The 72089-nt window shown below is 45.2% G+C and overlaps 1 protein-coding gene and 2 long non-coding RNA genes across 3 annotated transcripts; all 3 read left to right on the top strand.

Annotated features, from left to right (window-relative positions):
- The first annotated feature begins 26824 nt into the window (after window positions 1-26824).
- LOC119394010 (uncharacterized) lies at window positions 26825-45365 on the top strand. The gene is made up of 5 exons (XR_005184037.2): window positions 26825-27001; window positions 27061-27139; window positions 31397-31494; window positions 43616-43692; window positions 45055-45365. It is a non-coding gene; the product is annotated as an uncharacterized LOC119394010 (long non-coding RNA).
- Window positions 45366-48979: 3614 nt separating this feature from the next.
- Window positions 48980-56950, top strand: LOC119394012 (uncharacterized). The gene is made up of 6 exons (XR_005184038.2): window positions 48980-49001; window positions 49064-49143; window positions 50878-50975; window positions 51254-51330; window positions 52408-52508; window positions 56728-56950. It is a non-coding gene; the product is annotated as an uncharacterized LOC119394012 (long non-coding RNA).
- A 4620-nt stretch (window positions 56951-61570) lies between these two features.
- LOC119394009 (migration and invasion enhancer 1-like) lies at window positions 61571-71608 on the top strand. Its single transcript, XM_049415587.1, has 5 exons — window positions 61571-61720; window positions 64201-64298; window positions 65923-65999; window positions 67068-67143; window positions 71136-71608. Exons 1-4 carry the CDS (start codon window positions 61650-61652, stop codon window positions 67137-67139), a joined length of 318 nt encoding a protein of 105 aa, XP_049271544.1. The 5' UTR covers window positions 61571-61649; the 3' UTR covers window positions 67140-67143; window positions 71136-71608.
- Window positions 71609-72089: the final 481 nt, after the last annotated feature.

Raw genomic sequence — 72089 nt, 5'->3', positions numbered from 1 at the left:
CCACGTAGGAAGGTCAGCTTCGTGGTTTATGAACCACAGTTTGGCCACGTCCGACAGATAAAAGGAAACGTAGCTCAACTTGGAGTCGTCGTCCCATTTGTTGTGAACGCTCACTCGCTCGTACGTGGAAATCCAATCGTCCACGTCCTTGTCGTCAGTGCCCGAGAAGATGGGGGGATCTCGCAGACGCAAGGAACCGGCGCAGAGCAGGGTGGGCGGTGCCGTTGGAGGAGTTGGATGAGTGGCGCCTGCGTCGTGGGGCATGATAGACGGTAGAGTGCGATTCCGAAGTTCCAGGGCGATCGAAACCGAGCAGCCTCCACCACTTGCTATATTGGCTTTTTAATACCTCTACAACACGTTGGTGTTGTGATACTAGTGCACAACAGTAAATTGAAAACTCCTCCTATCTATATCTACACAATTCCATATAGTGCTGTGTAGATATAGTCCGCCTTGATGGTACAGTGGTTATGGTGCTCGACTGCTGACCCGAAAGTCGCGGGTTCGATGCCGTCCGCGCTGGTCGCATTTCGATGGAGGCGGAATGCCAGAGGCCCGTGTACCGTGCGACGTCAGTGCACGTTGAAGAACACAAGACAGTCGAAACTTCCGCAGCCCTCCACTACGGCGTACCTCATAATCATATCGTGGTTTTGGCACGCAAAACCCCAGCTATTATTCTTGTTATATAGATCAGATAAGAAGAGTTTATCTACACAACACCCTATCGTGTCGTGTCGACATAAATAGCAACAGTTTACTTGAGGAACCGGAGAAAACTCACAGAGTCTCTTATGCATTCACCTAAGACTACGAGAAGACGAAAGCCATCTTCTTTTTCTTCTCGACCGATGTACTGATCCCGCCCCGCCATTCTCCGAAAGCTGTCTGAACCTAACGTGGTTTTTGCACTGCCTCCAGGATTGGAGGCACCTCACCTGGTTTTGCACAGCCTCCGTGATCGGCCCACCTTTGAACAAGCTACGATGTCATGTGATGACGTTATCGCGTGATGTTACGTCACGTCATGTCACGATGACGTCATAATGATGTCACTAATTTTGGCGATCTGTGACGCAATGATGGCGTCATGTGGTGACGTCATCAGGTGACGATTTTTTGCATCCCTCGTGTTGTCCCCGACGCCGACGGTCAATTTTCGCGTTTGATGAGCTATCTAAGACCTTAATAAATTTTGGTAATGTGCGCATGCGAGAGCTAGTATGTCCTGAAGCACAGTGCCAGCTCAAAAACAAGTGTCGCGTATTATTCTCTCTCTTGTATTTATTCTTTTACTTGACTTTGAGCTAATGAACCAGTGGTGTTTGGCAATGTGTCATGCTAAGATGAGTCGGGTCAGCCTAATAACTTTTGTATTAGCAAAACAACAACCGTCATCGCAATAACCGTGCGCCGCACGCCACTCATGTTCGTCGATGGGCAAAGAATGACACAAGGACAGTACAACAAACGCTGACAGAGCATTTGATTGTGTTGTCCTCGTGTTTTTTGTGCGCTAATATGGAATGCTAACAAGCCCAGACTTGTACTCTGTGATATATTTGCAACGGGAAGAGCCAATCGTTGATCATTTCCATATCCGGCTGGCATAGCCGGACTTGGAAATGAACGCCAATTTGTTTTTACAGCGGGCTACTGTCTTTTCTTTCCCTGCGCTCTTGCGCAAACATTCCGTGCGATCGCAGATGCGTCGAGGCTCGCATGAGCGTTGCAGCACCTCTCTGTCCTGCAGGCAATGCCAAAAGGAATAAGGTAAACATGGCGCACCGAATCTATGGCTTCCATAGACAAGCTTGCGAAAGGCTATCGTTAGGGTCGCGACACGCTGCTGCAGCCATACGAGATCCCGCAGAACATTTTCTGTCCCTTTTTGATCCCGTATTGTAATTACGTGCGGCTGTCAGCCCCAGGGCACACCGTCTAACGCTCCGGTGCCGCTGCTGTGTCACGCGGATTGTCCAATGTTCCCGGGTCTTGCTGTCGTCTCGTGCCGGACGGTGGTCGATTGCCTAATCTTTTGTGCGCGATAGAGCGCGTCAGCTTGTCACAGATAGGGCGATAAAGACAGCAAAGTGGGCGATTGTAACCGCCTGGCCACATTCCTCGCGTAACGCTGATGTAGTAGTGCCTGTGCTCGCTATCGAGAGCCCAGAGAGAACGGGGGATGAAGCAAATGTGGGGCGTCTCTTAAAAGAATGCTTGACGGAAACTGGTGTGGTCAGGAACAGACTAACTTGTAAATATTGCAGTCTTATCTTTTTTATATATGTGTATATATGAAAAACACGGGAAGGTAGGTTAGAGCCGGCTGTTCCAACATCGTGGATTAATACTGAGGGAACAGAAAAAAAAAAAACAAGAAACGCAAGGAAGAGTCTTTACGCAAGCCGCAGAAGGCACAACTACGGACATGTCGTGGTGCCTTCCTGATCTAAATCTAAGACGTGGTGCAAAAACACGCGTGTGCTCAGATTTAGGAGCATGCTAAAAAAACAAAACCAGGCGGTCAGAATTAATCCAGACTCCACCACTACGGCGAGCCTCGTAATTATATATATCGTCGTTTCGACACGTAAAAACTTAAACTTTTTTTTATGAAGAGGTACAGATCAACAATACAATTTCAATATAGTATACAAAGTAAATTTCAATATGTTAACTTATAGTATGTATTGTCACACATTAACAAAAGGGCGAAGTGGTAGATTGCGCAGAGAACAATTTAGTTCATTTCATATTGCAACGGTAAAAGGTAAGCTGAATTAGTTCTTTTATTGCGATAGCAATTACATGGACAGTCTCGGTTGATTTTTGCCGTCGTCGCCGTCATGCACCGTATATATATATATATATATATATATATATATATATATATATAGGAAAGCCACAAAGAAAAGTAGTTCAGAAATACTTTCCGACAAGCGGAATCGAACGGCCGACCTCTCGATCCGAAACGCGCGGCGTTAGACGGCTAAGCCACGGAGAGTAGCGTCTTTCAGCATGCTAACGGCGAGCTATTTATAAACACCATTTACTTCAGCGTGCTTTCTTACTCACCAGCGAGATGACGCGATGTGCGCGCTGGGCGTGCTTTAAAGGTCGTCGCCCCGCTCCTGCGAACGCCGGCGCTCTCCGCCCTACAGGGCGTGGTCGCCTTCGTGCGCTTATCTCGAGGAAAGAAGGGGGCGGCCGGGGGGATGGAGCGGGCGATTTTATGTCTTGTGCTTCCCCCCGATGTCCGCGCTGAAGTCACAGAGCGTACGAAGGTCACTTCGTTCGCTGCAGCGGCCGCTTTTGTGAAAGGAGAGCGCTGTTCAAACAGAAATAAGTAACAACTGCGACATTTAGTTCGCGCTCGTTCTGTGTAACCTGTACGTTCGTTTCGTGCGTCCTTTGGGCTCGAGCGACGCGCTGGCAATTTCGAGCTGCTTTCCGTTCTTCGCATTACATTACAATTTGTTGCTATCGCATTCATTGCTTCGCCGTTGCGGCGAAACTGTGACTTTTTTTTCGTGCGTGCAGTTACAATGAAAGGTACAGGGTGGAAAAACTATACGTGTAACAATTCACAAGAATCTATCTCAATGCGCGTGCTAATTGGGTAGAGCTCGAGAGCCGGCAGAAGGCCAGTGTCAAGTCAACCCTAGGGACGTACGCCTGTGGCAACTTGAACAACCGGGGGTATCCACAACTTCGTGCGTATACATTGTCGAATGCCGCTATGTTGTCGAATTCTACATTTTGTCAGCTGCCATTGACCCCGTCAGAGTTCGCTTTGAACGCTAATCTGGCGCTGTAATCTAGGCAAGCTATAGCTCTCGGTGTATTCATTTCTTTCATTCGCCTATACCTGTCTCTCATTATTTAATTTTTGTAGCCGTACTAATTCTGCTGCTGTTCCTTCCAATCAAATATTTTTGTTTATTGTACACAACGCCCCAGTTCAGTTTAAACTATGGGACATCTTTCTGTATACCCTTAATTTGTACAGTTTATTGTGAAACGATAAAAAATGTTTTATTTATTTATTTATTTATTTATTTATTTATTTATTTATTTATTTATTTATTTATTTATTTAAATAAGCGTCTCTGAAATACACGCAGTATTCCCCGCTCCAATGGCGTCATAGTTCAAGAAGTTCAAGCGTTTGTCGTGCCGTGACGCTATATCGGATAGACGGCGGCGTAGCTTGCTACGCTGTCTGCGTCCGCCGTTACGCCGGACCGCAACGCAACGCTAGAGGACGCCGAAACATATATGAACACTGAATGTTGGTCGATTTTCTAAGCGATCCGGCCATGTACACTCGACGCCCGAGCCTAGACGGACGTATATATGCGCAAGGATCAGGTTACGACAAACTTCACAGCGTTAAGAACCTTCACAGAAAGCGACGAGGTTGTTGCTTGATCTCCTTGCCGAAGCTTATTATATCTAAATCCGCAGTACACTCGCAGTTCTGAGCACACGGCCTGCAGCAAGAAAGTGCGGCCCCAGCGCGAGGACCATGCACCTGCCCTTGGCAGCTCGCTTTCTACCGCGGGGTTATGATTGGAGCGGCACGGCAGAACAACGTCGGCCCGAAGGCTTGATCCCGTGGCCCCTGATCGATATGCCGCTTGGAGAACAAAGGCGGCCGGATCGAGACGCTTGCAGCTCGACAGGTCTTTGACGCACGTGGCGGGGAGGCCTGGCCTGTGTCCCACCGCCGGCGCACCGACATCGTTTCCATCTTTCCTTTCTCTTCGCTGTGTACTTGACGTCAGTGTTGCACGCCTTTGTCTAGGCCCATCAATATACATAAAAAAAACAGATTAACAAAAGACGAAAACCCTATCGCGATGCCGTAAACGGACATAGAAGTCTGGCTCAGCGATGCGGCTCGTCTGTCGAAACTCCTGTATATTGCTCTTACCATCCGGCCATTTTTAAGTTCGTTACTTCAACTTTCGCACTCGTCTGCCTCTTCCTTATCTATCTATACGCTTGATGTGTCGTTACATTCGAATATTTTTTGTATATTCTACGTAGACATATGTATACAGGTACGTGTATACGGCACACGTCGTATGATGCAAAGCCACCCGAGGACGTCAAGCTTGATTCTTGGCTTCGTATGAGCCGAAAAAAAAAAGGGCGCGAGCAGGTTTTGACGCGTGGCTCAAAGCAATTTCAAAGGCTGTCACTTTCGAGTGACACGTAAGCCTTCTTATAAGTGGGCATCGCGTCTGTTGGTGCGCACGCATAGCATGTGAACATTTTGTTGACCTCGCGTATACGTGCTTCTTTTGCCAATACGTCTTTCTTCTTTTTTTTTTTCGTAGAGAGTGATCTGCCTATCCGAGCAAGCACTGGACGGCTCTCAGCGCGTATACATACATGAAGGCAGCAAACGCTGTAATTTCAGTTAGCTCTTCGTTGGTACAGATTTCTCATGCCAACATTGTCTCCTTTAGTAAAGTGGTCTAAAGTAAAAGATACGCTCCAAGACAACCTAAGAACGCAGTACATATAGGCTCTGCCACGGCCCCTACATAAAAAATTATGTAGTGGCCATGGCTCTGCTCATAAAACCGTGGTGCAACTCCTTGGGTGGATACTGGAGCGGAAATTATGTTTGGAAGGTGAAGCCGGACCACCGCCATCTTACTCCGGGCACGATAAGACGTTAGCACACAGCGCGAAAACAACAGCGTTTGCCTCACACGCTGTACAAATTTAATAGCTTGAATTTCCTCGGACAGATACTACTGAACGCGTTGTCTAGTGTTACTGGTTTTTTTAATAAGTCTCAAAGTCTTGGTAAATTTTAGTAGAGATCAAGCTACCTGTACTCATCCAGATTTATAACTTTTGTCAGGAACAGTGATATCTTATTCCACATTTAGGATAACCTTCATGTTGGCAGAACAAAATCACTTTGTCTCCGATCGGGTATCACGCGAGGAAGCCATGTTTTGAGGTAGACACCAGGCCATGGAGCTCCAGACAAATGCTGCCTTACCATCTGCTGCTAAGAGTCAAGTCGAGTCGAAAAAACTTTATTGCAAGGGAATTCAGGACCTCTCAGGCCCCCTGGGTACCCGCGCGACCCCACCACACTCAAAAGTTCATGTCTAATAAGTCCATGAAGTTGGCAGCCCGGCGGACGGTGATCTTCTGCCTTGCCGGGTCCGTGGAGCATAGCGAGGTCTCCCAGTCCTCCCAGGTTTTGAGTGGCACCGACCCGCCAGGAGGAGGAGAAGACGGACAGGCCAGGAAAATGTGGGTTAAGTTTGCCCTCGGTTCACTGCACAGACGGCAGGAAGGTGCGATGGGTCGGGAGAGGAGGGAGAGGAGGGAGGGGGTAGGTAAGGTCGTCTGCGCTGTCCTATAGGTGCTGTTCCGTGGTAGTAAGGGAGAGTCGGGGGGTGGGTATATTTGCCTTTCAGCACGAGCATCGCAATGAGCTCAGCAAAGGTACACGCAGGCTCCTTCGAGAAACCCTCCATGAGATCCACCCGTGCCCGGTTTCTCGACCCTCAGGCTAAAGTATCGGCGACCTCATTGCCAGAGTTTCGCGATTGCGCGGGCACCCAGATGAGCTCAGCGCTGCGGGAGGAAGGGGGGTTCTGGGTCAGCATGTGGAATGTGGTAGGGTGAACTCTGCCCCCAGCATAATTCAGCAATACAATCCTTGAATCACCGAGGATGTAGGTAGCATTGGAACTGCCGAGCACTAGCGCAATATCGATCTCTTCCGCTTCTTCTGGTTTTGTTCCATGAGGCAACTCCTTTATTAATGGAGGGGTGTTCGGTGTCTAGGCCACCGCTGTGGCTCCATGCTAATCGCATCTCCCTACCCTGTACGCAGATTTTGATGGAATTGCGGTTTCTGTTACCTTTTGGAGGAATCAAGAAAAGTTCTTATTTTTCTGGTGAACAGCTGAGGCCTACCTTGGAAACCTCGTCCTGCATCACCATTGCAGCTGTTTGTAGTGTTTCTTCGATTTGGGCGTCCGATCCATATGTAGTCCACAAAGTAATATCGTCTGCGTACAGGGTATGGTCAAGATGGGGGATTTTCTGCAGCTTCCGCGCAAGCGGAATAATTGCTGCATTAAAAAGGAAAGGGGACAGCACAGATCCTTGCGGGGTGCCTATGTTAGCTAGTGTGTAGCGGCATGTACGAAGGTTGTCTACACACATGGTGGCCGTTCGGTTTTGCAGGAAGCCCTTATATAGCTATAAATTCGTTGGTCAACCCTTAGGTCTATCAAAGAATTTAGAATGGCTTCATGTTGGACGTTATCGAATGCTTTTTTGACGTCAATCGCCAGGACAGCTTTGGTATGCGTATGTATGAGGGGATCCAGAATAGCTGTTGTGAACTGAAGCATGACATCTTGCGTGGATAGGCCTAATCGAAAATCAATCATTGAGTATGGGTATTGACCGGTATCCTCCATGTGGCCGTTAAGTCCAGCAAGAATGACTTGCTCTGAGAGTTTACCCGGGCTAGAGGTAAGTGAAATAGGTCGCATATTTTCTGCGGCAACTGGTTTATTAGGCTTTGGTATAAGGATGACCCTTCCATGTATCCATTCCTCTGGCAGTGTGCCGCTCCGCCAATGCGTGTTGAATATATCAGTGAGATCTTGCAGGGAGTTGTCATCTAGGTTACTAAGAGCGGCATTTGTTATGCGATCTTCGCCTGGAGTGGTGTTGCGGAGTGTATGAATGGCTGCTCGAACTTCTTCTATTGTCATGTCATTGTCCAGCTCACTGTTTGGTGGGCTGGCGAAGTCCGGCCAAGGCGTGGGAGTGCCCGGCGAGGTATGTAGGGTCTTAAGCTTCTGTAGTAGTGCTTCTGTGTCGTATTTATTACTGTGTAGACCTAGTGGAAGCTTCCACTCCAGAATTTTTTTTTAAACCTCCTTGGGTGCATCAGACCTCCACCTCTGCAGAAGAGCCGTTCCAGCTGGGATCTGCACGAAGCCTTTTTCTTTCTCTGCTAAAGTAAAAGTTGTAGGCTTATTGGGAAATAAAAGTTGCTTGGTGATATCTAAGATATTTTTGATTGCGAACTGATATTATGATCTCGATCTAAGAAACATTGCCAGGGCTTCGGGCTTTTGATCTGAAACCAGAGACGCAAGGGTGTACCAGTAGGAGGAAATAAACTATCTTAACATGTAAACGCACGTAATTAACTCTTTTAGTTTCGACTGGGACGTTATCAGTGCCACATAAAATTCCGCATGTTCTCTAGGTTGGTAATATTCATTATACACAGTTTCATACATCAGGTGCAACCAAGGAGGTTTAAAAAATTCACGCATATCCATGAAGTGAATGATGGTGAGTGGGCGAAGCACTGGGGATCGTTCGGTAACCGTGAATCTCCCGTGACATTGTCCACTTGTGCATGCAAATGAGTGACAACGCGTGAGTACAGCTAATATACAATGTGTTTTATTGGTCACAACTCGTGTGTCGTGTTGAGCTGTGGATTCCGTTCAAATTATTACTACTTTGTGGTCCGTGAAATGTACAGCCAATGGTTCTTCGATCGGATCTAGCCTGAGCCCTGAAGTTGGCAAAGACGAGGTGTATGCACGTTCCCCTGTTGGTTGTTTGTTTGCAGTCATACGAAATGCATCGTAGAGCGTACCGAGACGTCATCTCCACGAAGTGAATGATGACGAGTGGGCGAATCTAGGTCCTGAAGTCCATATTGTCTACGAGTCGCCGACTAGTATAAAGGGTTTGTGCTTGTAGGAGTTTTATATTGCTCTGTCACAATTATGATTGATATTAATGGGCTGTTCAACCTTTTTTTGTGTCTCACATAGGTTACCCGAGCGTTGCCCCATATAATGTAAATTGAGTGACATAAAATGACATAAAAAGTCGACGACAGAGTTCGGTCCTAAGGTTCCTAATGTGCACGTTGAAGTCGCCGACTTGTACAAAGGGTTTGTGCTTGTACGTGTTTTATATCGTTTCGTCACAATTACGATTGTTGTTCGTCTATTGCAAACATTTTTTTGATTAACACACACACATATGTTTCAACTATAGCAACGGTTTTCTAACCACCACATCAGCGGACAGTGAGCGTCGACGACAAAACTAGGTCCTAAGGTCCATAATGTCCACGTTGAAATCGCCGACTAGTATAAAGGGTTTGTGCTTCTAGGTGTTTTATATCGTTCTGTCACAATTATGGTTGATGTTGTTTTGGTTAAACCTTTTAGGAGACTCCACTCAAACCAGAGCACGCGCCGGGAGCGAGTGTGTAAACCAGAGCTATACGCTAGGCGCGGGGGGCACAAGGCTCGGCCCTAAGGTGCTTCGCCCTTAAAAAGAAAAACTGCTCAGATTTAACTAATTCACGTACGAAATGTGGCGGTTTAGCCACCTTACACCACATGCTCTAGGAGTGTCCCTCGGTACGTGGCACTCATACAGCATCGGTCAGCAAGTGGGGCTCCGCTCTGAGGGTCCGGACATTCAGTCACAACTTTGGGCTGTCCAGAGGGCCCACGATGCGGCGGTAGGTCTCGGCCTGACTGTCCCGTCGTGGGAGCGGCCCGCCGTGTGCTACGGCACACGCCTCCGGACTTTGTTAATAAAGTTTTTCCAATCCAATCCAATCAGGGGAGTAAAAATTATGTCCGGAAAGTGAAGCCAGACCTCCGCCATCGTACTCAAGGCATGATAAAACGTTCGCATAAAGAAGAAAAAGGCAGTGTTTGCCTCACGACGTACGAATTTAATATCGGTAGTTTTCCCGGACAGATACTGCTCAACTCGAAGTCCTGGCAAATTTTAGTAGAGATCAATTTACCAATACTCATCCAGATGTATTACTTTTGTCGGGAACAGCGATCTCTTGTTTTATAATTAGGCTAGCGTTTACGCGAGCAGAACAAAGTCACTTTATCTCTGATCGGACATCCCACGAGAAGGCCGTGTTTTTAAGTGTGGAGCACTTTACGGGTCCGGGCTGTCGTATGCTGCCGTATGCTGTCGTCGCTTGGCGTAACGCAGGCAAAGCCACGTATAAAAATAGAAAAAAGACGAAGCAAGCAAGATATAGAAAGAGAGAGAAAGAAAGGAAAAAAATTGAAGTAAAGAGCTAGAAAAAGACAGAAAAAACTGGAACAGAGAAAAAGAAAAAAAAAGAGAGGAGGAAAGAAGAAGAAAACCGAAGTGAAACAAAGAAGGCTGCCCAGCTCCGCACTTCCTTCAGGCTTGGCACCACTCATGCGAAGCTGCCTCACATCTGCTGCTAAGACCTTGCGAAAGCTTCCACTTCATAATTCTTTTAAAAACCTTCTTGTGTGCAACCAACCTCCTTGTGTGCAACCAGAGGACATCCCATAACGCTGTGGTAGCTATGCAAGAAGTTCGGTCAGCGAAATGTGTAAGTTCGTGCGTCTCACGCTTGGCTTTCGTCGTTGTAAACGCTCGTGCGAGCCGAGCACGAGCATGCGCGTGAGGCGTCGCGACGGGCTGCAAATGAAACACCAAAAAACGAAAACAAAGAGACGCTAAGCAATCCAGAAGAACTTACTGCCAACCGTATAACGGGGTTTGCTTTTGCACAAATAGTTAACCCTGCAGTTTTACTAAACGTCGAACGTGGGCTTTATGAATAGTTTTTTTTTTTTTTCATTCGAACTTCCCTTACTGTTTTTCGCGAAGATAGTTCTCTTCGAAGTGCGGCTGCGCATTGGGTATCTTTTATGGTCGATATATGAATCACTCGCAAATTTCTGCTACCTACCGGACGTATAACCAAGAACCGATGAACAAAATTATGCGAAGTTTCTGGACATTTGACGTATCTATTTCTGCTTAGTACCGAGGTGAAATACAGGGCATAGGCTCAGCAAAACTGTGTTCAAGAGCTTGCTATTCCTCAGAACAAGCACGTTTCCTTTACTTATTCACAAGAGAAAAAATATGTCACTATATGTAAGATTTATTTGACCGTAAGTATTTGCACGCAATTCCTTCACTCCTCGGAAGGGAATTCTTAGGCGAAAAACAGGAACAATGCCGAAAGAAAAGACTCGGACAAGCGCACTGCAGACGTTACTACGCTGGCCTTCACTGCTCGGTGGTGAGCAGCCACCGCCGTCGCTTCGTGACGTCACGGCTGCAGTCCTCAAGCCTTGAAACCTAGAGGGTGTTGCTACTATACGTGGCTATGCTATGCTTTCGCTATCTTTCTTTCTATCTCTTTCTTTCTGTCTATTATTTCTCTCTCTTTATTTATCTCTCTATGTTTCCTTCTCTCTGTCTTTCATTCTTTATATCTTCCCATCTCTTTCTCTCTTTCTTTTTCTCGTTCTCTCGCCCATGGCAACGCAATCATATGGTTCCCATATATGCTTGTTGTGCTCCCGTGCCTGGACAGCCGAGTGATTACAACGCTCCCCTTCGGACCGTGGGTACCCAGTTTCGAATCCCGCCTCTGCAAGAAATTTTATTAAATGCGAAGCATTTCTTAGCGAACCTCAGCAACTTTGGGCGTTTCAATCTACGTATCTATCTATCTAGCCGCCTGCGTCTGGGCTCTCTCCTGGTCGTCTCCATAACTTGTAATATACCAAAATTGGCGCAGCAGGGGATCAGTGTATGACGAACACGATTCACTGGTCATGACATGAATAACGCAAAATACTTGTCGCGTACGTCATGAAACCCTTTCTCTCGGTCACGTGTGGCACATACCCGCATACCAGAGTTCATGTTATGCGGCTTTGTGCCACAGGTGATACAAAGTGTCAACCTACACAGGAACCGCGAACACACACATTGACACGCAAGGAAAGTGATAATAATAGTTGTTGGGGTTTTCTGTCCCAAAACCACGATATGATTATGAGAGACGCCGTAGCGAGGAGCTCCGGAAGTTTTGACCATGTGGTATTCTTTAACATGCACCGAGATCGCACAGTACACAAGCATCTAGCATTTTGCCTTAATCGAAATGCGACCGCCGCGGCCGGGATCGAACCCACGACCTTCACGTCAGCAGCCGAGCACCGTAACCGCTACACCACCGCGGCGGGCACAAGGATGGTGAGCAAGCTCATGACAGAAGACCTTTGGAAGACGCTCAACTACCATGCACTCGTTGACGTGTTCCGCAACGTGGTCCACGTCGATTACGGGGTCAATTACGGGAAATTACGGGGTCGATTACGGGAAAAACGGGGGTCAATGCTTCCTACAATAAATCTACCGAGAGAACCAGGCATCTCATCACTACCAGTGACTTCAACATTGATTTATCAAGACCCAACAACGTCTGGCCTTTATACTGCGTGAAAGAAGGTTTGAATATGGACAGGACACCAAGAATCCTCGCTGCCACGTCCAGGAGAGGAGGCACCATAGATCATTTCATCGTAAGAGGCATCCAGGATTTCCACCAGCTGTGCAATACGTCGCACTTCACTACACTTAGACCCCTCGTAGCCGCGATCACGAGCGGATCTGATTAACAAGTCCGGTAGCTGCTGGTGCTCACTGATCACGGTGATGATGACCTTGTTCAAGAACTGTCCAGAACCCCTTCTACACATACACACGGGTTCGTGAAACGTGCGTGCGTTCTCCTTCATAACGGACAATTATAAGCATAACAGCTGCAACCGTGACTGTAATGTACGTGCAGTGCGCCTGCGCGTGACACTTGGCTGTGTGTATATCCAGGGAAACTTTCCTGAATGAAGCTTAGTTGCGAGTAACGCCTGTCCTGTGCATATGTGTTTCTTTGCGCTGTTCGGATTCGCGCTATCCAGTATTGAAGAATATAAGCACTACATGTCAGCTTACCGCGTCTGGCGTTGGTAACACCCATGTTGCTGTTGGCAGCGTTACGCAGCTGTAACCAACTGGTTATATAATAAATATGCCACTCTTCAACATATGAGTGTACGTATACCACTTCCACATTTCTCTAGCGTCATTCCGTAAAGTTTCGCTCAATGTCAAAAATTACGCCACAGTCACCATCCCGCGCATGCTTCGCATAAGATCGATTCCCACGGTACGTGGGATCTGCCAATATTTTTTCGTTTTATTTATTTCTTCTCCTCCTCCTCTCCACTTCTTCTCTCCTACTCCTTGCCTTCCGCCTCTCCACTTCGCCGAGCAGAGTTCTCGCTTAACGCCCGCCTCCTTCCTCCTTCTCGCCTCCTTGCCTCAGCATCTGCAGCACTCGCTAGTGGGGCTCACCCAATTCCTGTGGCATGCATACCCCCCGAGTTTCTGCGCACGATTTGCATAGGTTTGAAGAGCTCCGCTGTTAAAACTGACTTTTCCTTTCTTTAATGTTTACTGACTTATATCATCATTAATAATAATAATAATAAGAAGAAGAAGAAGAAGAAGAAGAAGAAAGAAAGTGAAGACCCTGTGGATGCTGGGAATTTCTCGTAACATTTGCAGGGTACGTTCCCTTAGCCTTTTATTAATTTTGTCACGTGGTTGTGACGGTGAAGAAAGCAAAACGCTGCCGATGAAACGAAATGCTTTATTGGGCGAACTTGTGCCCCGTAAATTATTGTAAAGAAATGAGACAGAGGCAGCGCCTTTGCATAGGGCCGGCTGTTCTACTCTGCCCTCGTCTTCCTATGCTTCGCGCTAGCCGCGAGCTCGCGCCCGTGCCCGAGCGCCGCTCTGTCTTCCTTGCAATATGTAACGCTCAAGCGCAGCCAAAACGACAAGCATTCACAGGCGTCGGTCGTCGGTAATCTGATGGTCGACGGAACACGTCGTCTTTTATACGTCAGCGATCGAAAGTTCCCGCGTTATCGCTGGTGCTCGCGTTAGCTCCTGAATGGACTCGAATACGTGCGTCGTGCTCGCAATCTTATCAGAGCAGTCTAAGAATTATCGCAAAGGCTCCCAAACATTGCGGCGCGGCGGGCGCCTAGCGGTGGTAACAGTTTGTGTGGGTGAAGCCCAGTCACGTGAATATAAAGAAATAAGCGCACGTGGCAATATGGTGGAAAGGCTGCTAGTTTGTGTTTGTCCTGTCTACGTCTTTGTTTAACCATCGCGCGTGACCTGTACGATAATGATAGCCTGGAATACTAACATAGGCTTATAGAAGAATATGTCGCTCATTACACATGCACATTATGTCGCTTTAAAAAGCATCCCCATTACCGAGAATTCTACAGGTGTACATTCTTAAAAGCGAAAGCACGCGTTGTCTTCTGGGAAACGAATGCGAAGAAGAACGAGGTATTTTCGCTCGAGTTAAGCCGGGGAAAACCCGGATGGAAACAAGATGAATCTCGGTACCTCCTCGAAGGCCGCTAGAAGTAATTCGACGTTTATTGAAATATACCATTCCCTTTGCTTCGCCGTCTCAGTGGCAACCCGCATTTGATGACTTGAACCAAGCAAAAACATGTTCAAAGTGCTAAAAACAGAGAGATATAACTGGGCGAAGAATAAACGAAACGTTCATGTCTTCCCTATCTATCTATCTATCTATCTATCTATCTATCTATCTATCTATCTATCTATCTATCTATCTATCTATCTATCTATCTATCTATCTATCTATGAGGGCTGGCATCGACCAGCGTTGGTGCTGTCACGCGCAGGATAGCTATGTACAGTCGTACACCAGAACAACAGAACAAAGGCAGATGATGAAATGAGATATTGCTACAGGAAACATCCAAGTGAATGCAAAATCTGGCGTTCCGTATCCTTTTATTGAACGAAAACTCTGCGAGAAGAGAGGTATAGAGAGGAATAACTCCACCTGTCTTGATTTGACAGCTAAATTTGCGCAGTCTCCCTCGACTTTATTTTTTGTTTTATGCTGTCGGTTTTTCTTCTTACTCTGAGGAACTGTTAACTCGACTTCTTGTTTTTCTTTATTTTTTCTCCCTCTCTCTTTCTTTCTGTACTGCAGGAGTTCTCCGGCGGAAAATAGACCAAGATTGCAGCGACTCTCAGAATCTTTTAATTCCATTACTACATTCTTTCAATGCTATAAAGCATTGAAGGAGTCTGCTTTATGTTTTCTTTGTAATCTACTTCCCCCACTCCTGCTTTAGTCGCACATGGCTTCAGAGTGTTGAAATTATCGTATTTACACGATTGTAAGTCGACTCGAATGTAGGTCGACCGCCTCCAAATAGCACGGCAAAAAAAGAAAAACGCGTGAGTGCATTTCATAAAGGAAACTTATTTACGTATTCTCTGGACTAACTATACGTTGACTGGCTCCATAGTTGAAGTCAGCGCCCGTCCTGTCATGCACTTCTCTGTCCTGTCCTCACAAAAAGTATCGCTGGAATATTTTAAGTAGGAATGCGTCACCAACTAGCCCCGCAACGTGTTTTGTATAAAGTCAATACAAAAAACGCGGATTCTCTGGTGCGCGAAGGTTGCTTTACGGCAGTACTTCACAGCCACGCAGGAAAGCCAGTTTCGCGACCATGCGTGGGGTCATTTTTAGAAAATTTCCCATGAATCGTTGCTGAGAGTGTGGGTTATACGCGAGAAAATACGTTATATGTTACAGGTAGAGCCGTAACGCAAACTTAATGTCGTAACCATGCTGCAGCTTCCCTGATTTCTCCTTCGTCACGCCGAAACTGGCGCTACTAGTTTCTGTTTCGATTGTAAGTCGACCCTCCAACTTGGGATTTCAAACTTATATATATATATATATATATATATATATATATATATATATATATATATATATATATATATATATATATATATATATATATATATATATATATATATATATATATATATATATATATATATATATATATATATATATATATATAGATAGATAGATAGATAGATAGATAGATAGATAGATAGATAGATAGATAGATAGATAGATAGATAGATAGATAGATAGATAGATAGATAGAGATGGGCGGGCCTGCAATTGTGTGAATACGGTAACATATAAGGTGCCAACAGAACTCATGAGATCTCCCACCAAACCTAGGCGAAACCCGCCACGGTGGTCTAGGGGTTGTTGGTCGCGGGATCAACAACCTGTGCTTAGATTTAGGGGAACGTTAAAGAACCCCAGGTGGTCGAAATTTCCGGAGTCCTCCACAACGGCGTCTCTCATAATCATATCCTAGTTTTGGGACGTTAAGCCCCAACAATATATTTGAAAAAATATTTTCATTATAAACCTAAGCGAAGTGACTTTGTTGAGCCATTACTGAAATAACAGTGAGAATGTCATTTGGGCACCAGCCCTCAGAATACCGTTCAGTGCATCGAAGGCTACGGCTCGATTCAGCCATGTTCCTGTGTGTCAGCCAATAAGTCAGTCACGTTCTCGTTTTTTTTTTTTTCGTTATTGCGCGAAAACAGTTAGAACACCTTCAGCTGTTTTCTTCAAAAGCTTCCTCGATGAAGTCTACCACTATTGAAGGTCTCCCGAAGTTCCGGCTTGCAACTGCCCATGTCCGCGAGAAATGTAGGGACCAGATTCATAAAGCTTCTTTTTGTGAGCGCACGCCGTTTGCAAGTTAGCCGGCCACCATCTCTAGATTTTGTAAGGAGCCGGCTCTTAAGGCCGTCCCCAACTCTCTCCTGTCAACTGAGTCAATAAAGTTTACCACCACCATCACCACCACCACCACATCTCTAATACGTCCAACGTCTTGATTGTCTGGCGCATGCCCTTACGAAGAATTTTTGCGTAACTTCATTTGTATTCTTTAATAGCAGCCCCATGGCCGTGGTCACAAAGACGTTATGGCGCTTGAACCGGCCGTACAAGCAGGGGCCACTATTCGTATCGTTGAATATGTCATTACTAATCGCGACTGGTGAATGGCAAACGGCATCGATGAAAGAGAAGCTTTGTGAAAGTAGCTACAGATACTCAGGGTTCTAACGTTCGCTGCACCTTCGTTCCCTTTCGATTTGTCTCATGTCGACAACTACGGCAGTTCACATGCCTACCGCCAACGATCTGGAACACATACGAAACAAATGATAGTGACACTCACCCTACTCACCCTACTCAATGTAACACCTAAAAGATGTAAACAATATTTTTTAAGGTCCAGTGTATAGATTTTTTGTTGTTTTTTTTTCGTATAATATACTACTAGGGTATTTCATTTCTGTGGCAAGTAGTATAGTTTCATTTTTTTAAATGTAATCTCATATCTGTATGCGTCATGTTATCATTTTTATTATATGCGTTTTCGTTTCTGTGCCATGTATGTAGCATGTATGCATTATGTTGGGCCTCAGGCGCACTCAAGCTACAGCTTTGTAGCTTTTGGCCTGTGGTCCTTTCCCCATTGTTGTGTGGGAAAAATAAAGACAACTTTATTTAGATATCCCCTAACTACATGCTAACTACTTCTGTATACTTCTAGTAGAGTATAGATGTATAACCACTCCGATTGCTCCAGTAAACATCACCGTTCGGCTATTGGCGAACCGCGCTTCGATCACCGGAAATCAGAGTCGACATTCGGCGAACGGTCGCTTGGCGTGGCCCAGTGTACGGCCCAGAGTGCTCTAATGGCCCCGCGCAGTGCGCAGGTTGCCAGCTACACGCTCACTTTCACGAATTCCGTGCACTACGGCGAAAGCTACACATCCCCGCTTTCAAATTCGCTCGGTAGTGAGAACCTTGGGGGACGCTTATCTATGAAAACAAAGGATGGACTTGTCCTCTCTCCGTCGGCAATCCTTCCGCAATGCTCCCACTGCAAGGTCATCGCGCATGGTTAGATTAACGACGGCTAGGTGCTTTTCTGAGGCAACCCGTAGCTATATCACTGTACTGCACGGAGTTAGAGAGTCAGAGTGTAGACATTCACAGGGGCGTGATCCATTACACGATCGAGGCAGCGCTATGTTAATGACCGTTGGCAGGGCTTCCCAGGTTTCGCAGACCCTCGGCCATTAGGCTCCTTTCTAAGCATGCACTTGGGTGTTCGTTGGTACATCCGAGTTTAGTTCGGGCCCACTACTATATATAATACATATCTCACACTAAATAGTATGTTGTTCATTTTTGTCTCGTAATGTATGCGAGCAAAGTGCCTCGAAAGTTTCTTCTTTTCTTATTGGTTGTGGTCCTAAGTAAAATCTCGTTAGTCCTACGGAACTTGTGAATGCTTCCTCGAATTTTGTTCTGTTAGCATCTTGTCCTTCAACTCGAACCTTGCCTGCACCGTTCCCCTTAATGCTTCTTATTGCGGACTCATGCAGTCCACGTCCGTCGAGGTAGCAGATTAATCTATTTGATTTCACGAAATGGGTCCACGCTTGTCAGTAATTAACTACCGTGCAGTTATGACAAGAGCCTTATTCAACGTGAGAGTGTTTTGTAATGGAGAGACAGGTCAAGGAACTGTTTCCTTCAACATTTGGACTGTTCACATACGCACAGCAAATGTACGGAGCCACATGACTATGGCGCCGCTCTGTCACCGACAATTTAACGAAAAAATATGTACTATAACAACACAATCACAATCAGCAGAAAGAACGAAGGAGGGTCTTGCTAAGTTCTTTTCGCCCTCTACTGAACAAAATCATTAATGTGTTATATCACGGAGAACTTTTGTATAGCCCATTTTAATTCTTAAAAATTGCGTATGCGACCGCCTCCAGGACTACCTCCGCTTGTGCATTCATTTCAGAATACATATTATTGCGATTAGCTTTACTGTTTTACATTGCTAGCAAAGCAGCTGGCTGCTGTTCTGGATCCACGGCCTTTCGGCAGAACACTGCTAAAGCGGCTGATGCGTGCCTGCATACTCTCGGTTCAGCAGCCGTGCAATGGCGGCACACCTGTGGCGCCTACTCGCCTTAAGAAGTATCTGGATAGACAGATTCGGTCAAATCGCTTTTTTTATTTATTAGCAAGTGCTCTGCATTTGAATTGCTCTGAATGTTGGATTTGAACTCGAAACCTCCAGTGCAGAAACCCGATGCCCTAACGGCAGTATTGGCCTCGAGGCCCACCACTGGAAACGCCGGCGCCACCGTCGGCGTGACGTGCTTGGCAGGATCACGTGGTCTCAGCGGCCGCGTCGGCTGCTTGTGGCGCACTGCCGCGTGCTTTGAAAACGAGTTTCAAGTCCCACGTGCGCTGCTGTCTGTTCAAATTCGGAAGTTTTCTCTCATTTTCTACTCAATTGGAACCATTGTAATAGAGTGGCTGCCTCCGAAGGCGACGAACATGGGGCTCTACCGCTCGGTGCCGCAGTGCCGCGCTTACGCAAAGGAGCCCAGTGTCAGCCTGCACTGGTAACCGCGGGACAAGAAACAGCGTGAAGTATGGGTTGTAAAGCTAAGAACCGGCAAGTAGCCATCCGCTACGAGTCTTGTGTGCGACAAGCACTTCCGCGACGAAGACTTTTGTTACTGCTTCGGGCCTGCGATGTTCGGTGAGTAGCAGACAGCGCGCACTGAGACGATGGCTCGCGCGCGCTTCCCGCCGGCAAATGATGCTTATCTGCCACAGGATGGTAAAAGCGCTACCTTTTGCCACGTGCGATGCCATCTCAGAACCCTCCAATGCGACCTCTTGATCGTTGGCCCCGTGCTCAGCGTCAACAAAATCGGCTGCAGATGCGCGAGTCATTGTTTAGATACGTTAACTTAAAAAACGCACAGGGTCCCTTATGCATTCGTTAAAGATGACTAGAAGGCGAAAGCCATCTTCTTCTTGTCAGTCGATGTACTGATTCTCCCGCGCCCCCCTCCAAAAGCGTTCTGCGCCTAACGTGGTTTTGCACGGCCTCCGTGACCGATCACGGAGGCAATGGAAAGCGACCATGACGTGTGAATACGTCATCATGTGACGTCATAATGACGCTACAAATTTTGGCGATCTGTGACGTCATGATGACGTCATATGGTGACACCATCACGTGACGATTATTTTTTGCATCACTCGTGTTGACGCCGCCGACGCGGGACGCCGACGGGCAACCTTCCCATTTGATGAGGCATGCATTGCTTCATAAGCTACATAAATTTTGCATTGCCTCCGCGATCGGCCCACCGGCCAAGCCCATGTATTTTCTTGGAGCCTCATTTATTCACGTAGGAAAGATGCCACCCTGTTGGCGTTAGACACGACACTGCTGCCAAAATTGCTGGGGTGCATGCCAAATAATTACTATCCTGTTTTGCGGCTGTTGGCTGCTGCAATAACTTCTATTTTATTCACCGCTATTTCAAGTTCATGTGGGTCCTAGTTCACAGCCGACGTTTGCAGAACAAGTCCGCAAACGTTACTGTATTTTCTTTCTTTTCCTAGGCGTCGCATGCTACTACATGCTCGGTCTCGTAGACTGGTTCTTCTTCCACCAGCAATCTCGAAGTGGTGAAGCTTTGGTCTATGAATTTGTTGATGACAGAGAGCGGCAAGTTCACTGGAATGCAAACGGAACGATAATTAAGGAGCATTAAAAAAAGGCGTCGCATTTGCTCACGTTTTGTGTGAGCACCAAACGAAACGAATGCGCGGAATAAAGAAACGTAAGCATGCAGCGGCATTTGCCCGCTGAGAAGACCGATCAATACATAGTGCGAGAGCGAGACAACTTATCAAATGACATTGAAACGTACCCGAATTTGGACCAAAAAAGAAAAAAAAAACACTGAATCGTCCGGACGGCAGATCACAAAGTTGTCATGCGCACCGAAGCCGCAGTTGTAAGGAAATTGTTTTTGAACTGCTCTGATAGCGTCCGCGCAACAGTAGTTGTTTGTTTACTCACAAATTCTCATATTTTGCGGCCTAAAGTTCACAGCGCGGTGCCAAAATGCGCTCGTAGCAAAAGCGAAACCATCAGTACGAACATACATGCAGACGCTCATACATGCAGAGGCACCGTCAGTCGTCGCGAACCCGTGCGATCGCTGGCTTGGGGCTTCTTTCTGTTATGCTCCGTTTGGTTATACAGGCAGTCTACTCTAACGAGATATTTCACATAGTTTGCACTCAGCGAGTGACTACCTTTCACGCAAGAAGCCGGTTCAGGGGTCTGCAACGCGGTGACAGCGTGAAGCGGGTGCTCGGTTTTCTGCAAAGAGACAGCGACTGTAGACTATCTTATGCTTTCAGTTCGTCGAAAATGATTATTTTGACATTAAAGAACACAGTTCATTTTGAAAGTACTTACAGAAATGCCCTGAAGGGCTTCCGCGAGGTGTTTTTGTAGAGCGCCGACAGCAAAACCTATGGGGAGCGCGCCGGCGGTATCCTGCCTAGCACGCAATCGAGGCGCCTCCGATAGAGGGCGACTCCGTAACTCCTCGAGGCCAATATAAAAGCCCCGAGAATGTCCCGCGTGCAAGCAAACGCGTTTGAATGTATGGCGTGTTTTTCGCAACGCTGATGGCTAGCTCCTGAGGAACTCCCCTCGTGCAAAGCAACGCGTTTAGGCTCTTGGCACATACTGTAGTATATTCTAGTTGCACGTCGTACGCAATACAACCACCAAAACGAGAACGCGAAAATATGTCAAACTCCTAGGAGGATTGTGGGCAACTGGTGCTACAGTAGTGATGCAGAACTATCGATGGTACTATCGATACAATCGATAGTTAAGTCACTATCGAACTGTCGATCGTAAAAAAATCAGCAGTTGTTCCGTGTACGAATACGACCGATGAGCGAAGCTCCTTAGAAATGAGACGCAAACGACTACGTACGTTTGCAACTGTTTATTGCGCCGCGCGCCTTGTTTTTTGCGCAACGCGCGGCGTTTCATTCGCCGGCGCCGCATCTATGTTGCAGGGGGCTTCGACGGCGACGGCGGGGTGCGGGCGTAAGCAGCTTCGCTCCTAAAATAATTATCGATAGTGCTATAGATAATAAGTTTGATAGTACTACCGATGGTATGAAACCAACCGCGCGAACTCATTGCTGCATAAACTTGGTTCGCCAAGTGCGTGCAGCAGGAGGAGCAGGCTGAAGGGCAAATAAGTTGACATGCTTGCGCTCCTTCACCAGAATTCGTGGCTGACACATCACAATTAAGCTGAATTATTGAGGTGCACAGGAAACGAGATCGTTACATTTGACGGCACTGTGCGGCTTCAAATTTATATTGCACTTTGTGATTTCAAAATAAAAACCTTAAGAACTAGGTTTATTAATTGTAAGATATAAGTGGTACGTTACCTTGAATATGAATTTCTTGATGGTCATATTCCTGCATTTCCACTGTTGAAACAATTTTTATTTCGCCAAGAAATTGTTCATAAACTAAGTAAACTGAGTATTGCTAATAGTAGGCTATCTCAAATGCTTGTTGGCAATATCGCCGGCCAGCAACAGCATAATTATTCACAGCACTATTGATAGTAATGTCGGTAGTAATACTACCGATGGTACTATAGATTGCACTATCGATAATATTATGGATAGTTTACCGATAGTATAGTACTATCGATAGATTCTTTACACTATCGATGCTATCGATAGTCGATTTGGCGATAGTTTTGCATCACTAGGCCACAATGCTTATGCACTGTTGGAGAATTGTTTACAAAAAAATAGAGATGCTGAACAGTACTGCGTATTGTACTATGAGAGAGAGCAAAGCTGTCCCTGGAACTGTGTTTTGATGTGGTTGGAACAAAAGGTGAACAATTTCGAGTACTACTATGCACTCTACTGTTAGTGAGCTGTATGCAGCTCACCCAATGTCTATATCTGTCGAACGGGTGTGTTTAGAAACAAAAAGTTTGATGATGTAGGTAATAATAATTGTTTGGGCTTTACGACCCAAAAACAAGATATGACTATGAGGGACGCCGATGTGGAGGGCTCCGGAAATTTTGACCATCTGGCGTTCTTTAACGTGCACCTAAATCTAATACCGATGTCACACGGTGCACTTCTGATCACGATTAAGCTCGACTGGGATCACATTTGCCAGCAGTGATTGGCTCCCTTTTGCGGTTAGCGTAAAGGAGCCATTCACGATAAATTAATTCGATCCAGATCAGGCCCGATCGCGATCAAAAGTGACCGTGTGACACTGGTATAAGTACACGGGTCCCTAGTATTTCGCCTACATCGAAATGCGGCCACCGCGGCCGGGATTCGATCCCGCGACCTTTTGGTCAGCAGTCGAGCACCACAACCACTAGACCACCGTAGCGGGTTGACGATTTAGAGTTCTATGTACTTTACTGAGGGAGAGTGGCAATATGGGCAATCCTTCGACGAATCCATTTTCTTTGTAAACCAATGAACTTCATTATCAGCAGCCTACTTGGTTCACTAAGTACCTGGCAAACACTAAGGGCTTGGTACCTGGTAAACAACTGTTAAATAAGCTTTTTTTAACGCTAACTTTTGTCATTGAGCACGTGAAACAGGGTATGTGCCACTCTTCCAAACCAATTATAACGCATCGTCACCTAATTAAAGGGACACTAAAGAGAAACAACGAATCGGTTTAGATCGATAAATTGTGATCCGGGCACTCTAATGTCGTTATTTCGCCATCATAGGTTTATTAATAGAGGAGAAAATGAAGGTCAAAGTCTCATTTTTAAATTTCGCGTCGAAATTTCCCCGCGTGACGTCACGGATTTCAAAGTGTATTTATCGTATTTTGGCGCCATTAGCTCAACAAAATTACCGCAAACTTGGTATGTTAAGTCTATGGCCCCCTCAGAGGACAATGTACTTCATTTTTACCGATTAGGAACTACGTAGTCCCTAGCAGGCGCCGTCAAAACATGTGACGTCACGGCGAATGGTGCGGAAACTTCTGGGTGGCGTCGCCACCCACACTTTGTTTTTGCGCGTTTTCTCGCTTACTAAGCGTCTTGTCGCAGCAAGCGTGGTGTTTCTGGTATCGTGAAAGAGTACTTTACTATTATGAGAAAAATCGTTTTGCTCTTTAGTATCCCTTCATCTATAACATGCAATTCCTTCGCCGCCAACTGGCCGAAGTATATGACAATTAAAGAGCGCTCATGTATGATCACGGTCGACAAGTGGTACTGGCGTAGCCAGGTGGTTGAGGGGTTCAACCCCGTAACCCCGAAATTTTTTTAATTATACATGTGTATATATACACGCTCACATACAAGCACATGCACGAATATATAATATGATTAAGGGTTGGTGACTACCTTTCCCCCCAACCCCCAGTAAAGAATTTCTCGTACGCCCCTGACAACTAGGCTAATTGGTACGGTTTCATTTTAGCCTGAAGCAGCGCAAACAAATATGGAGTTAGGACACAGCAAGCGCTTGTTGTGTCCTTCTAACTTAGTCTTTGTAGCAGTGCGCTGCTTCAAACTAAAATGATGTCTTGCTACTTTGATCATTCTTTATCATTCAGTTTGGCAAGTTGAAGAGAGCAGGAGCTTAGCCGTAAATTTTTATTGCAATAGCAATTATATGGACAGTCTCGACGGGTTTTTGCTGTCGCCGTCATGTCCTTCCGGTATGAAGTCCAAATTGATAGGATCTCCCCTCGCATTGTATGTTCTACCGCGGGTAAAAGCGCGCGAGCGGGGGCGACGAACGCGGCCGAAGCAGAGACCAAACGAGCCGGCTCATTTCCGTCGCTCGGAGGGTGCATGCGATAACATCACCCCGCTCGGAAGGCCTGCCGTCGAAGCACACAGGAAACGCCCCACCCGTCTTTAATGACCATGAAAAAAGACGCCAGGTGGGGGAGGGGGGGGGGGTGTCGCGCGAGCAGCCACTTAGAACTTTGAATCTAAGGGCGCGGTCGCGATCGCTGGCGCGCGCGCTATCTCGAAAGCCATCACAGCGGGCGGGTCGTATACCCTTCTACGTGCTGCGCTCTCAACGCAAAGTGACTATGCGGAAAGCATCTCTCCCTGGAGCGGCCGTATTCTCTTACACCAGCGTTTTGTAGTTGCGCGAGATCGGATACAAAACAGTTAGCTGCCAGCCTCACTTCGTGTAACACTACAATTTGTTGCTCTCGCATTCATTGCTTTGCCCTTGCGGTGGAACTGTGACTTCTTTTTCGGGAGCCCGACCCCCACTTCAGATCAAGGAGGGGCACGTTACACGAACTCCTTGATCTGAAGTGGGGGTTGGGCAGGCAGATGTGATCGAGTGGCATCTTGAGCTCTGTATGCCATGGCAAAAAAAAAAATTGGGGGGGGGGGGGGGGGGCACGGGCCCGGTGTGCGCTCCCCCCCCCCCCTGGCTACGCCCCTGGAGGAGAGGAACTTGAGCAACAGCGGTGCCTGGTAAACGTCTGTGGCTCCACGAACGACACCTCAGATTCCTGCGTTAGTTTATTGGACACAGAGCAAGCTATACACAAGAAGAGCATGCTTCCTGCCCTGCAGTAGTTTATTGAGCACATAACAAACCATACATATACGAATAGCATGCTTCCCTCAGGGTTGCAGCGAGCACTGTCTGCGGAACTAAGTTTCATTGGCGCAGCCAGAAAGGGGGGTGGGGGTTCAAACCTTTCCACTCCCCACCCTCCGAGTTTGATTTTTTTTTTTTTTGCATGTTGCATGTGCATGTATACACGCACGCAAACTAATAACCCACGAACGTAACCTCACCCCCACCCTCGAAATAAACATTTGGCTACGCCCCTGTATGGAAGGTTCGACACTCCTAACCACCGCAGTAAGTTAAAGGCATTGCGCTGCTGAGGTTGTGGGTTCGATCCCGACCGCAGTGACCATATATTTCGGATGAAATTCTGGTGAAGTGCAGCAAGTCGCAGCTTTAGCAAACAAAAGCCTTTTATGTCCGTGTGTTGCGCGCTTTCCGCTCGCGCAGCTTTTAGCCACGTGGCTGTCCTCACGAAGCATTTAAGGCTTTCGCCTTAGTAAACAAAGAAAAAGAAACCGTCGTGAATGCGTTGAAATTTGGCCTTTTTAATATTCCAACACCGCCAGCTGTGCTTTAGTTCTTGTTCCTTTTGGTCTATTTGGTTTTTTCAGTAACGCTTGAAAAAGTGGCATGTGGCTGCTTTTTTTTTTCTTTTTTGAAAAAGAAAATAAAAAAAAGAAACGCGTCTTGGTTTTAGAACGAAGTTGGTTTATTCGTTCAATCGACGCGCCTCGCATTTCGAGATACTTCAACCTTTTTGTTCTCAAAGTAAATATTGTCACGTGGTCGTGACGTCAACGAAGACAACAGCCGGCGTGTTCCAGATGAAACTCTTTATTTGGCCGAACTTGTGGCCGGGAAAAGAAAACTCAAACTACAGCAATACACGCTGTACACTGATATCGGCGAACTGGGCGTCGGTCGTCGATAAAAACTGACAGGCGGTGAAGCGCGCCGGCATTTATACATGTGCCGTCGAATATTGCAGCCTTATCGCTGGTTGTCACGCAAGCGCTAAAGTAAGCTCGAGTGTTCGCGTCTTGCGCGCAATCTTTAACAAAACGATCTACAATAATCGCGAAGCTTCTCGAACAATGAGACGCGGTTTGCGCTGAGCGTTGCTGACAGTCTTTGTGGGCGAAAACCGAATACAGCAAAAGTGATAAGAAACGCACGTGGCAATATACTATGCTAACTTTGCGTAAATCAAAAAATAAAAAGAAAGAAGCAGCACATGTAATGTATATTTATCTAGGTAAGCTTATTACGCTGCAGTTTAATGAGAAACCTTTTGCCAGAAAGCGGTGCGCTCCAAAACAGCAAAATATTGCTTAGGTGTTTCGCGATTGTAGCGCCCTACAGCGGCAGTTCGATGCCACGGCGAGCACTGTGCCAGTGCGCCAGCCACTCTGGCTCACTGTATTTTTACTGCCATCATGCTTCCCTCTCGTCTCGCGATTTCGTTTTGTCGAAGCTTTCGTCCTTCGCTCCATCACACGCACTCGCGTTCCAGCGTCGCCAGCGTGCCGTCCTTGCCGGTTCATTCGGCCGTCGCCGTTTGGTTCGCGCCCCGCTCGAAGTTGCTGCAGTCGTTTGAGCGACCGGACGTTAGCGGTAGGCGTCTTCGGTTTCCTATTTGCACCTCGGGAACTTATCAGCTCTCTCTACTTCAGGTTTCCTCCGGAGAGGTTGCAGTTGCTGATCGGCGAGGATGGCTGGTACGACGCCAGTGACGGTGGCCGTTGAGTACTGGTAAGGTTTGCGACGTCCTGAACCACAAATATGAGGTTGTCTAGCCCAGAGAAAGAAGGAATGCTATTTGCTCATTTAAAATATTTTGCATCTTTGTGATGCGTGGTCGAGCGCGCAGTTCTCGCATCAACTTGCGTTAGTGTGTGTTCTACCTGTGTCCTGAAAAAGAAAAAAAGCTTGGAATTTGCGAAACGGTCGCATCTTGAAACGTACTGCATTTACGTGTTAGTTTTCGACCTTGGTATCAGAGGCCATGCGTAGCGCCGGCACTTTGCGTCGTAGTTCCTCGTACCCTCCCTCACCTTTCGTTCCATACCTCGCGTTTTCCTTCATGCAACCTAAGTGATCATAGTTGTTCGACGTATTGACACCGAACTTGCCAATGGTACATTCTTGTACTGTGAAGCTGTAGCTTTGTTTAAAATGCATGTGTATTGGACGTAATCACAGAAATAACGCAATAAACCTTCAGTGCGGAGGCTGCGGTCAAGATATTTAGCGAAACTGGTTGCAAAACTCGGGCAAAAATTGTATGCACCGTTATATCGTGGAATATAACGAGGGACGTATTTTTGCCGTGGCATATCTGGCCTGCATAGGAATGATTTGGTTACTTGTTGTTCATTGTCTGATGTTAGTGCTGTCTATGGGGTAACTGAACCATTACTTGAGGAAAAACTGGTATGGCGCAAAGAAGACGAGGACGAAGTGAAGACACGAACTGACAGACACGCCATACCAGTTTTTCCTCAAGTAATGAACCAACTAGCTCAGCAACAAGCCCTGTTAACTGAACCAGCTTGACACAGTGATTTCATTATAGCTGCTACACAGGCTGCCAATGGAAAGACGAGTGATTGAAAGGTGAAGGTTTTGCTCACGACCTACTGTACTCCTGACCTGCCCAGATGTCCCCTCTCCAGCGGCCACGTTCTAGTTCATACCTCCTGCCGCTAGGGATGTAACCTACGAGCGTTGTGGCGCTAGTCAGCACCTGTTTGCTGACGTTATCTTTAACGCTCGTGGTGATGTTCCGCCAGCGCAGAGCACTCATATCGTGTAATTATTATGCATAAATGCAAAATACTTAGAAATAAAATACGGAAAGTGATTTAGAATGTTTTGTTCGCACTTAAAAGGACGCAGCCATTCTACACTATGCAAGTCTACGGCTTCTCACGTTAGTCAACCAGTGTACAGTAAACACTTAACCGCACTGTATAGCTTACTTGACCATTCGTCTATTTTGGCAGTAACAGTCACATAATGCCGGCATTTCGTCTCGGAATACAGGCAGCGCCAGTCCAAACGGTCGCAGAGTAGCAGACGAACAGGTTATAGGTAGCACCACCTACGGCGAGCGGTTGAACGAGAGCGGGGACGCGTGCTCCCATAGGACCCCAACTATCTGGGCAGGTCAGGAGTACAGTAGGTCGTGGTTTTGCTTACCTTTGCTCATGTTTGCATATGACAACCCTGTTGCTCTTCTTTGGAGTGTTTACTTAAACAGAAAGTGCGTGCTGGAATTGATTCACCAGTTTTCACAGCTCTCATCCTCATTTATTTTGTATCGCTCTATCTTTCTTCGTGCACAAGACATGCTCATTGCAGTCACAGTGCACGGTTTTTGCAAGTGTAATCGATTTTTAGTATTTAAGGTTCATCATGTGGTTGATAAAGCATTTTCACAGCTGCTGAAAGTAGCAGTCGAGCTTTAGATTGTTATACCTTCTGTCTTACTTTACGTTCACCGAAATGCAAGTACTACGTTATCTTTGCGCATACCTTCATTGTGATGTGGTCACAACGGCAGGCGTTTAGTTCAGCAGTACATTAAGCCAACTTTGTTACATTGATCACATCCTTGTATGTCTTATCGAAAATAAGCACACACAGTCCCTCTGTAGTACTTGAGCTTCCATACTATTCATGGCACAAAGCCATCATTAAACCTGACGTTCATGCAGTGAACCTCTTCCTGCATATCATTAAATCAAGGTGATGCATGTTTCGCACGTAACAAATAACTGACTCATGAGATAACCCTGGGTACCCTTGAAACATCGCAGCTGATCTTGTGTGTGTGTGTGTGTGTGTGTGTGTGTGTGTGTGTGTGTGTGTGTGTGTGTGTGTGTAAAAACTCAATTCAATATTTTTAAATTCTAATTTTAATAATAATTGCTGGGGTTTTACAAACCACAATATGATTATGAGGGATGCTGTAGTGGAGTGTTCCGGAAATTTTGACCATGTGGTGTTCTTTAACATGCACCTAAATCTAAGTGCGCGGGCCTCTAGCATTTCGCATCCATCGAAATGCAATCGCCATGGCCGTGAAATGCTAATTTTGCTGCCGAAATGAGCAACATTAGTATAGGTACGAGAGACTTGTATGCCTTTCTTGCATGTCTTCATGTGGGCAAAATACCCTGAAAAGAAATTTGTGGCAGCATAGACGCTAAGGAATTGCCTTCATAAACGTTACGCTTGCAGGTTTGTTCAGAATAAACTCCAAGCAGTTCACTGACCCAGAAGGCAGCCTTCTGTGCAAACCCAAATGCATGAATAAAACAATTTTCAGTGCGCACATTTTTCATTGTTTCATAACAATGGAGAACACATTTTTTTTTCATTTGGCTCATTTCCTCATTGCTCTTAGACAGCTGTGTTATATTTTGTGGCAGTTCTTGCATTTATGGATATATACTATAGTACACACATGAACATGCATTTAATTTTATGGAGACCTGCCCCTGAAGTTTTTCTACGTGAATAGCAGTCAAATATTTAACGGCTACTGTATTAACAGCGGAGCTATTTAAGCCGGCCGCAAAAACTTTGGTGTCTGAAGAAAACCACATGTGGGTATGTGCCATAGGAATTGGGCAAGGCTCACTATTTAGTACAGCAGGTGCAAGTGTTAAACAAAAACTCTGCTCAGCAAAGTGGAACACGAGAAAGAGAAAAATAGAAATAAAGGGAATAAAGACGTAAAATGATAGAAACACGAACAAAGACTTAGAAAGAGAGAGAAAGAAACACACGAAAAAGAGATGGAGAAAACAGAGAGCAAGACCGAAAAAAGAGAGAGAGAAGTAGAAACAGGGAAAGAGATAGAAAGAAACATACACGAGAAAGAAAAAGAGAAATAAAGATAGAAAAAACAAGTGCAAGAAACGAGGAGTAAGAAAACTAAAAGATAAACAAGAAAGCCCACCCAGCTCCACGCTTCCTTCAGGCTTGGCACCGCTACTGCAAAGTTGCCATAATTTTTGCTCATCGCAAAATTTTCTCACTTGCATTGCTGTACCATACTTATTAAGGTGCTATGAAATTGCAGCATGGTTTTATTTTCTCAGATTAACTGTTTTACATTGTTGCTAAATGGGATTAGTCAACGAACTAAATTTCTTTGTTGTAGGTCAAGTGTGTGAATTTTTCCATTCATTGCACGCTCACACAAACATATATAAATATATATGTACCTTCATATGTATCAGTATTATGTTCTGCTTATAACATAAAAATGTTTTAAGGGTCATTTTGGAACAAAGCTTGAGTTATTCTCAACTTGCATTTGCTATAATAAAAAAAAAGATCAATTATGCTGCTGTTTGACAAAATTAAAGGAAAGGCATAGCTTTTAACTCTCTCTTATTCTTTTTAAATAAAGGTCCTGTTTCAGAAATAACCAGTCATGTCTACTGTAGTCCTACCTTTTCTCATGAATCTTCTATTAACAGAATTTCTGCAGAATCCATGAAAGACGCACAGTGCTGCACTCTTTATAAAAGATGGTCGTTTAATTTCTAGCTCATTATGAAGGGTTGCAGCATGGAAATTGGTGGTCATATGTGTATGTTACATGTTGTCCATGCCATTGACGGCATTGGACCACTCTGTTATGCAAAATAATGTGGAAGTTACCTTGAAAGGTAATATATCAATGTGTATGTCTCTCCTATTAGGGGATGACACAGTCCATTCATATTCATACAAAGGAACACAACTTTTGCACTTTGAAAATCAAGCTCAATCACTTTCAGTGCATCAGACCATCTGCTGAATTAAGAGCCTATCAATTCTGGGAATGTTTTGCCAGTGAACTACAACCCTCCTTTTACTCCATATGTGGCACCTTTTTTCAGAAATTGGCACATTCTTCATCGCCTTGTATTTAGCATGACTTTTAACGAGTACATGATTGGTTCTGGCGTATGCTGTTCTGTTCGTAACACCCTTTCTTCTGTCTTTCAGTGGTGGATGAGGGTACGCCCCTCGCTTCGAAGAACTGAAGCGGCAGATCCTCGGCCAGGTACCAAAGGCCACTGTGACTGGCACAGTGGGACGCAGATGTGAGTGCATTTTGTCAGCCATTATGGCGGCGAAGCAGACTTGGTTCACATGCAGCAGGCCTGTTTATAAGCGCATACAAAAAGTTTCCTGCAAAGATTACTAGAGGGTGATTCCACGTAAGATCGAACAATCGATGGCTGGTCGACCTCTCAAATTTATTTCGAAATTTTATATATTATTGCCTGATGAGTGGAAAGAAGAGATCCGCAATTTGTTTTGCCGCCAAAAATTTTTTCGAAGCACAGGAAATCAATAATGACGAAGAGGTGGACTAGAGCGCTCATCCGCTCTGCTGTTTTGGCCAACTTTCGTTATGAATTGCACAAAATATATTAAAGTTAGGTAGCTGAAATTTCTTTAACTAAATATATGCATGTTTTTGCTTCTGCTCAGGTATTTTTAGTTTTGATGTGTAGTGTAGATGTTTTTATAAAAAACCTCAAAATTGGCCCAGGAGACGTTATTTTCTTTACTTTGAAGGTCTTTATCTCGAAAAATCCTTGTAGCAGAGCGACAAAAATTGCGCATTACCTTCTTCGCATGCTTATCTACCAAACTACCGAATTTTATATTTATATAACTTTTCAGTAAAGAGATATGATCGGGCTAAGTTAAAGAAAACGCCGGACAATGAAAACTTCTGACGACAATAAAAAAAACCCCATTTTTCATATTTCTTAAACTTTGTCCACTTATTGTCCTCCACATCAGCTTTCATAATCATTGAAAACATGTTGCATAATGTCGTTGCACTAACAGTTACGGCCCCTCCAGTGAGACCCTTGGGCAAGGATTGGCGATTCTGACTTCTTGCCCAGCAAGTGTATAAAATGCAGGCAGGATTGAATTGCTTTTTTATTAAAAGGCCAGCAGGTACCGAAAAAGGTGTCGCCGGCACTGAAGACGTTAATTTTGAAATTATTTGGTCACTGCAGCGGCACGAGCGCGGGGCTCCCGAGCAGGCGCGCGTTGTAAGAGACGGCGCAGTGAGAGCTCGTTCTCGCGTCCTCAGACCGATTGAGTTCGAAACAGCAACACCTCTCGGGTGAATTGAACGCACGTACACCGGTAGTCTCAGTGATCTGGTTAATGACGTCGATTTCTTTTTCAGGGGGCATAAGAATGTCATCGTTAAACTGTGCGTTCCGTGAAGATCTTTCATTGCAGTGGTAGCAAAAGCACGCGTAGCACAAGTATAGTCCGTCTCACTGGCAGTCACTGATCTTTCGGGCGTTAAACGTTTCTTCAAAGCGTGTATGCCTAGGTCGGTAACTCTACGAAATTTTGGCTTCTTTGCAATAATTAAAGGAGTACTGACACGATTTTGAGACATCGCAAAAGGGACATTTTTTGCTTCGTTGGTGTGCAGTGTCAACGCTGTCCACACACTGGAGTCGGAGAACACGTATAAAATATTTTAATTTGACTTTGAAGTTTTCGTCGCTGAGCATTTGCAAGCCAGGCACACTGCAAGGACATTATCCCGACAAGTCAAGACAGTTCCTCCGAGTTCGCGAGTTCTGCGTCCTGCATGCAGCCTAAATCGTAGAAATCACTGTCAGGGTCACTGGACGACAACTCACTCATCGTTGTCTATTGCACCACGAGCAGATGACGGACTTCCCGCTAGTACGTCGCGAATTTCTGTATCTCCGTGACGTCACACTGCTATGAAACGACACTGAGAAGCCACCCCCTCGATAGCGAAACCGAAAGTGTCTTTTTAAGGTGGCGCTAATTAAACTATATAGGATGCATTCCCAGGCACCACAATAGTCGTTTTACGTTTCTCGACACCAGTATTTTTATTTACAGCAACAATCCGAAATTTTTTTAAATTCGTGTCAGTACTCCTTTAAGCTTCTTGTGCTTTGAAAAGTAGTCTCCACAATAGACTCATTCAGAGCTATACTTTCTCGTCATGAGACGCACAGGAGGAGCAAAGCACAAGAACTATCCGCGCCGAATGAAGTGTGAACAGCGCACCGAACGCGCGGCCAGTTCACGCCGTCTGCTGCCGACATCTAATATTCGCACTTTCCAGCACCTATAGGTGGCGCGGAGAACGTTTCAATATGGCGGAACGAGAGGTGATGGAAGCGACACGAAAGCGTGCACGTCTCGAGAACCAGGCGGCTTACGAGCCTCTGGTATCTCTAAGCGCGATCCTTGACCTTCCCAAGGAAACACACGAGATGTGTTGTCGAAGGAGAGGCGGCGTTTAACGCTGGCCATATAATAAGTTGTGGAGTACGCGAGACGACAAGCGCGGCAGTCCAGGTGGAGTCCCTCTGCCTGCACACAAGTGCCATAAGAGGCCCGTCGCATAGAATAAATGTTCAAGTCTGCAACGCAACCGGTGCCGTAAATGTCAGTATTTCTTATTACGTTTTGTAATCTATTTATGACGTACGAGAATTGACACCAACCAGCGGTAGCGCTCGTGTGTACGTCCCCCCTTTTTGCGCTGCCTAAAATGTAGTGTGTGCATTCACGGCCAGATACATGGTTCCCCGGGCCGGTTTAGCTGTGAAATGATTGCTCAAGAGTGACACGGAAACAATTATCTAGTGGCGATTCAGCAGATATGAGCACGATGATGAGGTATGCCAATACCCAGCTTCCCGCACGATTGGCGTTTTCACGTGCCGTGGGCTGGTGGGAAGACACTGTCACTTCTTCATTCTAGTGTTATAAATGTAGCATTATGTTGTTTAAAGCTTCCCGGATTCATTATGCATGTGGCAGCTGTCGCATTTTACCCCGCGAAAATTACCACAGTTTTAATGTCGTTTGCATGCTTAGCATTGAGTTGTTTATTTTCAGGGAGAATGCACATGCAAGGCCGGTCTCTCTGCTCAATGCAAACGTGTGTTTGCCACACTGGTATATTTGAACAGGTTAAAAACCTTTAACGACACGAGTTTATCATATTTTGTTGGTTGTCTTCTGCAATGTGCACCAAGCGAATAACAGTGAATGTGTGCGATATGCCGTACTAAAAGCTTCAATGTAAAAACAAACATAGAGGCATCACTGCAACAAAAGTAAATGAAATTGCATCTGGCGTTTGTTGTTGCACTCCCAATGATGACTTTTAATAACATGTTTCTACTTAACAGTCACATATTAGTTGTCTTGTTGAAGTACACACGACCATTTGCTAACTTCTTTCCCAATGCGGAGCTTGATTGTCCACAACTTCCGTCGTTTTTTCTCTTTTGGAAAGCGGTGCAAGCTCACTTTTCCAAATTTTGCACGATTTGTGCATTGTGGCACACTGCCCATGCGATTGCTCTTCGCTCTTAGCCCGTTTTTCTCCATGGCGCGCTACTACGACGCTCCGACAGCCACACAAACATGCACACAAACGGGGCGAGTGGGAAACCCACCACCGTCTCCTGCCTTCCGAAAAAATCCGCGCGGTGGCGCTAGCTCATCTGGAAAGTGCGAATAGACAAGCGCATCCAGTTACCGATAGTTTTGCTTTTCTTTCCTTTGACAATCCATATTTTGCTTTGCCACTGGAGCGCCACGTTTATGCTTTCCACTGATCGCAACTGGCGCAGCGCAGTTTCTGTGGCAGCAGCGTGCGTGAAGCGAGCGCTCGTAGCTCCCTTATAGAGTTCTCATCTTGCTTCCATCTCTGCCTTGTTATCAGCGCCTAGCTGCGATGCGAACAGAGGGCGGATAGAATAGCGAAGCTCCAGTGTACGTGCGTTCAAGTCACCGGAGAGGCGTTGCTGTTTCGAACTCAGTCGGTCTGAGGACGCGAAAACGAGCTCTCACTGCGCCGTCTCTTACAACGAGCATCTCGGGTGCGCGCGCGCCTGCTCGGTAGCCCCGCGCTCATGGCCACTGCAGTGACCAAATAATTTCAACATTAACGTCTTCAGTGCCGGCGAGACCTTTTTCGGTACCTGCTGGCCTTTTAATAAAAAAGCAATTCAATCCACCCTGCATTTTATACACTTGCTGGGCAAGAAGTCGGACTTGCCAATCCTTGCCCAAGGGTCTCATTGAGGGGGTCGTAACTATTAGTGCAACGACATTATGCAACATGTTTTCAATGATTATGAAAGCTGATGTGGAGGACAATAAGTGGACAAAGTTTAAGAAATATGAAAAATGGGGTTTTTTTTAATTGTTGTCAGAAGTTTTCATTGTCCAGCGTTTTCTTTAACTTAGCCCGATCATATCTCTTTACTGAAAAGTTATATAAATATAAAATTCGGCAGTTTGGTAGATAAGCATGCGAAGAACGTAATGCGCAATTTTTGTCGCTCTGCTACAAGGATTTTTCGAGATAAAGACCTTCAAAGTAAAGAGAATAACGTCTCCTGGGCCAATTTTGAGGTTTTTATAAAAACATCCACACTACACATCAAAACTAAAAATACCTGAGCAGGAGCAAAAACATGCATATATTTAGTTAAAGAAATCTCAACTACCTACCTTTAATATATTTTGTGCAATGCATAACGAAAGTTGGCCAAAACAGCAGAGTGGATGAGCGCTCTACTCCACCTCTTCGTCATTATTGATTTCCTGTGCTTCGAAAAAATTTTTGGCGGCAAAACAAATTGCGGATCTCTTATTTCCACTCATCAGGCAATAATATATAAAATTTTGAAATAAATTTGTGAGGTCGACCAGCCATCGATTGTTCGATCTTACGTGGAATCACCCTAGAGGAAACTATGTAGCTACGACCATTCGGTTACCATGTGGATCGAAGGCATCAGTCATGGGAGGGAGTGGGTGGAGCGGGCTTGCCTCCCCCTCCCTTTCATTTGTGTTGTGAATGCTGTTAAAGTGAAGGCTACTACAACGATTTTGCCTTTACAATGAAGGAATTTACTGATATCCCCAGGTTCAGTTGCTTTACAACAAACACACGTAGCAACATCACTACTGTGCTGCGGATTGCTAGGAAAGAGGAGTGCCGAGCAGAATGGTTCGGGCTTCACAGACTGCTAAAGTTAGTTCCCAACTGTTGTTCGAAAAGAAGACAGGCCATTTGCTTTGGGCGCCGTCTTTCGCAACACGGCAGTGGGTGTGACAGTTGACAAGTACAGCGCAGATTGTGATTGTGACGGTCTGTTTAAGAGTTGATAACAGATTACATAGTCGAAACCAGTGAGGACGGGACGCAAGGTAAGTTAACGAAGGAACAGTGATAGAGTCGCCAGGCAAGCATATAAATTTTGACAAAGGAGGTGGTGATATGCAGTGTGACACTGTGCAGCTGTACCTTGTGCTGCTCCCAGCTTTCGCTGTGGAACTTGCCAGGAACCTTGATTGCAAGAGAACTGCAGCATTTGAGACGTTTTCAGAAGATGATCAGTGACTCCTCAGTTGAAGTAACTTTTAGATGTAGGCTGACCGCCCTTTTCGCAATTCACAGGACGGTCCCGCATTCAGGGTCATTGTCCCACATCTCGCACGAAATATGAAAATCTTCAAAAATTTCCCACATTTCACACTTTAAGTTCAGCTGCATCTGGCCACCCTGCTTGAGGGTGTGTTAGTTGCAAGCATTCCACGCTTCTGAAACAGTCGAACTAGCCGCGCGGCTCAAGGCAATAACGAATGCTTGTGGAGCCAATTCAATGTTTTCCCAGTGCAAAGAACACGTACGACATAAAAACGACACACACAGTGCCTTGTAGCGGCACACAGCACTGTGTGTGTTGCTTTTTGTCGTCCGCGTTTCTCAACAACAACATCGAATCGTGCTGCACCAACTAATAGCCCAACACTCAACATTCTGGTGCCAGTTGCCCACACCCTGTCCCACCGTTCCCTCCGATGTGGGTGGCAGGCCTCTGTACCTGTTGAACACGCATGCCAGCTGTGGCTTCATCCCTTGCACGCCGTTAAGCTGCAGCTGTTTTGTGGGTGACTATTTTTTTAGTTGCCGTATTATTATGTTGATATTGATACGGGGTTGTTTTGGTATATACAATGTATATTTACAAAGAAGAATTGGTAGACGAGTCAAGCTGGCTGACCAGCACACTCGCGCGCCAGTCGGGCTGTCCAGCACTTCGTCTTCCTTCACTTCATCTCCGTAACAGGACCCCCGGGCGTTGTAGCGCCGTCTCGGCGCAAGTCCGGCGATGAAGTGCGAGAGAAGTAGGGCTTCATCCGCGAAACATGCACAATGTCAACAGGTGGCGGACTTGACGAATTGAAGTGCAACGGCGCAAGCTCGTAATTCACGTCGCTAACTTGACGCAGAACTTGGTAAGGTCCTGAGTAGCGGGACAGGAGTTTCTCGGAGAGCCCTACACGGCGACATGGTGACCAAAGGAGCACCCAATCACCTTGGGCAAACTTCATATGACGATGACGTTGGTCATAGCGGGCTTTTTGAATATCCTGCGACGTGGTGAGACGAGATCGGGCGACTTGACGAGCCATGTGAGCCCGGTCAATGGCGTCGTGAGCGTACATTGTAGTACATGGCGCGGAAGGCAAGACTGTGTCAAACGGCAATACGGGGTGGCGACCATACAAAAGATAAAAAGGGGAAAATCCCGTGGTGTCATGTCGAGAGGAATTATACGCAAAAGTCACATAGGCCAACGTGGCGTCCCAGTCACGATGATCTTGAGAGACGTACATCGAAAGCATCTCCGTGAGTGTGCGGTTAAGACGTTCAGTAAGACCATTAGTTTGCGGGTGGTAGGCAGTAGACAGCTTGTGTTCTGTGGCGCAAGATCGAAGGAGGTCGTCGACAACTCTGGACAAGAAAGAGCGGCCGCGGTCCGTCAGGAGCTGGCGGGGTGCACCATGGAGGAGGATGACGTCGTGAAGAAGAAAATCCGCGACGTCAGTGGCGCAACTAGTCGGCATGGCCTTCGTGATGGCGTAACGTGTCGCATAATCTGTAGCGACGGCGATCCACTTATTTCCCAGAGTCGTCGTCGGAAAAGGGCCAAGCAGGTCAAGGCCGACGCGATAGAATGGTTCAGAGGGAACTTCAATTGGTTGGAGAAATCCAGCAGGCGGCAGAGGAGGCCTTTTCCGGCGTTGGCATAGGTTGCAAGTAGCAACATAACGACGCACAGAGCGGTATAGTCCAGGCCAGAAGAACCGACGTCGCACGCGGTCGTATGTGCGCGTAACTCCGAGACGTCCCACCGTCGGTGCGTCGTGAAGTTGTTCAAGGATGACAGGCCGTAGATGGCGAGGAACGACAAGCAGGAGCTCAGGGCCTTCAATGCTGACGTTGCGGCGGTAGAGGATGCCGTCATACAGCACGAACATACGGAATGTGGCGTTGGTGCTGCCAGACTGGACGGCGTCGATGATAGCGCACAATGACTCATCCCGACGTTGTTCGGTGCGCATATCGCTCACGTCAGTAAAAGCCATTATGCAGCTGTCCGGATCATGTGCAGCGGGGTCAGGAGGATCCACCGGATGACGTGAAAGACAGTCTGCATCCTTGTGCAAACGTCCAGACTTGTACGTGACTGTAAACGAAAATTCCTGGAGCCGCAAAGCCCAGCGACCAAGACGTCCGGTCGGGTCCTTCAGAGAAGTGAGCCAGCAGAGAGCGTGGTGGTCCGTAACGACGGTAAACATGCGGCCGAATAAGTATGGGCGGAACTTGGCGACAGCCCAGACTAAAGCCAAGCACTCTCTGTCGGTGATGGAATAATTTCTCTCGGGAGCAGAGAGCAGGCGACTGGCGTACGCTATCACGCACTGTCTACCGCGCTGCCGTTGAGCGAGAACTGCGCCGATACCGTGCCCGCTTGCGTCGGTTCGGACTTCTGTTGGAGCAGATGGATCAAAGTGGGCAAGTATGGGAGGAGTAGTCGAAGCCGATGAGAGCTGTGAACGCTTGAGCCTGCTCAGGGCCCCATGAGAATGTGGTATCCTTCTTCAGCAGATCTGTTAGTGGCCTAGCAACATCGGCGAAGTTGTTCACGAAACGGCGAAAGTAAGAGCAGAGGCCGATGAAGCTCCGCACGTCAGAAGTAGAGCGAGGCACAGGAAAGCTGCGAACGGCGCGAATCTTTTCAGGATCTGGTTGCACGCCGTCAGCGTTCACAAGATGGCCCAGTACGGTAATCTGACGGCGGCCAAACTGACATTTCTTGGAATTCAGTTGAAGCCCGGCCGTTCTGAAGACTGCGAGAATTGCGGCGAGACGCGTGAGGTGGCTGTCGAAGGTGGAAGAAAAGACAATCACATCGTCAAGGTAACAAAGACAAGTAGACCACTTGTAACCGCGCAGTAGAGAGTCCATCATCCGTTCGAATGTCGCAGGGGCATTGCATAGGCCGAAGGGCATGACCTTAAACTGGTATAGGCCATCAGGTGTTATGAAGGCAGTCTTCTCGCGGTCCATTGCATCGACAGAAATCTGCCAGTAGCCGGACCGAAGATCAATAGACGAGAAGTATGTAGCTCCGTGCAGACAGTCCAACGCGTCATTGATGCGTGGTAGCGGGTATACGTCTTTTCGTGTGATCTTGTTCAAGTGGCGATAGTCAACGCAGAAGCGCCAGCTACCATCTTTTTTCTTTACAAGGACGACAGGGGAGGCCCAAGGACTGTCGGAAGGTTCGATGACACCTTTGCTGAGCATTTTTTCGACTTCCGTTTGGATCACTCTGCGCTCAGTGTGGGAGACACGATAGGGGCGCCGACGAATAGGACTCGCATCACCGGTGTTTATACGGTGCTGAACGACGGATGTTTGGCCTAGAGGTCTGTCGTCAAGATCAAAAATGTCACTGTACGACGCGAGAAGGCGACGGATGTCATTGGCCTGTGCAGGGTTGAGGTCTGGTGCAATCATCTTCGAGAAATCATCCGGGAAGGAAGATGAGCTGTTAGTCGCAGTACGCGTAAGTAAATCAGTCTCGGTGCTGAGAGTTGCAATTTCAAATTCGTCAGCATCAGAAATGTTGGCCAAGAACATGCCACGGGGAAGTACTTGAGGGCACAAGCTGAAGTTTAGAAGTGGTAGCGAAGTACGGTTGGCGGTGACAGTCACGAGTGTATGTGGAACGGCGACGTTCCGGCTCAAAAGAACGTCAACGAGGGGATAGAGGACGTATTCACCGTCGGGAACCTGTGGCTCTGCGGTCAAAACGACGTAGGTGACTGCCTGAGGTGATAGACGCACATCTTGAAGAGAGCACAGTCGCGGTGGTGTAGTGTTAGGAGCAGCGACGATCTGAGGCAGTTCTAGCTGAAGGACGCCGGTAGCGCAATCGATGAGAGCAGAATGATCCGATAAAAAGTCCAGTCCAAGGATAACGTCATAAGGGCAGCGGTCAATCACGGCGAAGATGAATGAAGTAGGTTGGTCGACTATACTTAAGCGGGCAGTGCACAGACCAAGAACCAACGGCGTGCCGCCATCGGCCACACGGAGCACCTGCGTAGCTGCTGGTGTGAGTACTTTCTTTAAACGTTTGCGTAGGCTTGAACTCATTACCGATATGTTCGCTCCAGTGTCGACAAGTGCTTGGACAGGTACGCCGTCTACTTTAACGTCAATGACACTTCGTCTAGTGGGTAAAGAGAGAGGATTTGCTGCCGTAGTCGTCAATGCAGCACCACCTCCGGGGGCTGCACTTCTTAGTTTTCCGACATGGTGCGGCCGAAAGCCACGGGGGACGATAGACGTCGTGGCTGTGGCGAACGGGACGATGGGCGACGTGTATGCGGCGAACGAGATTGGTGTCCACGTGGCGAAGGCGAGCGGCTGTACCAAGTGTTCCTAGCGGCATTGTCAGCGGCGTTGGTCTCGGGAGCGGGAGAAAAATGGTGAGCATTACCGTCAAAACGGGTCATATTGGTCGTTGCACGAGGTACCGAGGACCATGTGTTGCGGCAGTAACGAGCAATATGTCCAACGCGGTGGCAGGTGAAACATATTGGGCGGTCATCTGCAGTTCGCCACTCAGCCGGGTTGCGAGAACGTGCAGAGAATCGTCGGTTTGAGAAGGACATAGCAGAAGGACGTTCGCTGACTCTGGGCGTGGCAACAAAACACACGGAATGCACTCCGATATTTTCCAGCTCCTGACGAACGATGGCTTGAACGAGAGGAACGGTAACAGGGGCATCGGTGCTGCGTGAATAGAATGGGGAGGGCGCCATCGCTTCCAGTTCACGACGAACAATTCGTGTAAGGTCTTCCGGCGGCGAAGAATGTTGTGGTGTCGACTGGTCTTCACACGTCGACGTGGCAGCGGTGTTTGGAAGTCTGGCGAACGGTTGGAGAATGCGGCGGCTTTTTGCTTGTTCGAACTGACGACACTCCTTGATGATCGAATCCACGGTAGAGCAGCCCTTGCACATCAGGAGGTTGAATGCGTCGTCGGCGATCCCCTTCAGCACATGCCCGACCTTCTCGCCTTCCGTCATGTCATTGTCGGCCTTTCGGCAGAGAGCCAGCACGTCCTGAATATAGGAGAGGTATGATTCCGTGGAAGATTGGGCACGGCAGGCCAATTCCTTTTTGGCGGCGATCTTGCGGCCGGCGGGTTTACCAAAGACCTCTCGCAACTTTTCTTTGCATCGGTCCCAGCTAGTAAGTTCTTCTTCGTTGTTTTCGAACCACACCTTTGCGGTGCCCCTCAAGTAAAACAACACATTGGCCAGCTGAAGTGTGGGGGTCCCATCTGTTCGGTACACTCACGCGTTCAAACATGGCCAACCAGTCTTCAACGTCGACGCCATCGGTCCCACAGAACGTACCGGGATCCTTAGGTGGTACGAAAACAAGTGGTGGGGACGGCGACGTTGATGGAGACAGCGACGTTGATGCGGAAGCCTCAGCGTTAGCCATGGTTGGGAGGGCGATGCGACGTCCGCTGCGGAGCTCCGTTGCCTGCTGCAGTACCCCGCACGTCCACCAATATGATACGGGGTTGTTTTGGTATATACAATGTATATTTACAAAGAAGAATTGGTAGACGAGTCAAGCTGGCTGACCAGCACACTCGCGCGCCAGTCGGGCTGTCCAGCACTTCGTCTTCCTTCACTTCATCTCCGTAACAATATTAATCACTTTGTTTCATGTTGGAACATTTTACAGTGGTGTATAAAATAGTTTTTATACAGATATGTATTTGAACTTCAACTTGTATCAATTACTCTATTTCCCTATTTCAGGGATGACAAAATATTCCAATAGAAAATTTCTCACCAGAAGTTTTAAAATAAATTATTGTAGTTAATTTCTGATCGTGCTGTGTCAATACCCTTCTCAGTCAGCATGTTTCGCATTTGGTAATAGGAAGGTGGTCACCCTCATTGAATGCATATATCTTAAAGGGGCCATGACACGGTCGCCCAAAGATCTCTGGTTTTCAGCGAAAACTAGAAGTAGAGGGTTAATTATGCCTATACAGATTTCAAAAGTGGGCTGTAAAACAATACTTCAGTGCAAAACAAGCCCTAGAAGTCGCCGGCTGGAAACCCCGCCCACCGCCGGTGACGGCCATTTTGCAATGGCGCGTGTGACGTCGTGTGCAGCACGGAACAGAACCGTCGTCTTCTACAAAAGTTTCAGCCGCTGCAAATCGTTCAATTTCAGTGTCAAGCTGAAGAAAACCAAAATATCTCGATATCACGTGCAGCTGACCAGGGAACGATATTGTTCGCCGCAGTGCAGACGCTTGCACAGCTAGCTGCTTGTTACGTCACAGCTCGCGAGTGCACCAGTGTTGCCTGACTCTCGGGCCGCTTGCATGTTTATAAAAATATTCAATTTTAAATTAGGTGCTCGACCAAATGCGCTAAAATTTCGCCAGCTTATTTGTGAATGCCCAAGGATAAATCCACATAACACAGATTATGATCGAAAATTGGGTGTCATGGCCCCTTTAAATGTTTTCTTATGCTAAGTGTGCCCAGCCTTCTGCGTTGCAAGTAACTCGGTGCTCACTCTTACGATGAAGTGACCTGTGTAACAACAAATTTTATAAATCCCAGCATTTTTATTTCTAAGCTGTCTGACTCTAAAGATAACCTCTGTCCAAACTTGGCTGCATCTTTATAATGGCAGTTGTGCTGTTATTTTTTTTTTTAGCTGGTGTACGGCATCCGTGTTCTCACGTTGAGCTGATTTCTCTTTTGCAGTGTCCTTTGAAGTTGTAATCAATGGTGTCGTGGTGTTCTCAAAGCTTGAGAAGGGTGCCTTTCCAGTCTTTGGAGAGGTAAGTTTTTCCCACTTGCATAGCTGGGGAAGCTCTCTTTTAGCACTTCTCTCAGCCATTGTTTCCCATGCAAATATTCTCTATAATTAAACTTGACTTGACTGCTGTTATTTCCAGCTGCTCATCTAATGACCTCGGATTAAGGTTATGCTTCAATGTTACATGCTCAGTAGAAGTAGTAGTGTGGCCCAGTGTTCATTGCAGATGCAACTTTTGAGAAAAATACCCTGTACAGGTTTTTATCGCTCCTGCTTTTCCACTTAACATTACGCTGCTGTCATTGGTTCACTTTCTGTTTCAGTGCTTGAGAAGCATTTTTGCACAGGGCATGCATTTCTGTTTGGTGTATATTAAGTAATCCTATGTGTTCAGAATTGTCCGCCACTCTGAGGGCTCTACAGGCACAGTGCCTGTAGAGCACTGTGATGCCTATTCTCTAATAATATCATTACTTTACTAATAGCTACACTTTGCATGAGATCGGCTTACCCATGTTAAGTCTTTTAGGCCGCATCATGACTATGCCTTGAATTCTGTGATGCAAGAAGGCGACATTGCACTCACACACAGTGCCAAAATTATTTCGTTGAACTCTCTAGGAATTTAGAATTGCTGGTGTATAATGCTGTTTTCTTGGCCATCTAAATTTCAAACAAGAAAAATTTTTGACAACTTCAAGAACATACAGGATGCGAACAGTTTGCAGGAATCGCTGCACTTTTTGTCACTGTATATTACTTTTTCTCATCACAGCTTTTAGTTAATTTTTGCAGTACTGCACAGTAGCTAGCCAGACTTCTACAGAGTGAAACAATGGAATAATTTAAGCTGATGAATTATACTCTGAAAAGTTTAGTGTCGTTAATTTCACCGCCATAGGTTTATTAGTAGATGAGAAAACCAGAGTCAAACATTTCACAATTAAATTTCCTGCTGACATCTCCGATGGTGAAGTCACTGACTTCAAAGTGTTCTTTGTATTTTGGCCACGGTGGCTCAAGGAAATTTTCTGAAACTTGGTATTTTAAGTCTGTGGCTCCCTCAGAAAACAGTGTTCTTTCCTCATTTTTATCGATCAGAAACTACCTAAGCTCTAGCAGACACCGTCAAAATCTATGACGTCACGGCAACTGGTACGGGAACTTGGACGTGGCGCTACCACTCGCAATTTCTTTTTGCATATTTTCTTGCTTACCAAGCATCTTCTCACAGCAAGCATGGTGTTTTTGGCATCGTGAGAGATTAACTTGCTAATAGTGCGAGAAAATGTTTTTCTCTTTAGTGTCTCGTCAATTTTTTGGTTTTAGTTCCCCAATCGTAGCTTGCTCGCTCGGTAATTCCAGCCAACCCTTAACTTTTCAGGTCGTCCAAAAAGTACTCGAAGCCAGCAATGGCAAAGAGGTGAAGCCTTGCGAGGGGGTTGGCAGCAGATGCACCATATTATAGCACGACACATCGTTGGACATTTGCTCTGCTGGATGACCGTGCAGTTTACTTTCCTGGACAATAGCCAAAGGCTCTGGAAATACGCACAAATGATGGCTTGGCCCCAAACCTTGAAAAGGGTCTTGCCTGAAGAACCAGCGTCTTCCTACCTGGTGCTACTTGCTCTGTGGAAAGCCAATCATGTATGGACTATGCAGAAGTAAATGAATTGTTGTTGTTTTCATTTTGTGTTTTCTTCCTGGCAGTTTATAAATTAATGAAATAAAGCAGGTTAGTTGGGACTTGCTTGACGATACATAGTACTGAAGACTTTCAAATAATTTTTCCTAGATTTAAACCCATTCGTGGAACCAGGGCGTGTTAGATGGCATTATGTCATAATATACTGTTGAGTGTCGACACCTGTCATTTCAGGTATCGGACAAAATGGGAAGACTCTGCAAGCTAGCGAAAGTGTGCAACTGTTTAGCTCCTTGTTTTTGGCTTTCTGGGCATGGCATAAATCCTGTTGCATCATGCATCATGTTTGGTGAATAACGATACACCAATTTTCTTGCCAGGTTGCATTATCACAGCTGCTCCACTAATAGTTCTGAGCACAACAGCACTTGACTGTTTGTTTACCAGAATCACTGGACTGGTGCTATTCTGGTACTTGAATTCATGTATGTTCATTTCATAAGTGGTGTGCCATGTTGCAGAAGCTACACGAGAATTTCAGTAAGCAAAATGTATAACCCCGCACGTTATGTAGTCAGCTTTTATGGTTACAAATGCTTGTGTCAGCCGAGCACAAGCTTGCACATGAGGCGCCGTGAGGGGCTGCCTATGGAAAACCCAAGAAGGGAAACAGTGGAAGGCAGTATGTTCAAAAACAATGTATACTGACAACTGCACTACATAGTTTGTTTCTTTTCTAAGGTAGCGAACAGTATTGTAAGAACAGTTTCTCATATTTGCTGGTAAAAATGCCAAGCTATTTCTTCTTGCAAGCGCAGCTACCGCGAAATGTCTTACTGACCACAAACAACATTGCAGGTTATTTACCAGGCCCCATTGCAAGTTTTGGTTATACAGTGGTAGCTGTGTGGCACTGTGTAGGGAGCGTTCTGCTGAAAGAATTTTTCAGATCGGTTTATTATAGGATATGAAAAATTGAAATGTTGCATTGCCATGCCTTCAAGAGCAATGTTGCACTGCCAAAAGGGACGTTTAGCAAAGCTTCAATTTGGGCTAGTTGGTACGGCATTGTAATGTAGATGCGCTGAGCGAAATGCACAAACGAGTAACGTAACAAGAGGACAATTGCGTAACAAGTGCACCACTAGTCCTGTCCTCTTCTTACGTTACTCGTTTGTGCATTTTGCTCAGTGCATCTTCATTACAATACAAAAGGGACGCTCTTATTTGCAAGTGGCCTACCATTCCTGCCTCTTATGTAAGGTACAAGGGACCATGACACATTCACGTGACAACTGCAGCCTCTGATCTTTTGCCACATAGCATGCTTCAAGTTGTAGCATTGTGTGCTGAACATTAGATAGTTTACCAGAATCTCGTGCCATGGTCGATCAAGCTGTGTGTGCGTGTCACTTTGGCTGTGGCTGGAAGCGGGGCTCTTGTCTGTGGAAGGGTGCACTTGCTTTTGTTTGAAGTTTGAGCTCTTTTTGCACAATAGTAGAAAATAACTTTTATTTAAAACGGCAAGATTTGGAAGGATTGGCTCTGTTTTGTTTATTTAAAACAAAGGAATCGCATAAACTAAATAGGGAGGAAGGAAGGGGAAAGGAAATCTGCTGCCGATAATGCGGTCTAGCATAGGTAGCTGGTGCCAGAACACCACTCGGATGAATGAGAATAAGGGTTTTCGTGTTTCTTCTTTAATAGAGATCTCATGGCTCTCTTGTCCTTATATGTGTACATAGACTGCCTTTTGTGGATTACCACATCCTGGCTGTATCGACCTCATTTTGATGGAGGCAAAATGCTAGAGGCCCGCCTACTTAGATTTAGGTGCATGTCGAAGAACCCACTATGGAATCCGTCATAATGATATGGTTTTGGGATGCAAAACCTCAACAATCGTCATCGTTTCTTGGACTACCAACTCCTGTATGATGGGCAACTGTTATACATGTATATGGGCTGTGCTTTCTGTGCTGGTGCCCAAAGAGACATTCTTTGTGTGCTAGTGTTCATGTGTGTTTATGGCTTTTGAATTCTTTCTTTACCCTTTTCAGTATTAGTTAGTAATATGGAAATGATTTTGGTGCAGCCAGCTCTCACATAGCCAACCTTTCTGTGTTTTTACATCTCTAAAGAATAATTGTACAGGACAGCAAGTGAGGATAACAATGTTTAGAAGGGGATCAGCGGTTCACATATGTGCATTGCTTTGTAACACTGCACACAGGACCGTCAGCACGAGCTATACACAGCACTTGTCTGTCTTCCTACACCCAAACCTGGTGGCAGGACGAGTGAAAGGCAAGGTTACATCAGCAGTTTTCAAGAGGAGGGCAGGTTTATAGCACTTATTTACTCTGGTCTGTGGCACCCCAACATTCCTGCTCTGCCCTAATGTTTAAGTTTTATCTATATATTCTGTTGGGGATGATAAGATGAAAGATAACAGGTACAGAGTGTGGAGCTTGACGATACCCTGGGGAAAGTTCCAGTAGAGAATTTTTTTTGCCATATTATTGGTTTGTGAAACAATGCACCTGACATGCTGACAAAACTGATAACGCAGCATTTGTCTTTATTTGTTCATGAAACAATAGAAGCGACACTACTCGACTGTATTGGCAGCTAGGGCAGATTTTTCAGTGCAAGGGGCACCTTGGGGAACAACCTGTGGTTCAGCTTTCTGGCGTTGCATAGGCCTTTTCACCGGAGAGAAGAAACACCTCCATTTTGGACTGTGGCATGGAAGTACAAAGGCTGACATCACAGCCTCGGCAGTGCGTTTGTGGGGTGTCGAGCCTATTTACCACAGCCCACAAACGGTTATGGCGGTGCCCAGGGAGCCGTCTGTGAAAAAGTCTATAGAGGAGGCAACGAAAGGTAAGGTAGCGTCGCCCTTGCGATCGAAACATCTAAATTTAAGGGTACGCTTGTAGTTCACTGAATTACTGCAGCTCCTGAGAACACACAAGTGAGACATTATAGCACAGCACGCAGCCTGGAATTTACAATTAATTTTCAAAGTCAGCTAGAAATTCGTTCTACAAATGATGCCATATACCCAAATGACAGCATCGTGAGCTGCATAGTTACAGAGGCTGCCACGTGCCCGCGCGCGCGATCACACTGAAAGTAGGCCGCGCGTACGTTCGAAAAAAAAAAAAGAAAAAGTTCTCAAGATCATGACGCGTGCGTGACGTAACTTTCTCCCGTGCCATCCCTCTCTGCTTAGCTTCCAGCGCGCTCGTCGGGACGAGAGTAGAGAGAAAGCAGTTACAGCGTGCGACAAATCTCTAACTTCGCTCGTACTTGACTGATTCTAAATGTTTTTGCAGTGGTCGATTCGAGAGGCAATAAACTCCTTTAATGAAGACATTCGATGGTTGCTTGGAAAAGTGTTGCAGGGCCCCTCTACTGTTGCGGCCGACATGATGTTTTGCACATACCGTATATACGCCATGACAGCCATGACACATCGCAAGCTTTCGACGGCAGCGCCCCGTTGCCCATATCCCCCTTTGTGGGTGACGTTATATTCACATAGAGGATATCATCATCGTCGTTATCGTTCGTTTCGCTTTCGTTCCATCGCACGCGTACCGAGAGAACACTTGCGCGTGACTTGTCGCGTGGTGTTGCTACGGTCGCTCGATCGCTCGCTCGGCCGAAGGTTCGAGGTAGGCCTATCTAGTTTATACTATAGATTCCTCTTTTCTAATTGCGACTCCATTTACTGCAGGTTTGCCCCGAAGAGGTGTACGAGTGCAGATCGGCAAGGATGGCTGGAGCGACGCCAGTGAAGGTCGTTGTTGAGTACTGGTAAGTCAATTGTGCGACGTTTTGAGCGATAACTGCTAATGATTCGTTCTAAGGTCACGGGTTCGATCCCGCCCGCATTTCGCTTCGAAATGTGGCCGCCGTGTGTTCTTTGTAGGGGACACTGTCATTTTAGGTTGATGAGTAATCTTTGCAAACTCTATCGTTTTTAGTTGCACGATAATAAGTTGATTACTAGAAGATAGAAATCAAGGGGAACGTTTTACTTTTTGAATTTCGCGCCCTGTAATCCCATCGCTGGTTCGTCTAGCTGTGTGACGTCACGGTTTTTTGTGTTTTTGTTTTGTTTTTCATATTTCGACCGCATTTGCTCAGCGAAACTTCCCGAAACTTGCCGCTTTGAGTCTTCAGCAGCACAGTCATCTGAGATCACCGACGCGGCATATGATGACTGGTGCGGGAATTTCACGGTGGCGTCGCCGCGTGTCATTCCTTTACTGTTTGAAGCAAGGTCGGGCTGCCTTAGAACGAAGCGAGATTCAGTAACGAAGACGAACACTGTACATGCTGCGGGGGAACTAAGGAAACGATGGAACATGTACTGATTGAATGTGGCGATATTCACCCAGGTATACTTGTGGGCACGAGTCCACAGGAAGCCTTGGGTTTTAGGGACAACAATGGAAAGCTGAACACGTCCGCGATAGAAATAAGTAAGAGACGGTTAGAGTATTGGTGGCAGAAGAGTAGAGATAAAGTACAAAAATAAATAATGGGGGGAGGGAATAAGGTCATTCTGCCTTAAGAGGCAGAGAGATAGACCGTGAATTTATAAATTTTTTTGGTATAATAAGATAGATTTAATCAATGTAGACAAGGTATTAGGCCAGCATGAAACAAGGAAGTTTTTCTTTTTTCTTCGAGCATGGTGGCAGACATGTCACCGCCCCGTTATAAAGGGGACGCTCATAGCATCCATCCATCCATCCTTTTCGCGATTTTTCTGCATATACTTACCAAGCCGCTTTCCGTGGCAAGTTTCAAGAACTGCACGATGCTGTTGTATTGTGTGCTGCTGCTGCGCGGCATCAGTTGCATTAACTTGCAGGGGATGTGCTGGTGCTGCCAGTGGTATTTGTGTCTGTGTTGCCACACGGGGGCAGTAGTAGATAGGAATATATTTCTTTCTTCCTTTTTTTGAGAGAGGAAGTGGGGGAATTACTTCTATATATTTGTTAAAATTGCTCATAATTTAATTACCATTTGATCTATATAACTACAAATTCTCTATATCTTGACATACCGTGCAAATGTCAATGTTCTGCTGCCTCAGTATTAACTTTGTTTTTTTCACCCCTGAAAAGCTTTTGTGCCGGAATACAGATAGTGTTATCTAAACCTTGACTGTAAAGATAGCAGGAAAAAGTCATTAGCAAACATTTACATATTGGCACACAGCAGTAATAACGCCAAAAGCTGAAAGCGGAATTCTGCTGCCTTGGCAATTTCAGGTGAACAGCTTCAATGAACTTTGCATGCACAGAGTTGCAGAATCTCTTGCAAACAAGTGCTACCTCCTTGTGGTTGGGCTGGGTTGCAAGATAGCTTTTAAACATTGTTCCTGCAAGCCAAAGTCATGGCAGAGTAGAATTGCTGTCAGACATTTCCTATTTTGCCGCATGAGCGAGGGTAGGACGTTTTACAGAACTTTCACTGAATTTTGCAGTGCATCTGGGTTTGTTTCTAAATCATTGTTACTTTACTTTGTTTTTGCAGTAGTGGATGAGGGTACAAGAACCGCTTTGACGATCTGAAGAAGCAGATCCTTGCAAAGATACCAAATGCCAATGTGGTTGGCAATGTAGGACGCAAATGTAAGTTCATTTTGTCAGCCATTGTGATAAGGTGCTTTCTAAGAAAAAAAATCAAGTATTTAGGGAGTATTTCTGCCACACAGCTATATCCGTCACCTCTCGTGCTTTCCTTGTGTTATCACTGCTGTCCTGGCACTTTCTTGTTCACAAACGGTGTGCAACTATCGGCATGGCATAGCATTCTTGATAAGAAAGTGGCAGGAGCAGAACTTTCAAGAAAAGGAATGCGAGAAAGCCAGATGATAATCAAATTGCTAATTGCTTAACCTCTCTCGCAGCGTCCTTTGAAGTTGAAATCAATGGCGTCCAGGTATTCTCTAAGCTGGCAAAGAATGCCTTCCCAGACTTCGCGGAGGTAAGCTGATACCACTTCTGCAATCTGCTGTAAGTTATCTAAGAAATGCTCGTTTAATGCTTACTTAACCACAGAACTTTCCATTTGAGTTTTCTTGTTGATTATTAAACTTAGGGATTGTTATTCTGTGCTGCTAATCTAATGGCCTTAATTAAGTGATGTTTCCATTATACATGCTCGGTAGAAGCAGTTCTGGGGATTGTGTTCGTTAATGATAAAAACTATCAGGTACAGTTTTTTCTTAGTTAATGCTAACCTTCACACTTGACATTACGCTTATTTGCATTCTGTTCCAGTAAGTGACATGTGTTTCTATTCGTTAGCTTTGATGCGCATAGCTTAGTGTGAAAGAAACCAAGCTTGCTTGCCCATCAAGTGTTCTTCGCAAATTTTATGGATAATTGCATCAAGTGTCATTGCCAGGGGCATAGGCAGAAATTTTTTTCGGGGGGGGGGGCACCTCCTTGACCTGAAGTGGGGGCCGGGCAGGAAGATGTGGTTGATTGTCATTTTGTGCTCTATGTGCTATGGCAAAAAAATTTTTCAGGGGCGGCACGGGCCCTGTGTGCCCGCCCCCCCCTCCCCCCCTCCCCCCCCTCCCCCTACCGGCTACGCCACTGGTCATTGCATGCAAAAATGTGATTGAAATTTGTGCGAATGTTCCTGGATTAAACCTCTAGCGTTTTCTGAATTGTCTCAAGTTACTGTATTTCTGTTATATGTTTCTTTCTATTCTTGGGGTTGGGCTGTCCCTTACTGGACCCTATAATTCTTGAATGTTTGTGTTCGTGACATGTAATACTCTGATAGTTTCACATCATGGCTGAAAATCGAGCTCTTTCTCCTAGCTTTTGATTGGCACACGTGTTATAGAGGGCATAAAAATATTTTAATTACACAAAGGTTCCTGTTTGTATCAGAAGTAGTACTTATTTTCTCTTTCTCATTATATGTGTACTTGTATTTCAAATGGGAAATTTTACGTGGAAGTTGCTTTTTATTTACGCCATGTGAATATCAACTTTTTACACAATAAAAAATTTGGACACATGCTACTGTGTTTGTTCTGCTAATCAGGTTGTCGCTCGAGCTTTGGATGCCAGCCAAGGGAAAGCGGTGCAGGTTGTAAAAGGTGTCCAGAAGTAGCCTGGAGGCCTGCGCACCTGTGCATGTGACCCGTGAGTGCCTGATGCATCTTATATGCTTTCTGCCTACCACACACTACACTAGGTGTGCGTCATCCTAGCTTCTGGTTATGCTCCTTCTCAGCCCACTAGCCTTGTGGTAGAACCATAGTTAAGGGCTACTTGAACACCCTTTCTTCAAAACCTCTGAAAAGGGTCTAATAACAAAGTATACATAAAAATTGCAGGCAGCTTGCACAAAGTCGCGCAAAGCTTGGCACAGCAAAGCATAGACCCATCGCCGCTCGTAGCCCCCGTCGACCAACACGTCTCGCTTCGAGATGCTCAGCTTCGTTGTCGGGAGTATGCAGCCACGCTATGCACTATAGAGCAGAGGTTGCACGCGATGTCTCAGTCGGTGGGTGTGGCTTAGCTACTGCGCATGCACGGCTTGGCCAGGTGGTGCGGTATCTGGCCGCTAGACGACGCGATGCTTGCTTCCTCTTTCTTTCTATCTTTTTCTCTCTCTCTCTCTACTTCTTTCTCTGTCTTTCGTTGATATTCTCTGTCTCTTTTTCTTTCTGCACTTCTTTCTGTTTCTCTCTTTCTCATTCTTTCTGTGCTACACTTTACTCTCTCACCTCCCTTTCTCCCCTCCTCCTCACCATCGCATCTCCTCATGCTCACTTTCCTTTCCTACCCCCTTGCTACACTATAATATACAAGGCTATGCTATGCTCTGCTAGCGTGCCTGGATAGCCGTATAGTTAGGACGCTTGCCTTCGGATCGAGGGTACACGAGTTTGAATCCAGCCTCATGAAGAATTTTTTCGGCAAGAATTTTTCTCTTTCTTTATATATTTCCTTCCATCTCTCTGTTTCCCTCTCTCTCTGTACTCTTTTTTAGGTAGCCATATAGTGGCACATACCCATTAGGATGATAGTTTTCTGGGATCGACTCACAAGGAATGATTTGCTAAACAGCTTCGCTGTTAAAAGCACAACATTTAGTCTCCCCGTTCCTTGAAGACATGCTTTTGGTCAGCCGGGTTTCCACTAGTGGTCGTGCCTTGTCTAAGTTACTTCTATCATACATTGTCTCCTTCCTGGGGGACACTTATGGTAACCCTTCGAGGCAGGCGTCTGAAAAAGATGCCTGGGGGCAACCAAGAGGAGTGGTGATAGGATGGATCAAACACATCACTCCAACTACTGCTTTCTCATAAGCTGGAAGATTGGATGGGTGTTATGTGTTCACCTTTCAAGGAAATGTATGATTAGAAGCAATTGCCTTTGCCCAGTGGTTGGGCACTATGTACTGTCATGTGGGTCTGTGACTGGAAACTTGATAGGGCCTTTAAATCTTCAGGAGTGACAGAGCCCTCTTGTTATACTGTGGGGTCCCTGCACATTGCCGCGGGAAGCACAATATTTGACACTCGTATGACCCTCCACAGCGCCATTCTGTATGAGTTGCAGATGTTATCATTTTCAAGAAGAGTTTTGATATGAATATGCCTTTTAAGGTCAACTGTGATAAAATTGGAAACCACAAATTAAGTGTTTGAGACAGTGTACATATACATAGAGCAACCACAATGCCAAATATTACTTTGTTCGAAATAGAAATGGATTCACGATGAAAGGCTCGCAAAAAGTGGTTTTAACCCATATATGCCCAGTGTCCTACATGTAGGACGCTTCTTTGATGTGCTTTAAAATCGCTGCTTCTTCAGGTGAAGACTAGAGCCACTTATAGCAAATGAAGCAGGTGTCTGCCGAAACATGTGCTATAGCCTACACATTTCTTGCCCTTAATATTACCACGTACGGACTACTTCATCTGAGCGAACATGTACTCTGCAAGGGAGAGGCCCTGGAGTGGAGGGTAGCCTAAGTTATGACTTTCTTTTTCTTCAAATTATTGCAAAAATTCTGCCGTTCCACCATTTGTGCTAAAAGTAGTTTGGTAGCATTGACCATACTATTGCCCGTAATTGCAAAATACACAACTTGAGCTCAGTGCCACGAGAAAAAATACTCGGTGCATAAAGCACTGCAGAACTGTGTTTCACTTACCTGACAGTAAATAAATATTTTGTACGCTTTGTTGAGGGCACAAATCCCCTATTCGTGAATAAAAATATCTGTTTGCTGAATTTTTCCGAGTATGGGCATATACAGGTTAAACTAAACCCAGAAAGAAGTAAATTGGGCCATTACCACTATCCAGAAAGGTAAAAAAAAAAAGAAACTGGCGTGTTGAGAACTGGGGCGATGCTGCTATGTGATCACAAGAGGCCACGTTTTAGAATCAGCATCACATCCGTTGACTCATGGCTTTTCATGGTGCAAGAGCCAATTTTGGCCGAAGAGTGGTCCCAGACATGTGATAATGATGAGTACAACAAGGTACTTATATCGCGATGGAAAGAAATGTGAACAGTGCTGCTTCCACGCACTCCGCTGTTCGCATTTCTTTTCAAGCGGTTGTGACCTGGCTGGTAATAAAAATACACTAGAGCCATCCATAATGCATCCAAGGACGACTCTAGCACCTTTTTATTGCCACCAAGGTAAGAGCGCAATGAAAATAAATGAACAGTGGAACACCAATGCACATCACTGTTCACGTTTCATTCTATCACCCCTGTACATCACATCTACCAAGCTAGGTACTCATGTTCTCTTCTAAGGTGGTGTTTAAAGGCCGTTCATAAAACAGACTAGTTTTGCTATCCTTGAAGCCATGACAAGATTACGTTGATATTGTATACAGCCCATTAATTACAAACTTAAAGTGAAATTTCGCAGCAGTTAACCTTTAAAAATAAAGCTGGTTAGAAATAAAGTCAGTACTTCTTTTACTGACTGCTTTATTACAAGCTGATGTGACCATTTCTTTAAATGAACAACATTGTCAGCTGAAACACAACATGTTCCCATTTTCATTCTTTTTTGTAATCCATTAAAATCAGTGCCCGTCACAATCATGCCTGCAAAGATTACTTTTCGGAGACGTTAAAGTGAACGTCACTGCGCAGTGGAATCTCTGTAAACAGAAATCATTTAATTAAATGGAATTGCTGCTCAAATGGAACAGCTGCGTCTAGTTTGGTCGGTTTTGTATTTGGCTGCTGCACTGCAATGGAACATATTTTCTCAGTCCCTTGAGGTTTGTTCCAAGATTTTCCTTTATGTAATCTGCTGTGATCAGGCAGTTTACATATTTTTCCTTGCATGAAACTTTTGCCACATTGTGTATTTATGCAGAAAACATTTCATTAAACCATAATTCTCAATGCCTTTCTGTAATAGCTGTGCTTGACAAATGGGCACACCCCTTGCCAGCTTGGCTCGCCCATATGTCGGATGTTTATGGTAGAGCGTGACCCAAGCCTTTAATGATGGGGTGCAACAAAGCTGCATTGTCCTTGGTGCACGTGTCGAATGGCTAGCATTTAAATATGATGCCATAATTATTTTGGGAAATTGAGTCTTCCTACTGTACTTTGGTGTGCGATGTCATTTAAATTCCTTCCAGAATAGACTGCATGCATGATAGATCGGGGTTGAACACTGTTTTCACGATACTAACCAATTTGTTTTCATGCTTCACCTAGCCTTTCTGTAATGAAATCATCTCCTAAGTAATATAGCCAAAATATAATACAATATAATATAATATAATATAATATAATATAATATAATATAATATAATATAATATAATATAATATAATATAATATAACATAATATAATATAATATAATATGTCTCAAGGAACTTGAGACATTCTTATTTCCTTTTGCATTTCTAGAAAATAAAACAGGAATTTCTCACCTTGCTATGATTTAATATACTTTATTGTATGTCAAATGATGTACGTAGGTTATGTGATATAAGATTGTTTGTATGGTGTAAGAATTATTGTTGCACGATGTTGCAAGGTGAAAAGTGTACAGGATGTATATAGCATGTGTGACTCCATGTAGAATTTTTGACTCACATATATGTTCACTTAGACTATTTTTGTATATTGATATAAATAATTATATTACACCACCCCTGTTAATGTATAAATTGGGCCTTTAGGTTAGAGAAATGAAAATTAAAAGGTACCATTGTGATCTGCTTTGTCTGTGTGCACTTTTTCATTTTTATACCTAATTTTGATCCTCTCCCTAACACCAATGCATGCTAGCCAACCTTTCTTTTTCTCACCCTCTCTTAGTTTGTCCTGTCAGTAATCCTGATCGTACCTTTCTGTTTCAGATTGTACAACTTCCCTACACGCATCTTCTCTGCTGGTCTACCATGCAGTTGGCGTTCCTGAACAGTAGCTGAAGGTCTTGGAAAGTGCACAGATGATGGCGTGATCACAAATCTCGGAAAGGGTCTTGCCTGAAGAACCAGCACGTTCCGGCCCACCACTATTTGTTCTGTTGAAAGCTATTCGTGTATGGAGCTTGCAGAAGAAAATGCATTTGTTTGTTTTTACTTTGTGTGTGTGTTTTTTAGTAGTTTATAAATTGGGAACTTTCTTGATACTACTACACAGAAAAGACACATAGTAGTCGGCCCTGAACAGAAGTTTGCTATAGTGGAACCAGGGCCGATTATGTGGCATTACTTCTATTCAAGGTTGTTGATAATAAACACCTACAGTTTTTCAGATATAATGGGTACAAACTGAGTTATAAAATGCATGTGACTATATTGTGTGCTGCCTGCCTTGCAGCATGCTATGGAATAATATTTGACTTAAGGTTTCCAAGAATAATTGTAGTGCCCCTTTAAACCAATAACAAAACCGTATTATGGAAAGCTTTTGGTTTATATAATGTATAACTTTAGAGCAGATGGCACACCATACCTTTTGCGTAGACTTCAAACTCGCAGAAGGTTGTTTGATGCGGCAAATTGCCGTTACCACTCGTTGGAAATGAGACAAAGTCTGTGATGTTGAGAAGTGGTACAACACTTGGCATAGCATCTGAGGTGCCACTAATATGAGTTTGACCTCCAAGAATAGGTGGTGAATAGCACTGGCAGCCTCTCTTTTCCTGACATGATAGGCAAATTAGTCAATGGTTTAACATGCGAAATTGAATGGCAATCCTGAGGCCAGGATCTGAGTGTGCTAATCAAGCTGTGTAGCTTATTGCTACTGAATAGAAAAATATCTAAAATTCCATGGGGGGGGGGGTCAGCTACCCCCCCCCCCCCCCCATGGACCTAGTTTCTTTTTTCTTTAATTTGTAGTTTTGTATAGTGCTGTAGCATCAAAGCAATATATCAGCCAACAGCGTATGAGGGTGGAGGGTAAGGCACACAAAACAAGGACAGGTGCTTACATGACAAGGACAGCTAGTGCATGGGATATCTCAATCCTATTTGCTGCCCTTTACTGAATAAAGGAAAAAGGGGTACCAAAGATAAGAGGAAAAGAAGACACAAAAATAAGAACACAGAGCTGGTCAAACCAAACAAATGCATTTATACTTGCACAAGATCCATACACAAATGGCTTTTAACAGAGGATAGTGCCAGGCAGGAAGGCATCAGTGGTTTTTCAAGTAACACTCTCTTCAAGATTCTTGCTGAAGCAGCAGCAATCGTGGCCACTACAAATGCAGCAATCCCTCTGTACTGTCACACATTCTGTACATTCTTGAAGTTGTCATGGAATTTTCGCTTCTTTTTATATATAGAGCTGTGAACCTATAAATGCAACACAAAGTATAAATTGCTCAGAGTTGCAGCATCATATGCGAATACAATGCAGCTTTGTTGCACTGCAGAATCAAAGGCACGGTCATGTTGTAGTCCAATTGTGCATTTTTAGTTGCACCGCGCCTTGTCGCACGCATATATTGTGTAAGGAGCTTGAATAAACAGTCAGAAGTTTAGTCCCCCTCCTACTCCTTCCGCTCTTTTTTTGCACTAAGTGACCATAGTTTTGTTCGAAAAGCAGGCGTGGTAGCTTACACCACGAAGTACCCTTGGTGAACTCTTGACATGGCACATCCCACGCTAATGCATCTTTTCCTATATGCCCATATCTATAAGGTACAACATTACGTTAATAGTAAACATATCAATAGCACATAACATGAGCATTTTATTAGCCCAGAATTTGTTCCAAAATCTAACAGCGGTTGAACGGACAGTGTCATTTCGGACACTGCATTCAACTTGTCTAATCGTTGCATTGAACAAACAGTGAAGTGTATGACGGCCATGCTTTGAAAGTACGGTTAATAAAACATAATTGCCAGCCCTGCAGTTCAATGAAATTGCTTCGATATTATATGCAGCCCATTCGCAAGTGATTTAACCGAAGTAAAATTTTCTAGCAGTTGACCTTCCAAAGCAATCTGGTTTGGACTGAAGTAGGTATTTACTGAATGCTTCACACAAACCAACCTGAACTTTTCTTCAAACCAACAACACCGTTCTGTTGGAGTACATGACAGGAGGCCTAGCTCTTGCTTCTATTTTTATTCTTTCACACTATTCATTGAAGAATGGGGACCTATATATACTGCCTCCAAAGTTTACTTTTTTGAACAGCTTTATAGGTTAGTGTCATTGTGGAAATCTGCTGTGGTCAGGCAGTTGACGTTTTTCTTCTTGAACAAAACTTTCTCCACATTATAGATTTACAAAAAAAAAAAGCATTTCATTAAGCCTAACACTGTATGCTGTTGTCTAATGATCAGTTGTGCTTGACAAATATGGCTGTACCTGTCATCAGGTGGGCTCGACCACATGTCAGTGGTCTATGATACGACATGACAACTATGGCCTCTATGCAACAATCCTACATTGCACTTGGCACATATTTTGAAGGGCTTGCACCAAAATATGGTGCTGTCGTTTTGAGAAATTGTGGCTTTATACTGTACGTGATTATGACTCGATGCCTATATATTAAAAAAAAAATTTGCCCCCATTCCTTCGAGGATATATGCGTAACAGATGATTAGAATCATTGTGCCCTTCTTTGTGTTTGCGTGCAGTTCTTTTTCGTACCATCCCATCCTATCCCCTTATACACTAATGCATGGCAGCCAGTAACAAGACTAAAATTTGACATTTTTCACTCTATCTTCCGTGATAGCTTGCTCCCATCACTAATCCTGACCACACCTTTCTCTTTCAGGTTTACAACTTCCCTGCTGGCTGACCATTCAGTTAGCCATCCTGAACGATAGCTGAAGGTCCCAGAAGGTGCACAGATGATGGCTTGATCATAAACCAGGGGCGTAGCCAGAAATTTTTTTCGGGGGGGGGGGGTTCAACCATACTTTATGTATGTTCGTGCGTGCGTTTGTATGTGCACGTGTATATATACGCAAGCAAAACTGAAAAATTTTGGGGGGGTTTGAACCCCCCCAACCCCCCCTGGCTACGCCCCTGTCATAAACCTCAAAAATGGGTCTTGCCTGAAGAACTAGCACCTTCCTGTCCAATGCTACTTGCTCTGGTGAAAGCCATTCGTGTATGGACTATACAGAAGAAAATGCGTCCGTTTATTTTTTACCTTGTGTGTGTGTTTTTCTAGTGGTTTCTAACTTTGCGAAATTTGAAACTGGCTCACTGCATGGTATAGGTACCATGCACTTAGAGGGAGGTTGGGTGGAGTGTTCAATTACCCTTCCCCCCATGCTGCAAACCTTTTCTAGCTCAAACTACAGGTACTTTGTTCTGTATATGTAGCATATACATCAGGAATGGTGCATAAATGAACTTCCAGATTTTGATCACAACATTTATTCTGTCTGAAAATTATAGCACCTTCACGACTGTGCAGCAGCACACAGACCAGCTCTGTGTTCTTATTTTTGTGTCTTCTTTTCCTCTTATCTTTGGTACCCCTTTTTCCTTTATTCAGTAAAGGGCAGCAAATAGGATTGAGATATCCCATGCACTAGCTGTCCTTGTCACGTAAGCACCTGTCCTTGTTTTGTGTGCCTTACCCTCCACCCTCATACGCTGTTGGCTGATATATTGCTTTGATGCTACAGCACTATACAAAACTACAAATTAAAGAAAAAAGAAACTAGGTCATGGCTTATGCAAACATTCCATATTTGAACTGCTGTTGTGGAAAGTGGGGCATGTGAGCAACAGGTTGAAATGTAAACCATCTGGTGCTGTTTTGCGCAGCTGCGGATGCACGAAGTATCCTGTTCGAAGAAAATCTGACTGAATGCTCGTGACATGTCCAGCATTGCTTTTGAAATCGAATTAACTGGTAATATTCTTTGAGTCAAACAGAAAATTTCAGATAAACTCCTACGAATTATCGAAGAGATGCTTCTCTGAGCACAGCAGTTTGACACCCAGGAGTAATGCCCGAGTTTTTCTCGCATTTCAATAAAAAAAAAAGAAGAGAAAAACGTGCATAAAAAACATGATCAATAAGAAAAACTGCATAATGATAATAGTAATTCCAAGACAATTTCACTATTGAGATCTAGCTATATTGTGACACCAAGCAACATTTTCCGTGTACAAGCGCACGATTCAAGAGGACTCAGTAAACTTCTTTTAAGGCAACGTTTGGTAGTTCAATAAATAAATAAATAAAACACTTTGTTGATCATATAAAAGAACAACACATTGTACCAAACCAGCTAATATATATATATATATATATATATATATATATATATATATATATATATATATATATATATATATATATACCGGATTTTCTCGCATATAACCCGCACAAAAGAAAGACGGAAATATGTGCTTAAAAAGTGGGTGTGTGGGTTATATGCGAGAAAATACGGTATGTACATATATATTAGCTGGTTTGGTGCAATGTGGCTAGCGCATGGATATATGCGATATGCACGTGTGTGTGGACGTACATGTAGGAACTCTTGGGCTACCTATCATGACTCACTATTGTTATCCTGTTTACAATATAGCTGCGCACGTATAGAGTTCGTCCTTGGAAGCTTCGAGGCATGAAGATCAACGCCGCGCCAGAAAGGGGGAGAGGGGGATGGATGCGCCCTCTCCACTTCATCCGCAGCGGCACGGCATACGGCATTCCGTTGATTCCGTCGCTGCAGACGCTGCGGATACCGCTTGTGCTCGCGTTGTTGCGGACAGACGACGGTAGCACTTTTCCTGCACTCACTTGTATAGTGCCTCTGTAAGAGGCTACAACTCGTATGCACTTTTCTCCACAGGTTCCGACTACGATGGCAGGACAGGCGACAGTGAAAGTGCACGTTGAGTACTGGTGAGTCGCGGCTCTTGCCTGCAGCGTTTTCAGTCCGTCACAGGTCTGTGTCGGCATTGAATGCCTATTTTTAAGTCCCGCTTCCGACCGAGATATGCCACCGGGAATAGAGGTGCAGAAGTTTATAAACGACTGAAAGTTTCGGTCCGGCCGCGAGCATATGCGTGCACCGTGTGCGTGCATGTATACATCGTGTTGTGTGACCTAATTAAGGGCCGGCGCGAGCGTAATCGTATACGTTTGCTGTGTTATAGCGTTGCCCTTATAAGCGTAGGCACTTTGGGCCGAAACGTATGTGTGGGCGATATGCTTGGGCCGACTGCATTTATGGCTACTGTCAGTCAGTGTCATTTACAGTTAACTGTACCAATGCCATGTTTTACTTTAAATGGCTGACACAGTCGAGCATCTCGAACGCAGAAGATGCGGGCGAAATGGAAGGGTCACCTTGTGTATCGGCATGCATTGTCATGAAGCCCGGTTTCTTGTACTGCAGTGCCGCATTTCGCATAACGGCGTGTGCGAATCGCATTTGTGCGCTCTAGTGACTGCTGCTACTGTCTCTCGCTGCAGCTGATGACGTATTTATGGAAGTCTTCCCCTTTCTCTCTACCTTTATAATCTCTCCCCTTCTCCTGTCACCCAGCGTAAGGTAGTGATCAGATTTTTCCATGCTGTTAAACACCCCACTTTTCCTGTGTTGTGCTGTGGTTGCATTGTGGCATAATCGTCTTGTTGGCTGTTCTCATGCCAACCACGGAACAAATTAGCCATTTAATTCCTTTTATGTATGAAAATTCCGTGCGTACGTGAGCACAGTTTCCCCTGAATTTTCTTGTGAATGAGCATTTGCTTGCAATTCTGAATAAAATTCCATTGCCCAGGTTTTCGTCATTGCATGACATTGATTACGATAAATAGGGAAAATGTAAATTAAGTGCACATATTCAAAAGGTATGTGTTGAATTCATGCATCTTGAACACTTCGTCACACACATTTAACAGAATTTCGTATCTCTTCGCGCTCTGCAACAGTCATACATGAACAATCTTTTATTGTACACACTGAAGTAACCAGCCAAGATGTTCTCGCTGAAATACAACACAGTTTTAAACAGTTTCGTTCAGTTATTCAGATGAATGGTTTTTACATTGTAGCTGCAAACAAGAGGTATTGTTTATGCCTTGCATGACTGATGCCGAATTGTCTGTGTGCCGTGCCTGTGGCATAAAGAAGCCCATTGTGCCCAGTAAGCACACTGAATGCTTTTATGGTTGCTGCGGAAAGCAAGGAGCTGAGCTGCTCAGGTGCCTTTGCATCCTTAGATAAAGCGTCGTAGCATTCATTGTAGCTCGTATGTGACACTTATTAGGTCCATTGTGCCATATAACTCTTCAACAATACTTTAATTGTTGGGAGTAATGAGCAGTGTTTTTGTCGTAATCTATTTTCGAGCAAGTCTCCCGTTTTGTGCTCTCAAGAGGTATTCGTTAACAAGGTCTTCGCAAATTCTGCTTACACACCTCCCTATTTCTCAGTAAAAGACTCCATCCATCCAATCATTCATCCATGGATGGTCAGATTTCAGGTCTTAGGCCCGTGTACTTAGATTTAGGTGCACGTTAAAGAACCCCAGGTGGTCGAAATTTCCGGAGCCCTCCACTACGGTGTCTCTCATAATCATATGGTGGTTTTGGGACGTTAAACCCCAGATATTATTATTATTAGATTTCATGTCTTAAAAAAGGCAGCGTGTACTGAAACCTCATGTACCTGAAATCTCTTTGAAATAATAAAACAGAGATGCATAAAATAAAGCACTATCACGAAAAGTTTGCATCACTCTAGCAAATGCTGCTGTAAAATAGATGTAGAGCTCTTTAGTGATACCCAAGCTGTAATCTCATTAATGAGAACTTCAGCTCATACATGGGCCCGCTCGAGAGGTAACATTTATCGCACTAATAGCCTAAATATTGAAGCTACCTGCCTTGGTAGAGTTGAGGAGGAACATTGAGTTGAAGTACATTTGTTATTACAACAGGCCTATAGTCATTGAGGGAACTATGGCCAGAGAGCAGAATCAACAAAGGGTTTCAAACCATTTGCCTTTATGCTTTTCCTTCGTAGACAAACTTGTACAGCATTATAACTTGAATATGTATAAAACCTATCATTCCATGACCAGTCGTGCGTGTTGCTAACTTTTATGTACTTTCCATGTTGGACCAGCTACTGGCCACGTAGGCTATTCGTCCAAGTATTTTGTATGCATTCTCTGTAATTGCGTCTCAATAAAACACATTTTGATTTTATTTCAAAACAAATAAAATGTATGTATTGGACAGAAGTGTTTAGAGTGGAACTCATTTGTATAGTATTTACAAAGTTGACATTCCATTTCTGTCCTGTGTTCCTTACTGTGTCCTGTTTTCCTTGCGCTTCGCTCTGACACGAATTCCTTTTCTTGTCTGTCTAGTGGTGGATGAGGCTACGCTCCTCGTTATGAGGACCTCAAGAGGAGGATCCTCGCACAAGTACCAAGTGCCAACGTGACAGGCAATACAGGACGTACTAGTGAGTGGATTGCTATCCTCTATCTGTTCTGATCGCATTGTTTCCAAATGTGGCCAGCAGAACAACTTTGGTTGCAACCACCCTGAAGTGAACAGCGATCATGCCTAATGAAAAACAATATCCCGCAAAGGCAGCAAAGACTTGACTGTATTACCACTTGGGATTGTTCTACATTTTTTGCCGGCGTCTTTTGATCAGATTAACACAGTTATCAGGTCTTTTCATACAAACTGTGCCAGCCATATCAGATACTTCGAAAACATTTCAATTTCTACAGTTCTATAGCGAATCACACACATCTAATCAGATAAACTGTGCATCACCGAGAATGTTGTACATTCTTAAATTCAGAAGTGTTTAGACCTTTAGTGGCCCAAACTGGAGCTCAGGAGCACCCAGGAATTGCGGGACCTCTGTTCTCGAACAATCTCAGCAACTCGAATTAGTTCGATGTTGTCCATTACACAAAACATGTTCACCATATGTCACATTGCATTAATAATGAAAAACCAAACATTGCTAAATATTAATAATTGCTCTAGGGGACATGCTTGAGCGGTGCAGTACAGTGCAGACAGTAAGAAAGATACTGTTGACCTATCATAGATTACTAGTCCTAATGTCACAGCGTCTAAAAAATCTGCCTTAAATTTAGGTTGCATAGATCTAGGTCATATTAAAGAACTCTAGGTGGTTAGAATTAATCTGGAGCTCTCCACTATAACACGCCTCATAAATGGATTACCATTTTGCCACATATTATTTGAAGAATTTAATTTAAGTGGTAATTCTAAATCCCTCTGTTAAGCACAAGAAATGTGATTAAAATAAAAAGGGAGTGAACACTCAAGCCATTAAAGTAGCACCTGTTGCTTTGACTATACTGCTAGTAGTGCTGGATACATTTTTTTTTGTTCACTCAAGCAGTTGTGTGTAGCAGCATTTTCATTTCAAGAAATTTGTATGTGAAGATGACGCAGTATTTGAAATGTGTGTGCTTTGTCTTTACATAGCATACTGTGTGTGCTTCACATCTCCGTGAGGTTGCTAAAGGAGACGCTGCATGGCAGCTGCAGATATTTGCTATGAAAGTGATGGGTGAAAAGATATATAGTGTGCTCAGCGCATACGCAACGTGACGTTAAACATTTTTCATTAAAGGTAAAGGCACTTTTGTCACTCAGGACACTCACTTATGGGCTCAGATGTCTTCCAATAAAGTGTAACTTTGTGATTCTAGTATACGTGCCTTTTAAGATGAACCCTGCTATGCCAAATTAGTATTTCGTATCAGCATTTTGTGAACACTACTATAGTCTAATTCACTTTACTTAGAATGACGAAACCTTCTGTCAAAGCAACAGGTAGATTAAAGAAGTATAGCATGAAACAAACAAAATCAAAACCCTTGAAAACGAGTGCATGTAATCCTGATATGTTGAAAACCCTCAGTGAATGATTAAGTTGGTTAATGTTACAGCCTTTACCTTCTAACCAAATGCGAATGACAACCAGTGCTGCTAGCATTTGGACAGGGCTGTGCTGTTATTAATAGCCACAAATTCTCAAGTTGTTAAGCTCTACAGAGCGCACTAACTGCCCGTTGTACACAATCACCTTGCAGGGTCCTTTGAAGTCAAGATCAATGACGTGTTGGTCTTTTCCAAGCTCGAGAAGGGCTCCTTCCCCGACTTTGGGGAGGTAAGTTGAAGGCATATTTGTTGACCTCGAAACATAAAAATGAACATACTCTTATTATTATTGCTTGAATATCTAGCTGTTGTTAGAGGTGTCATTCTCTCCACTTATATATCCTAAGGGCGTTTTACGGGCCTTTTATGAGTGAGGAGTACAATATGCATCATCAGACTAAACACTAAATAAAATTCCAAGGTATAAGTAAGTGTGATTTACAGGGTCAAAGAACCTAGTACCGGCAGGCGAGGTACAAATGTAATTATAGTATATGTAGAGCTTTAAGGCGGGTGAATTGCAATATTATGCTGTCGATATCAAGGCATGTAGCACCCTCATGCATCAGTTATTAGCACACGTACTACTTTAAGTGTGCCTTTAAAGGAGTCCTGAACCACTTTTCCATGTAATCGTCGACTGACCTCAGTGTAGGAGTTTATTGCCTCGCGAAATCGATCACAGCGAAACTTTTTTAATCTGTCAAGTGCGAGTGGAGTTACAGGGATGCCCCGATGAGCGAGCTGGAAGCTACAGAGGGAGGGCAGACAAGGGGGAAAGCTCCATCGCGTGTGCGTCATGACCTTGTGCACACATCATCAAACGTACCACTCTCTTGGTGTTATTCTGGTGCACACTAGTGTTGCTACTGTGTAACTTTAGCACACTACAGAGCGCGGTGTCCGGCATGTGGCAGCACCTCGTGGCAAGAAGCAAATCTGATCCAAATGCCGCTCTTGGTTTATGGCAGCTCTAGACCAGTGGCAGCAGTCTGCCGTATGACAAAAGATCTGCTGTATGGTAGCCCTCCGAAGGGAGTCTAAAGGCCTCTGTATGAAGCGAGGGCGCTTGAGAAAGTGGCAACTTCGCGTTTCGCTTGTGAACTCTCCTTGCCTTGCACGACTGCAAGATCTGGCTGTTCTTTCGACAGCAGTGTCTGCTTTCTGCTGTATTTGCTTTTTCACCAAGCATTGGGAGTGGTTCAGGACCCCTCTAACCAGGTTTTCCAGTCAGCCGAGAATCTGCACTTTCTTCTCTAAGAATCTTTCTTCCCCTCCCTTCGCCACATTTGGTTAGGTTGTCACTCGAGTTCTGGAAGTCAGCGAAGGGAAGCCTGTGCAGCCAATCACCGGCCTGCAGAAATCATAACCAGGTAAGGTTTCTTTCATTTCATAGGGTTTTGCAACATAGAATTCCATAATACTTCTTACCAGTGATGGACAAACGCGAGAAAAAGCGGGTGTCACAAAGCCCTTAATGTGTGCTGCATTCTCTATTGTGTCCTTGTTAGTTAGCACCAAAAAATACAGTGCTTAATTTATTATTCCACCCAGAGTCTTACCTTAACATGGAATATTGCATGGAATTCGCTCTTAGTGTGGCCCTGTATAGGAAAGTGAGCTACCGCTGCTAAATACTCGGGAGACCTGATTTTTAATGAGATGTCATTAAATAAACTGCAGAATTTCCCAGGTGCAGCAGGATACTTACTTAGAACTGGCTCTAATTAGATACTGCATAATAAAGTACACACTTTCCAGCTAAAGCTATGTGCATGTCGCATATACAGTATATTATCATCACTGCTAGGTTTGGGTGCATCATAACGTCTACAAATATGCTTTGTTCTGCAACCCCATGGCATCTTCATTTCATTTATTGCACCCTCAAGGTACAGATGTTTATTGAAGAGTGGAGGGGCAAAAGTAGATACATAGAGAATATATAACACGTACTTGTGTATCGATACAAAATACAGATAAGCAAAATTTTGTAAAATGTTTTAGAGACAAAGCCAATGGCAAACACACTGAAGTTAATAACTAATGAAAAGAGAAAGAGTGAATTGTCCTGTAAGTGTGATAAATAGCTAATAAGATACATGGTAAGAAATACGGCAGACATGGTGTGCAAAATAGTAAGACTAGCAAGTGAACATATGGCACTCATAACACAAATATATGGCATGAAATATGGCGTAACATATACCCTATTACTGCAACTTGTTTGTCATGTTTCGGACATTATGATGGTACTGACTGCTTGCTTCTTAAGGGGGGACGCGGCTTTCGTATCGCGCAAATGGCAAAAAAATCGATTTTTTGAAAATCACATTTTCAGTTTCTGTAGCCCTTTTTCTATCTGATTCCAAAATATCTTCACTGAAAACCACCTAGAAGTGCTTTAAAAAATTTGTTGCACGTGCTGAGTTGGCGAAAATTATTGTGGAGATCGCAAAAAAAACGGTGGTTTTCAAAAAAGTCTTGCTCCGCAACGGCACAACCGGGCGCCGCCATTTTGAGCTCGCCGTAAAGAGCATTTCTTCGTTTTCAAATTCCCCACCTCAGCTGGCTCCTCCCTTTGAAAACAAGCGCACAAAAAGCAAATCTCTGAAAGTCGTTTCGAGGCCTCCGATTGGCCGCGTCCGCCATGTTGCTCCAGCACGCCTCGTCATTGGTCCGATGCTCGCTCCGAGAGGACTGCTGCTTACGCGTCGCGATGTTACCTGATGTTACGACTGTCGAAAATCGCGCTACTTAGTGACGCGTTCACTCGTCCTGTGTGCACGGGTCGACAATAATTTAGAATATGATTACCCTGTAGTTTGACAGCTGCAAGCGGAAGCGCAGTCATCAGTGTACGATAGACGACAGCGTGCCGCGCTCGTCGCGAACATCGCAGATGCGCGTCTCGGGTAGAAGTTCAGCTTGTCAGCACTTCGTACTCCGAGACGAATAACTTCGCGCTACTACTCTTTGTACTCGCGATCGAACATGACTTGCTTTGAAACATCGGGCACCGCGGCCACGCACACCGCGACCGAGCTTACTGCTCGGAGTCGTGGCTAGGCCTAACTACGCTCACGGCGCTGGTTTACGAGACGAATCCGAACTTTGCGGGCAAGGACATCGCGCTAGCGGACAAGCCGCACTGTGCTTCGTCACAAGCAGCAAATCGCATCGTCCGCTGGCTCCTCGAAAGTCCGTATGGGCATTTTACGAATCGGCAGCGGACCTCCCGGCCAAGCTCGTCGCGCATTGACCGCTCGGAACAGCGGCTAGCAATTTCGCGCGTCGGCGCCGCAAAATGCGAGACCAAGCACGTTATGTGCGCCGATGTTTCGTCGCCGCGGCTAGGAGCATTGTGCATTGTCACCGAATGCCGCCAGCCAGCATATCGTGCGCCGACTTCCCGGACCCCGCGGCCGAGTACATCGGCTTGAAAGAAAGCGCTGGTGACGCAATTTAGGCACGTTTGGATTCGTGCTTGGTATCGCCGCTAGCTCTGATGAATCTTCTAAAATAACGAATGCCTCGCAAATTACCGTTTCCACGACCGAGTGGATGATGAAACGCATCACAGGCGGGGTTTGCAAATGAGCGTGGCGTGTGTGAAGCAGGGAGTTGAATTTATATCTGACCAACTCGCGTTATTGAATAAACTGCTCAGATATTTGATCCCAGAAATGTTTGCAATAACTGTGCCAATTTTCATCAAAACCTACGAAGGAATAAGAAAGTTGGTACTGAATGCCACGTCCCCCACCTTAATTTTATTCAGGAAGTCACTGGAAAGAATGACCGCCAGTACGCATGCATTGTTTGTGATGGAGACAGTGATACTTTCCTCACTCTTTCTGAAGAAAGAACGTACAGATTTATTCCACTGGCGAAAGAAGACTGTATAAATCATGTCAAAGAGAGGATGGGTACAGCTCTCCAACACATGTGTCAAGAAGCAAAAAGGATCGACTAGGAGGATGGGGCAGCCTGACTCAAGACCTGATTAAAAGACTGACTAGTTGTTATGGCATGGCTATCCGTGACAACATTGGCCTCACGCAGGACTTGATCAAAAGGCTCACCAGCTATTATGGCCTAGCGCTGCGAAGCAACACGGACGTCGAAGACATGAAGAAAGCAGTGATGGCCACATTTCATAATGTTTCATCGACAGATGCAGAACCTCATCACGAGCTCTGTCCTTCCGGTGCCCGCAGCTGGTGCAGGCACCGTGCAGCAGAGGCAGAGGGGAAGCCACAACTTCCACACACGTATAACCTGCCCAACAAAGTTGTTGAAGCGTTGCGGCCAGTGTACCAACGCCTGTTTGACCCTCAACTGCAGGCTCGTTGCAGTGGCAACAAGACACAAAATGCCGCTGAAAGCCTTCACTCGGTGATTTGGTCACTAATTTCTAAGCAGCAGCATGCCTCCCACTTCACTGTGGAAGTAGCAGTCCATGAGGCAGTTGAGAGGTACAATGCAGGCAACTTTCAAGCTTACACCAAGATTTGTGCTGCAATGGGTGTGCAACCTGGGGCCCTTACCCTCCACAGGGCTGCTAAAAAGACGCTCAGCGAGCAAGGAAGTCATCGCACATGCATGAAGTGAAAGGGCAGAGACGCAAAAGGTTGCCTTTACACAAGAACACCAAGGACTACAGTGCTGGTGCATTCTAACAAATTGAAACAACTTCGAAAACTTTGATAGGCTTTTTCTCACAAGTGTGTTTTGGACATTGTGCATTGCTCGTGGAAAGAGTAGCACGGGAATGACTGGACCGATTTTGTTTCTGTTTCTTTTTCCTGAATCCCTGAACACTGCTTGTGGGTATGACATTCTTCAATTTCTTGTTTATGGCCCAGTTTTTTTTCTAGATGATGATTTGTCCATGACACTGTTTCTGACAATGTGTGTCAGCAGCCATGATGATCTCTAAAAAAAAAGAGAATTTACTAAACAATTCTGAGAGTGTCATACCCTGTAGTCTTCTTTTGAGTAAAGATCAACACCATTTGCAGCTTCCTGGCATGTTTTGTTACAGCGCTAGGCTTTCCACAAGCAGACCATATAATTGGACCATGTAGCATGATGTAACTTGAGAACTACTCAAGGTATCATGATGAAACTGCATATTTCCCTATACGAGACACTTATTAGTATGCATGCCAAATTTCATCGCTCTAGGTCAACAAATAAAAAAGTTTTTTTTCAATGCCACCTCCCCCCTTAAAGGCATTTGTGTTGTCCAATGGCAACACACGCAGACTTGCACCGAAAAGTGTTAACTCTCTCGAAAACACGACACCATGATTTTTAGTAATTGAGAGTACTAATACTACAATCGCCTCCTTTATTTCAGGCTACTGAGTGAGCACAGCATACAGCAGTCTCTGCTAAGTGAACTCTCGCATACTGTGTGATTCAAAAGTGAAATGGAACACAGTTCTGCAGCCAGATCTGGTTGAAGTGTGACCAAGTGAGACTGTGGGATGTTTTGTATGTGCAATAAGAACATTGCACCCCCAATTTATAATGAATTGCAGAGGTGTGTTCGATTTTACGTTTGGCTCACGTAGTATGTGGGTTTGTACAAGGCAGAAGAAGCTGTTGTGAAGTGGCCCTTGCTGAACGTTTGCTCTGCTGGTTGACTGTGCGACTGGCGTCTTGGAGGGCAGGTGTGGGTTTTGGAAGGCGCACCGTATGATGGCCTGGCCTCAAATTCCAGAAAAAGGGCCAGGCTTGAAGATTCCGCGTGTCCCTACCTGCGGCTGTTTGCTCTTTTGATGTCATGCCTGTATGGTCCTGGCAGCAGTAAATGGATTTTATTTTCAACCATATTGTGTGTGTGTGTGTGCGTGTGTATGTATGCGCGTTGTCTAGCCCACGACCTACTGTACTCCTGACCTGCCCAGATACCGGGGGTCCTATGGGAGCGCACGTCCCCGCTCTCGTTCAACCACTCGCCGTAGGCGGCGCTACCTATAACCTGTTCGTCTGCTACTCTGCGACCGTTTAGACGGCGCTGGAGTAAGAACGCCTGTATTCTGTGACGAACTGGCGGCATTAGGTGACTGTTTCTGCAAACTTTGACGGAGGGTCAAGTAAGCTACACAGTGCGGTTTTTTTACTGCACACTGGTTAACTAACGTGAGAAGCCGTAGACTTGCATAGTGTAGAACGGCTGTGTCCTTTTAAATGCAAACAAAAAAATTCTAAATCACTTTCCGTATTTTATTTCCGAAGTGTTTTGCATTTATGCATAATAATTACGTGATATGAGCGCTCTGCGCTGGTGAAACATCGCCACGAGCGT

This window comes from Rhipicephalus sanguineus, chromosome 5 (genome assembly GCF_013339695.2).
Source record: "Rhipicephalus sanguineus isolate Rsan-2018 chromosome 5, BIME_Rsan_1.4, whole genome shotgun sequence".
Lineage (NCBI taxonomy): Eukaryota > Metazoa > Arthropoda > Arachnida > Ixodida > Ixodidae > Rhipicephalus > Rhipicephalus sanguineus.
Note: the sequence above shows the minus strand (reverse complement) of the source record. Positions and strands in the feature narration are given on the sequence as shown.